Consider the following 72,089-nt stretch of genomic DNA (forward strand, 5'->3'; position numbering starts at 1 on the left):
TTAATTTTCTGAGAATGTCTTGTGCTAGTAAAATATTTTTAACTCTTACAACAGTATGTATTATATTTGACAGTAAAATGTAAGATCACATTAGGAGTATGTTTGAGTTTCTAAATAGCTTGCTGTAGCCAGAGATTTAAATAACCAGTGGATAATAAAGTAACATATTTGTGAATTTCAGTTAAGTCCAATTATTTAACCAATTGCATTGGGAAAGAAAGTTAAAAGAGAAAGAGTTCCACATTTACTCTAGTCCAGGTACAGTGTTTGTTTTTTTTTGTAATGCTTTATTTAGAAGACAATTTCAAAATTCATCCTTTAGCTGTCTTGTTAAAGACAAAACCTTGAGTTAGCTACATCGTGTATCTCCTCCAGTGCAGTATTTCTTTTGGATATTTGCCTTTTGAATAATTTATTTATTCTCGCTTCTCAAAATACTACAAACAGTCTTCATAACACATGTACGTCACACTGTAAGTGGAGGTTTTCTGGTATTACTCAGTTAAATGCATGTAAATGTTTGTGCGTTGGGGACTATAAGGGAACTCCTAGGACATCAGGAACACATTCTTAAGCAAGAACACCAGTTGACGATGGATGTTTTTGCATGAACTGTCAGAATAGATGACCCCTAGGGGCTCTCCTAACCCTTAGGTTCCAGGAGTCTAGAATTCTTATGCAGGTACTATTTGGTTTCCATTTGGAGCATGCAAGGCTGAGTATGATTGGCCTACTTATTCTGGGTACGTGATAGAATTAGGAACCTGACTTAGGTTCTTTTCTGGTTACCTATTGTTGCCAATAAACTACCCCCAAATTAGAGGCATAAAACAACAACAATATTTTATTAGTATTAACTCTCATAGTTCTGAGGGTTGCTGGGCTAAGCTAGGTGGTTCCTTCTCAGGGTCTTTTATGCATTTTCCGTCAGTTGTGGGTGGGGTTGGAGTCAGCTTGATGGCTTCCTCACTCAGGTATCGGAATGTTGACTGGAACCTTGGCAGGAGCTGTCTGCCACAAGACTTATATGAAGTTTTTTCATATAGACTTCCTCACAACATGGTGGCTGGGTTCCAAGGTCCAGCGTCACAAAAGAGAGGGCCAGGTGGGGGCTGTATTGCCTTTTATGACCTAGCTTTAGAGGTCATGCAGTATAACTTCCACCACATTCTATTTGTTAGAGTCAGTAAGACCAGGCCATATTCTAGTGAGGGGAATAAGAGTCCACCTCTTGATGGGAAGACTGTCAAAGAATTTGCAGACGTTTTAAACTGGCACATATTTTTCGCTTGGACTTTATTCCTTCAGGTTCTAGGCCTTGTCATTTCTCTGTTTTCTTTTTCCTACCTTCCTGTGGGTTCTTCAGCATTTTTTAGAATTGCGTATTGATTTATCTGTAATGATTTTGAAGGTATCTTTTTGTATAGCTTTTTAGCGATTGCTCTAGGTATTACATTATATATATAAACTGAGTGTACCGCGGTCATTATTTCACCCACTGGAGGCAAATATAGAAGTCTTACCTCCATTTATGTCTTGTTACGCTCCCCCATTTATATTATAGTTATCATAAATATTTTTCCCACATGCATTTAGAACCCACAGTGTTACAACTGTTGCTGTAATTGTCAAACATAATTTATAAAACTCAAGAGGAGAAGAAAAGCCTATCGTGTGTACCCATATTTTTGCTTACTATATTTTTTCTTCCTTTTTGATTGTTCCAAGGTTGATTGGTTGGTTGGTTGCTTGCAATCATTTTGTTTTGAGAATTTACTTTAGTCATACTTTTAGGGTAGATCTACTGGTGACAGATTTCTTATTTTTCTTTCATCTGGGAATGTCTTGTGTAAATAAATAAACAAATAGGATATATTTACTGGTATAAGATTCTGGGTTGACAGTTCTTCTGTTTCAATGCTTGAAAACACTTGCGCCACATCCTTTTAGCCTTCATGGTTTTTGGTAAGCAATTCATTGTCATTCCGTTGTTTTTCCCCTATAGGTAAAATGTTGTCCATGGCTACTTTAAAGATTTTTTCTTTGTCTTTAGTTTTCAAAAGTTTTGATGTGCCTAGCATGGATATATTTATTTTATTCTGATTGAGTTTCACTCGCTGCTTGAATCTGTAGCTTTTTGTTTCTTGCAAATTGGGAAGTTGTCTGCCATTATTTCAAGTACTTTTTTTTTTAGCTCTGCCCTTTTTCTTCTCTCCTTGAGGGAGTCCAATGACATGAATGTTAGATCTTTTGTTATAGCCCCAAAGGTCCCTGAAGCTCTCTTCGTTTTTTTTTTCTAGTCAATTTTTTTCTCTTTTGTTCTGATTGGATAATTTCTATTGTTTTATCTTCCAATTTGGTTATTGTTTCCCCTTTCTCCCCCATTCTGCCATTGATCCTGTCCACTGAGCTTTTAATTTTTATTATTGTAATTTTTCACTTGTAAAAACTTTGTTTACACTTTTCTGTTTCTTAGCTGAGGCTTTCTATCTTTTCACTTGTTTCAATCATATTTATAATTGCTCATTGAAGAATTTTTATTATGGCTGTTTTAAAATCTTTGTTAGATAATTTTAACATTGCTTTCGTCTCAGTGTTAGCATCTATTGATTGTCCTTTTTCATTCAGTTTGGCTGGGTCTGGTTCTAGACATGATCAGTGATTTTTGATTGAAATGTGGACATTTTGAGTATTATGTTGTAACACCCTGAATCTTATTTTAACTTTCTATTTTAGCTATATTTTTTTGGCACCACTCTGCCAGGGGAAGGGGGCAGGGTCATCACCTCATTACTACTGGGTAGGAATGTAAGTCTAGGTTTTTCTTTGATATCCAAGATGGAGACTCTTCATTGTTGCTGGGTCCAGTTGGGATGCCTAGTTCCCCAGTAGGCCTCCACTGATACCTCCTTGGCTAGGAAGGATAGGAGTGCCTCATTACTCATTCCCAGTTGGCCTCTACTTATGGAACAGGGAGAGGATGTGGCCTCTTTGCAGCTGGGCATTAGTGAAAGTACTGACTCTCCATTGGACCTCCTCTGATGCCATCCCAGCAGGAAGGGTAGGTTCACCTCATTACTGGCAAGCAGGTGTGGAAGTCTAGGCTTTCCGTGTGTTCTCCACTGACGCTGAAGTGTGAGGGGGGAGACTTCTTAACACTCATTGGTAATGAAAGTCTTGGCTTCCTTCTTGGACTTCTCTGACACCACACGGCAGCTGAGAGGGTTGCAGGTTGGGTGCAGTTCCTTATTATAGACTCAATGTAGAAGTCTAGGTTCCCCACTAGCCTTTACAGGAGTGAGTGGGGGTAGGGCCACAGTTTTCTTTTCTTGAGTGGTTCTTCTCTAAATTTTAAACTGTCTAAATTTTGAGTGGTTGTTGTCTATTGTGTTTTGCTAGGCTATCCTTTTCCTGGTCCTTTAGCTAGAGAGAGCAGGCTTTTGTTGGGGCTTTTTTTAATACACCTACTGGCATTTCCTGGTTTTTGGCTTCTTTAGCTCTAAGTCTGGTATATTGGAGGCAAAAAGGAAACTCAGGGAACTTACCAAGTGTTGTTCCTAGAATCCTAAGGCTCCTAGCCAGTCTGCCTTTCCATCTTTCTGAGGCTTTTTATTTTTGTTATGTGATGTCCAGGGTTTTTTGTTGTACTTAGTGAGAGAAATAGGGAAACTTATGTCTACTCCACTTCCCCATCCATGTATTTTAAAAGGTTTCCCACCTATTTACTATCCTGTATTAAAAGTAATGCATACTTGAGAACATTTCATGTAAACAACCCATTGAAAATGTAGATAATGATGATTCGAATAGCTTAGAACAGTGGTTCTCAAATTTAAAGTGCATTTAACCCCCTGGGGGGCTTTTTAACACTGATTGTTGGGCCCCACTCCTGGAGAGGAGTGAGAATTGGCATTTCTAACAAGTTCCCAGATAATGCTACTGCTCTGGGGACCACACTTTGATAATCACTCCTTTAGAGAAATGCTGAAATGATGACTGATCATTAATTTTAAATGATATTAATAGCATATGCATTTGCTTTTAATAAAAACAGAAAAAATGCAATAAGTAAAATAAACTGGATATTAGATCTAAAATATTTAAATGTTATTTATAAGATGACAGTCATATTTTTAATGAAATTTGTCTTCCCATTTTCCAGCACTATTGTATGTGGCATTTGAGAGGGCAAAGGAGTACGTATTTTATTATAAACAGAACAATATAGCAAAAAATGAGAGGTATGATGATCAGTTGTTTTGTGAGCATAAAGTAATGCCTATTTTATTGGACTCTAAGCAAAGAGTATTTGAATGGGTATATTAAACCCCACTCCGTGGTAAGTGTATGATGTGCAAGAACTTTTTTTAAGGCTCAGAGTTGATATCAGAAAAGCTCTTTTACATTGATCTGAGCTAATGATGCGCAACCTTGTTATTACTGTGCACATATTATAATATACCTTCCTCTAAAGTTCATCTTTTTTTTTCTTGAGTTAGTGAATATAAATGATACTGGAATTAAAACTACTCCCATCAATAGTATGACCATTTGCCTAGATCAAGGTGAACTTAGAAATATTTTTCCCAGAAGATCACTAACTATAAAAAAGAGAAATTAAAATAGTGAAATGTCAGACTGCGATCTCTTAGACATTATTCTTCCTACAGAAGTTGTTCTAAGTTTTAATAAAGAAACTTACTTGTGAATATTCATCAGATAATGGTTCTTATTTTGTAGCCAGATATATTAGAGTTATAAAGTATTTCCTTTTCTCTTTTAGCTCTGTTGGCTTAGCAAAAGCAGCTCTAGAAGCAATTAATGGATTCAACCTCTTTGGCAACCAGGTAAAAAAAACAGCAATAGTAACAATAAACTGTGATTGTTTATTTGAATTATGTTTTTAATTAATTTGGCCATTCATTAACCAAGTTGTTCCTTATGATCAGAGAATGTCTGAAATTTATGTGGCAGACCATGGTTGAACAGACTTTCCTTTGAATATGATTTGCCGGTTAAATTTTAGTTTTCTAACTAAAAAACATTGCTTAATTAGAAAAAAAAAAAAATCTCTTCATAAAGAATTCTCATTGTCTTTGTTCCCTAGCTTTTTCCTCAGGTCTCTTGTTGAGCTTTCACAGTTTTAAATATTCCTAGCCTTATATATCATATATTTTCCATATTAGTTCTCATGTTGGTTTCAACTTAATGTAAATCTTATGTAGAGGGGAATTTGTGTAATATGTGCAGCCAAAGAATTGGAAATTTTAATCCTAGCTTAACCCTCAACTGGCTGTAATTATATGTCTAAATCTCATTTTCTTCGGGATAAAAGAGAAATCCTAAGGGTTGCCTTAAATTTTCTTAAAACAAGATCTTTAACAAGTTTCTGCACCCAATCAAGTGACCGTGGATTGAGTTGTCAATGAAAGGGAATAAAATGTAGGAATACAGGTTATTACTCTGGATCAAGAACTAGGCTAATTGTCTTTAGCAATTTTTGTAAAGATTCTTAAGATGGGAGGGCAAAGGCGGTTTCCAGCTGATATTATAATTAACCTTAAGTTATTAAAATGCTTGGTGGTCTAGTGGTTAAGATTCAGCACTCTCGTTGCTGTGGTCTGAGTTCGTTTCCTGGTCAGGGAACCTCACCACCCATCTGTTGGTTGTTATACTGTGGCAGCCATGTGTTGCTGTGATGCTGAAAGCTATGCCACTGGTATGTCAAATACCAGCAGGGTCACCCGTGGTGGACAGGTTTCAGGGAAGCTTCCAGACCAAGGCAGACTAGGAAGAAGGACATGACCACACATTTCTGAAAAAATTGGCCATGAAAACCCTATGAATAGCATTGGAGCATTATCTGATACAGCACCAGAAGGTGAGAGGATGGAGCAAAAAGACCAGGCGGGGTTCTGCTCTTTGGTACACAGGGTCACTAGGGGTCGGAACGGACTTGATGGCACTAAAAACAACAACCAATTAAAATGCCGAGTCAGTAAAAATACATTTTAGAAAGTTATGCAGATATGCAAAAGGTAACATGGTTTTTGTTATGGCAATTGTAATACTATGTACCCGAAGTCTTGAATTTAAGAAAGTTTTAAGTTGAAGTGTTATAGTACAACTGCCTCTCTTTCACTCCCTACATCCACAAACTCACTTCTGTTCTCACTCTAACTTCCTCTTGGAGGATGGACTCTGCTTACATCCAGGACATGAAGAATGAAGAATGAACATAGACATGAACGGATTGGGAAGAGGGGAGCAGCACCTTATTTTGGGTGCCCAAGACTAAATCGCCCACTTCCCACACTCTTCCTCCTCTCTCAAGACCTCTGGCTGGAGAAATGGAGAGATCAGAGCTCATGGGGGTTTGAGGGGTGTGAGCCTATCGAAATCATGATTATTAATATTATGCCTCTCCTGGAGATTCTTGGTGCCTCTGGCACTGATCTCTTGGCTTATGTCAACATTTCTTTCTCACTGGAAGAGTCAACATACTCATGGAAGTCCCACATGTATCCTTCAGTACTTCTCATTTCCTTTTCACCCTTGCCTCACTCTCAGTACATTCATTTAAATTAGTGTGTACGTGTGTATGTATGAATTTGTGTGTGTATATGTGTGTGTGTATGTCTGTGTTTGTGTTTGTGTATGTATATAGGTATATTAGATAGATAGGTAGGTGGGAAGGAAGGAAGGAGTATGGCATAAAGGTATAAAGGCATAAACATGGCATAAAGGTATGGCATTGTAGCATTATTTACGATGGCCAAGATATGGAAACAACCTAAGTGTCCATCGATGGATGAATGGATAAAGAAAATGTGGTAAATATATATACAATCATGTGGCGCATTGCGATGTTTTGGTCAACAATGGACTGCATATATGATGGTGGTCCCATAAGATTAGTACCATGTAGCATAGGTGTGTAGTAGGCTATACAATCTAGGTTTGTGTAAGTACACTCTGTGATAGTCACACAATGATGAACAGCATACAGTGTGCCTAAAAGCACATTTCTCAGAACATATCCCCATCATCAAGTGATGCATGACTATACAATGGAACATTATTTAGCTATGAAAAAGAATGAAATCTTGACATTTGTGACAACATAGATGAACCTTGAGGGCGTTATGCTAAGTGAAATAAGTCAGACAGAGAAAGACAAATAGCATATGATCTCACTTATATGTGGAATCTAAAACAACAAAACACCAAGCACATATATACAGAGAACAGATTGGTGGATGCCAGAGGTCGGGGGTGGAGGGTGGGTGAAATAGGAGAAGGGGGTCAAAAGGCACAAACTTCCAGTTATAACATAAGTCATGGGGATGTAATGTGTATCATGGTGACTATAGTTAATAATACTGTATTGCATATTCGAAAATTGCTAAGAGTAGATCTTAAAAGTTCTCTTCACAAGAAAGAAAATTTTTGTAACTATGTACGGTGATGGATGTTAACTAGACTTATTGTGGTGATCATATTGCAGTATATACAAATATTGAGTCATTATGTTGTACACCTGAATCTAATATAATGTTATACGTCAATTATACCTCAATTAAAAAAAAAAGAATGGCATTGTATTTGGAGTCAGGAGACTCACTGTATGCTCTGTACTCCCACTAGTGAGTTCTGTGACATTGGCTAGTTGTTTACCTGTCTCGGCTTCCTCAACTAAAAAAATAGAGATAATGATACTAGGACCTAACTCAGAAGGTTTTCATGCAAATAAAAAGCTTAGTATAGTGCTTGGCAAAGATTAAACCCTCAATAAATATTATCTCTTGTTATTGTTAATGAAGTACTGGTAATGTCAAAGAACGGAAATGAAGAGATTGGACTGAAAAGCTTCTAGAGAGTATTTCAAGGAGACTTAGAGGAGTCATGGACTAAATCAATAGTGTTACAGCAGCAGTCTGGAAAGATACAGGTCTTGCTCTTCTGCCTTCCATGGCATACCAAGTAGTGTGCTGAATGGAGTTTTGTGTCTAGGTTGGACATTATAAGGTATTGGTCAGCTCTTTTTTGCAATCGTGCCATCTCCTTTGATGTCCCTGAGTCTTAGTGTATGTTGCTTATGTGTCTGGTATATATACTACATATATGCCTCCACCTACATAGAAGCCCACACGTATACATGCTACCTTTCCTAACTACCCATGTTTCAGGGCTCTGTCTTCAGCCTACTTTTCCCAGGAAGCTTTCATAGATCTCTTAGCCATAACTCTAAAAGCACTGAATTGCTCTACTATACTTTCTGATTCTGAGTTATAAATATACTGCTAGAATTGTTCCTCAGCCATAATGTCTCAGTCTTGGCTGCACAGTGGAATTATTTGCAATACTGATTGCTGGGCTCTACCCCTGGAGATTCTGATTTAATTGGTCTAGGGGGAGACCTTGGCCTTGAGATGTTTCCAACTGCCCAGGAATTGTAATGTTCAGCCAAGGATGAGAACGACTGCTCTAAGCAGAGTTAATATTGACCTTGGTTAGCTCACGTCCATTCCCAGCAGAGCTGTGTGCCAAATGTTTGCCGAGTTGACTATTCGTTGAGTATTTTGGATGGAAATATAGACAAATAATGTCTTATTCCTTTAGCCACATAGATGTCACATGTTGCAAGTGGAGCTCTCCATGTTCCTTTTTTTTGGATAATATCAAACAGTATCCTAGTTTTACCAATTCCCTTTCATTTTTGTTTCTGATGTGGAGAATTACAGAAACCTGACTTTGTTAATGTTAAAATTCCCACCTCTACAGCAAAGTTAAAAATATACCTGCTAAATAGTAGCACATTTAAGAGTGCATATGATCTTTTCAGTGTTTAATCATTTTATCATATTGCTCCATGTCCTTCAATGGGCTGTGGTCTAATTAGAAGTCAGTGGCTGGGAAAAGAACTGATGTAACAAAGAAATGTTTTTATTCAAATGAAAACCTATAGAAACCTCCTCAAGATTTGAGGGATTTCAGATCAGATGAATATTCTCAGCTATTTCCAAAAACTGTTGATGTAGTGTTTTAGAAGACCTGATCATGTGTCTTTAACTAAATTAATTTAGAGCTTTGAAAAAGTACACCTATTGATCGCAACTCAGACAATCTTAGATCTTTGGAGCTGGAAGGGCCCTTCTCTCAAAATGAGTGGTCACAGAGTTGAGGTGGCTTTTCACTGGTCATGCAACAAAGAGGCAGAACAGGAATTAAACCAAAGCCACTTGGTAATGAATCTGGAATATCAACTATTAGTACAGGAAATCTTAAATCTTGAATGCTTTCTACCTTTAGAGGTGAGAACTGTGCATTTGCTTTTGAAAACTTTTAAGCCATTTTCTTCTTTTTTAAAAAATTTAATTTTTTTATTGAGGTGTAATCAACATATTAGTTTCAGGTGTACAACATAGTGATTCAGTATTTGTATATATTATGAAATGATCACCATAATAAGTCTAGTTAACATCCAAACCCACACGTAGTTACAAATTTATTTTTCTTGTGGTGAGAACTTTTAAGATCAACTCTCCTAGCAACTTTCAAATATGCGGTACAGTATTGTTAACTGTAGTCACCATGCTGTATATCACGTCCCCATGAGTTATTTATTTTATAACTGGAAGTTTTTACCTTTTGACCACATTATTTTCTTCTTAATTGTTGAACTTCTGAATGAGACATCCACTTGGCAAACAGCGTGAAAGGCTTGCCTTTTGCCCTTTTTGTGCTTCAGTGTATGAGATAAGATAAATGTTAATTTTTATTTTTATGGAAAATTGTTGGGTGGAATAAGCTTTTAGCTTTGATAATGGTTATTATGTGTTCTTACACTTCCTTTCTTCTTTTTTTTAAAATGTCAGACTTGTCTTATTATTCAAGGAAAAAACCTTATCATTTAAATCTTCCCTGTGAAAGCAAGTTATTTTTCTTTGGCAGAAAATATCTAAGAAGAAAATGTGATAAAATGGCCTAATGTCTTTAGTGATAAGTTTATAATAAAGGCTAATTTGGAGCATTTAGAAACATACTCATCAATATGAGAATCACATATTTCATCATACTTTCAAATATGTTCTCTATAAATATAGTGACATATATAATATTTAAGTGATATTTGACACTATTTAAATAATAATTTTTAAATAAATTATAATTCACACTCAGCAAATGTCATAGACATGCTAAGCAACAGTTTTGTGGTTCCTGGGTCTGAGTCTCAGCTCTCCCCTTTCTGAAACCCTAAGAATTACTACTCAGGTTCACCTCGCTCTGTAGTTGGAAAGTTCTTTTAACGCATGTGAGTAGAATCTTCTGTAGAAAAGAGAAGCATGGCTTGTGAGAGGGGCTGCTGGAAGCTACTGTTGGGCCAGTAAGTAAAAGTTGACTATTTACATGCCCATTGCCACCACAGCCATGATGCAGAGGGGTAATTCCCATCAGTAAATATCCTTTCTGTAAGAATCCTGCTCTCCAGGCTCTGCCACGGAGCTCAAGAACAGCTTAATGCTGAACTAGGGAAGAAAGTCTCCTGATGGTAGTTCTGTGGTATGATTTTGCATTCAGAAGAACAGAAATCATGTGTAGTAGATACACTGAGTGGGTTCATCTTGTTTTATGCTTTGATGCTATGTGGCAGCAAGCCTATTAGCTCAGGTTCAGAGAAGTGATTGATGGGGTAAAGAAAGGCCCAGACAATCCTTCAAATCATTTCCCTTTGAATTGAGACTAAAGAGATCAGCAGTGTCTTATGGTCATAGATGTCACCCTTGGCTTTAGGTACCATCTCAAAAGTGTTTGTTGCAGTCATGGAGTCTGAGGTAGATGGTTCAGTGCAGCTCTTCCCCACCATTGGAACTCAAGTCCCCATGACAGTGGTTAGGTTGAATCATCTTCTAGTGTATTTACTAGAAAGTAGTCATAGAAACTCAGTTTGGGAATACAGTTTGAGCTATCAGTCTTAAAATATGCTCTGTAGATGGAGTCAGGATATGATGGTAGAGTTGTGATAATTTCAGGAAATGGAAGATGAAAATAAAATATACAGTGTTAATCAGATACTTTGGAGTGACATATACATATAAAACATCCTTTCATATTCCTGGTTTTGATTGGAGAAATCACAATACTGACAAATGAGCTGAGGCCAGAATCTAAAAGGTAATGACTAGAGAAATTGCTCATGTTATGCAGAGCATTCAAAGCAATGCAGACATATCAAACTTCCTTTGAAATTTGCAGGCATAAAATTAATGTGTCTGATGATTTAAAGTTGGTGATAATTAATTCCATAAGTAGGGTCTCCTTGATGACTTTCTTAAAAATTTGCTTCTGAAGAGGAATAGGTGCCCATGGTCTTAGGTGAATTTTATGGTGAATTTTATCTTCCTGTGAATCTTGGCCCTATGCCTAAGCATGGTATATTTTTTAAGAGGACAGCCACACAATATAGTTAACTAGCATTTGCTCTCACTGTTAAAATCCAGTAATATTATGAAATTATTTTTCCCTTTGTGCATATTTCTTAGAGGCTGGCAGAGGAAGAAACCTGAACAAATACTTTGATGAATTTAGATAAATAAACCATTTATTCGTGGCCAGAAAATAGAAATTGGCTTGTTTATATTAATCAGATAATGGCAAGAATTGCCAAATTTGCTATTTCACTTCATTATTTATAAATTACACTAGTTAGATTTTATCTTTTAAAAATTCAGTTCAAGGCAGACTGATTTGGCATGCAATTAACTTTATTAATTATGAGCCTAAAGATAAATTATAAGTCCTGTTATTTTGTGTATTCACAGGCTCCCAACATCTCATACCTATTCATTTCTCTGCTGTTTGTTCTAACTACCCTGCCTGCTCCCCTTCCCACAAAAATTCAGATCCTAGCTTTGGTCCTTGCCTTCTCCATGAAGTATCCCAGGTTCCCTATTTTGTTTTTTTTATGTTACCTTTAGAGATTTATTATCATTATTATTCTCTCATCTAAGCCACTCACTTGGTACATAGGCCCATATCTTGGTACATCGTCATGTATTGCCTGCCATGTGCAGTCTTTTTGTTTTGTTTAATATTCATCTGGTTAGGACTGAATATCACCTGGGTCAGCTCCTTGAGAGCAGAGGTCAAGTTCTATCTTGTTTTCCTCAAAGCAGAGAACACATCACTCTGACAGTGGCAGATACCGCATGAAGCTTTGTTGAATTCAATTTTGTCAGTGGATATGAAAACTAGGGAATTTCAAATAATAGAAAGGACAGTTTAGTGTTAATCTGGTTGTAGAATGACAGCCTCACTCATTTCTTCTTCATTTATTAATTTACTCGTCAGAGTTAAAACAGATTTAAGAAATGATATTATGAATGAGAAATCATTCTATTTTTTTTTTTTTGGTGAGGAAGATCAGCCCTGTGCTAACATCTGCCAATCCTCCTCTTTTTTTGCTGAGGAAGACTGGCCCTGGGTTAACATCTGTGCCCGTCTTCCTCCACTTTATATGGGACGCCGCCACAACATGGCTTGCCAAGCGGTGTGTTGGTGCGCGCCCAGGATCCGAACCGACGAACCCCATGCTGCCGCAGCGGAGCGTGCGCGCTTAACCACTTCCACCACCGGGCCGGCCTGAGAAATCATTCTATTTTATGAGCTAATACTCATGTATGTACGTGGGTTAACAGGAAAAATGTACATATAGTGAGTCTGATATTTGGAGGTAGGGCCTAGTACCACTAGACATTGAGTTTCAGTCTAGGTGATTGATTTGAGGTATTTTAGTTTCAGAGTGAATGCGTCTTTGAAGTTGGTGAGAATTAGAATGATAGTTCTCTTCTTCCCTTCCCCATGTGTTTTTCTGAGTATTCTCTTATAATGGAAGCTGTATTTGTATTCCAGTTTCATTCTCTGTGTTTTCAAAATGTTTAGCTCCCCAGTAAAAGAACAAAGCTATGTTTACTTATGGCTATGCTCATAAATACGGAAAGCACTAATGGCTAAATATTAAATTTTTTTTAACTTGGTTAGCAGACCAATTGACATTTTTTGTTACACCTGTCTTTTTGTTCAAGTTTTTTGGCTCTTACTTGAAAGATATTTTTTATTGTGGGAAATTGTATAACTTAGTGGTTAAGGTGTGGGCTTCTGTGTTAGAGACTTGATTTTGAACCCGTGCTCTATTAAACTAAGATTTAGCATCTTTTTCAGTAAAATGGGGATAATAATCCTCTATATATGGGGATTAAATGAGATAATCCATGTGAAGCATAAAGCACAGTGCCTGACACACAGTGAATATTAGCTTTTATTTGCATTTTTATTATTTGAGATTCTCCTGTCTCTATATTTTAATCAAGTAGTTTTTATATCTATAATTCTAGATTGTATCTAAATTTGCTTAGTTTGATCATATAATCAACATTCTTTATTAGGACTGTACAATTCAGATTTTGTGAACTCAAATTGGTTCTTGTTTTATTCCTTGTCAAAAATGTGAGTAAACTATTTGTATTTTTATTAACATGAATATCCTTAATTGATTAGGTATCTTACAATCAATACATTTTGATTTATAAGAAGACTGAGGAGAAATAGGGAAATGTAAAAATAACATTTTTTATGATTATAAAATGAATGTTTATTGCAAGAAATTTGGGAAGTGCTGAAAGTATAAAAAAAGAAAATTAAAATCTTCTGTAATGCCACTCTCAATGCAACCAGTGTTAGTGTTTTTGTGAAATTTCTTACAGTCAAAATGCCCAATGTTCTACAAGTCGTTTTTTCTTAATTTAGGAAATGTTTTTCTCTTTCTTGTTCCAGGGCTGTTCTTGGTCGGTTATATTTGTGGATCTCGATGCTCACAATCGCAATAGGCAAACTTTGTGCTCACTCTTACCCAGAGAATCAAGATCTCATGTGAGATATTTTTATAATAAATTAATAAGAGCTATCGTTTATGATTGTTATGTAATTTTGTTTACTTTTCTAAGAATGTGTTCCAGAATGTTAGAGGTTGCCAGCAGAGAAGAGAAGAGAGAATAGACGTTGCCTCTCACTTGCCTGGTCTGTGGAGGTCTTGTTCAGGAAGTGAGCAGAGCTGTGGACACAGCTGCTTTGTCTTTCGAGTCTTTTGTAGAACAGGAGAAAAGTAGACCTTTTATTTTTTCAGGAGGGAGTAGCAACATTATACCAAAATGAATTTTTTTGTCACAGAATATTAGAAAAATATTTTTCATAATTTATATTCCTTTTGAATAAAATTATTTTTCATGCTTCTTTTCTCTCATTCGAGTCACAATTTTTTTTGGCTGATAAACTTTTATATGCCTATAGTACGCAATTGCGGATTTTTATAGGGGTTATTTATGGCTCTATTCTTAGAAAACACTCAAAATGGAATAATTTAATTATTTAAAAATAACTGTTTTATAGAAGTAATGCAGGATTATGATCAAAGAAAAACAAAACCCACAAATAAGCAAGTAATAATAATATAATATCCACTCGTTATTCCACCACTCAGTTATAATCTTAGGGTGACAACATTTGTGTTTATATGTTTTTATATATTTTTATATACATATATACTTTTCATTTTATAATACTGGGAGAATATTGTTCATAATATTTGATAATCTGGTTCTATGAATGGACATGTTTCCAGATCAATAAATGTTTCTACAATATAAACTTTAATGGCTGCTAATTTACTTATCTAATTGTTGGACATTTAGATTGTTTTGTGTTTTTCACTGATACCAAAAAATTGTTATGAGAAACTAAGTTTTAATGATTAGTTATTGGTGTTAAATTTTTACACACTGCCTTAATTAATATCTTAAAGTTTGAGTCCAGTGTTGAACCTTGAAAATACTCCTTATTGGTGAATAAAGTTTTATCTCCTCTGTAAGCTTCACTAAACCATACCATATAAGCGTCTGTGTGTCCCTTGTAGCACAGCAATCTCACTGTCAGTTAAAGACTTTTATTGACTTATTTATTGACTTATTTCTTATTTACTTACCTTTTATTATCTATTCCTTATTTATTGACTTATTTTTATCGGCTTTTCATCTCCATGATTCTCCTTGGGCTGTGTTGATCATATCACTGCAGGCACTTACAGTCCCTTCTTTTTTTTTATTGCTGCCAGAACACAGATGCTGCCCTGCTCCCCTGCATCACTTATCCTGCATTTGCCCTGGATGATGAAGTTCTGTTTAGCCAGACACTTGATAAAGTGGTTAGAAAATTAAAAGGAAAATATGGATTTAAACGTTTCTTGAGAGATGGATATAGAACATCACTGGAAGATCCCAACATACGCTGCTACAAACCAGCTGAAATGAAGGTATCAAAAACTATTCCATATCAGGGCATAACAGAGTGGTCAAAAGCACCGATTGAGGAGTCAGACTTCTTGGGTTTGACTTCTGGCTCTGCTACTTACTAGCTGTCTGGCCTTGGGCATGTTAATTAACCTCTCTGTGTTAATATTCTTCATTGGTAATATAATAGTACCTACTATTATTGGTCCTATTATTGAGGTTCTTGTGAGGATTAAATGAGTTAGTATATATAAAAATGCTTAGATCGGTGCTTCGCACATCGTAAGCACTTGATAAGTGTTAGCTCTTACCACCAGTGAAGCCCATTTGCTCATATGGAGCCATATTGATTCATCGGGTGAATAATTCTTCTTTCACACTTTCAGAACTCTGCCTGCCTGTTTCATACCATTTGTCTCATGTAATAGAAAATATCTATTTGTGATCCAATTTTCAATCTGTTAAGCAAATGCTCTTTTTTTTTTGTTTCACTTAGACACTTCCCTTTGAAATATAGTCCTCTAAATAATTAGTTTTAAAATATTTTCTATTTCAAATATACATATGTACCACTATATCTAGATTTATACTAGGTGTTTTTAAGCTGTCCAGAAAACTATAACACCCCCCAAAAAGGTAAGCGTGCCTCCACATTGCTGAATACAATTAGTGGGGTCGATTGAAAATTACTTTTGTAAGCATTGTCATAATTTTGACTCATTCACTGAAGATAGGGAAAATCCCATGAATCTGTATATAAAAAATGTCCAGGCAGCATGGTACCTTGTAATTTGTTTGACAATTAAATACTCTTTTAAAATTTAGTATACATTTAGTTTTGCAGAACAGCGAGACACACTATTTATCATTTTATTTAATTTCACAACTGACTATCATTTGGGAGCATTAGGAGCCATTGTATTGTGTACATCTTTGAAACCTTACAGCAGTCTGTTAGATTAAGCCAAAAGATCCGTTTATCTCTTAAACACCTTGAGATGTTTCTTTTCTATTTAATACCTTTCCTGTGCTGATTTACAGCACTTACATTTGAACTGGACCCCCTGTAACTACCACCCTGCATACTTTCAAGTTTGGATCAGTCCAGCAGGCTCTCTCTATTTCCCACCTATTGCTGAGCACCACTGAGAAAGGCCACAGCAGTGTGGATAGATGCCACCCCGGATTTAGGACATCCATCTTGGTTCAGTTCTCATCATTGCTTTCACTGCTTGTTAGTTCTGCTATGTGACCCTGCCAGGGACTCCTCTTATAAGCTTCTCAAAATTTTTTCCATTTGTACTCAAGTTCCCAGACTTGACTTCTCACTTTCTACTTGTTAGCCTTACATTTCTGTTTGGCCTCCTCCACTGCATCTATCCTTCATCCATACTTACCTCCATCTCTCTTGTCTCCCAGAAGTTGCTGTCTGTTCTTCATTCTAAGGCTAACCCTCCATATGTACACCTCATCCTGTTCTCTTTTAGTTCCTAGGATTCTTGGTGTATCATTTGTCTTCTTCCCTGATAGATAGGTGTCTGTTTTTATCTCTTTCTTTTTGTCTCCTCATCTTCCCTACTTCTTCCTTCCCGCTGTTTTGCTTCCCCAACTCAAATCAGCTTCTTTTTCTTCACATAAACACAATGAAGTTCATCATTAAAAAAACAAGCAAAAACTCTCCCTCACCACTCACCCCTGTCTGCCTCCCATCGCCTCTCTCTTTGTGGCTACACTTCTGAAAAGCATGGTCCATTCTAGGTGTAGTACCTCGTTTGCCTCTACTCACTCCTTCACCTTATAACCCTGCTCCTCTTCCCAGTACTTCCGGTAGCTGTGCTGGCTTCAGTCAGTTTAGGTCACTGGGTCATAGTGGATGCTTTTCTGGCCTTATTTCACTTATTTCCTTGGCATTTGGGTGTCTTAACTGAGTTCTCTTACTTGGAACGTTTTCTGTGACCCCATTCTCTTCCTGACTCTGCTTACTTCTCTCACTGTCTTTGTTAGTCTCCTCTGCAGGTTCCTCTTCTTCCACCTCTTAAATATTACTCTTCTCCTGGGTTCCATCCTTACTCTTCTGCTATTCATGCAATCATAGCTATCACTGTTAACTTTAGTGTCTCTGTCCCTAACTCATACTTCTCCCCAGGAGTGCCCTACCATGTATCCACCTGCCTTCTGGACGTCCTCCCTTGGATGCCCTGCAGTCTGCTTATGTGCGTCTCCCGCTCTTCTGCCCAGGTCGCAAACCTGAGAGTCATCCTAGGCACTTCATTCTCACTCACCCCTCGTTGTCACTCACCAAGGCTGACAGATTTAACCTTCCTCTCTATTAACTCCTTGGTTTAGGCTAGTGGTTCATAACAAAGAACAGTTTTGCTCTCCCGGGGGCCTTTGACAATATCTGCAGACATTTTTTCATTGTCACCACTTGGTGGGTGCTACTGGCATCTGGAGGTAGAGGCCAGGGATTCTACCAACATCCTGCAATGCACAGGATAGCCCCTACAACCAAGAATTATTTTGCCCAAAATGTCAATAAATGCTGAAGTGGAAAAACCTTGGTTTAGGCTATCGTCTTTTCTCTTTGGATTATTCCCAGCAGCCTTCCAATTGGTCTCATTTCTTGCCCTAAAACTCTCTTCAACACTGCCTGCTGTCCATCTAGCAAGTAAATCTAATGAATAAATCTGATCCTGCTCAGTATTCAACAGTGGTTCTGTGTCGCCTCCAGATCAAAGTCTTAGTCTCTTAGCATGACCTGCCAGGCTCTTCTTGATCTGGCTGGCCTGGCCCACCTGTTGGGCTTCAGCTTTCACTATTTCTTCCTTGCTTGTTCCAGAAATACTGAATTGGTGGTAGTTTCTTTAAGAAACTTTGTGCTTCCATGCATCTGTAGTTTATACTTTTGTTTCTCTGTGTGGAGTTCCCTTAGCTCATCTCCCTGGAGAAATCCATCAAGCATTAGCTGAAGCATCTCTTTTCCTATACACCCTTCCCTGACCCCCTAGGCAGACTTGGGTCTTTCATTCCCTGTGTTTCTGGTATATCACGTATGTAGATTTCATCGGGTGCTACAGTTGTTCGTTTACGTGCCTGCCTCTCCCCTAGGCTGTGAGCTCTTGAGGGCAGCTTCTCTGTCTTTTTGTCTTCACAGCCCTCTGTCTAGTTGGTGCCAGGCATTGCTGAGTACTTAGCAAATGCTTATTGAATGAATGACTACTGTGTGTGATGGATTAAATGAATGAGCGTTTGAATAATAAGAGTTCTGAGAAAAATTTTTAAAAAAGAACAATGAAACTACTTATAAATCAGTCCAATTTTGTTATTACTATAAATGAATCTTTTATGTACATCCTAACTATAATTATTCTAATTAATATAATTTTCTAATTAATTTAGTGAAATTTTTAATATTTTATTTTTGTTTTAGCTATTTGATGGCATTGAGTGTGAATTTCCCATATTTTTCCTTTACATGATGATTGATGGTAAGTGAGCTTTCCTCCTGAAATTTAAGCTATAGGATATAAGTGGTTTAAAGAAGAGAAAAATGAAATATGACTCCTTTCAGCTAGCAAAATAGACTGCACACAGTGATGTTAACTGCTCTGCATTTTTGTACGCTACTCTTCTGCTTTCTGAGTGAATATTAAATCATTTTCTGTAAAAGAATTTAAAGAATTAAAGAAATACTTTATTTAAAAAATGATGCAAACATATTTTCATATTTGCAAAGAAGTTTTTTTATGAATAGAAATCACGAATACCATAATTCGTAACATTGTGAATATCTATAATATTTACACATATAAATAGAGATATTTCAATTAAAATTCTGTTTTCGATTCTAAATGCTAACATGACCTTCTAAAATCAATTTCCTGAAAAAATATCACGCACGTTTGCATTACCTTTTTCAATTTTATTTTTATCATTTATGTAGAAATTACCAAAATAATTATAACTGGGCTAATAGATTTTCCTAAGGTAAAATTTCTGTGGTGCTTATTGAGCTCAGATGCTGTTGGATTTTATATTTTACGTTTTAGGAGTTTTTAGAGGCAAAATCCCAACCAAGTAAAGGAATATCAGGACCTTCTGACTCCAGTGCTTCATCAGACCACAGACGGTATAGTTGGCTTGTTTTTCAAGAAATTCTTCCTCCTGATATTTCCTTCACATTCCTTTGAAAAGCGTAAATGATTGCTTTTTAAACAGAACAGTTTATTTAAATTGAAAAAAATGAATGAGATCTTGAATGAATTAGAAAGAATAATTTATTAATTTGCTATAATAAATTTGTTTTTATAAAAGGAGTTCATTAGGCAATACAAGGATGGAGACGAATTTAGGTCGTCATGGCTGTAGTAATTGGAAAATAGTTCACTGGATAGGCCCGGGTTCTTCATCTGTTATCTACTGTGTAACTCCACTCTGTGTAGTGTGGCAATAATATAAAATGACTGATTTGTATTCAGGTCACCAGAAATGGTATGTTCAGGTGACTGCTGCCCCCTCCAGAGGGCCAGCTAAAGGCTCTGTCCTAGCCTAAAGGTACTACCATTGTCAAGAACATTCTGGCCTCCTCTTTGGAGTTGCTTCTAGGGCTTTTAGCATGTTATTTTGAATGTCTGCTGTGATGCTAAAATGTCATCCTTTGAGGATGGGTTTAATATTTTAGAAATGGTCAAAAGGCCCCATCTTATGAGTAGTATGTTGGTTGCAGTTAAACACTGTCAGGGCCCATAAAAGAACATAACTGATTTTTCTGTATGACTAGAAAACTAGTTATCAAAGGAATTCCAAAGGAGAAGTTCCAAATATCTTTGGGGTTTGGAAGTATTAATAAAATGAGAATATGTTCTCATAAGTGAACATCTTTGAAAACATATTTATCTGGAAGTTAAAAATTATGATTTGTTGGGGCTGGCCCAGCGGCGCAAGCGGTTAAGTGTGCGCGCTCCACTGCAGCGGCCGGAGGCTCACCGGTTCGGATCCCAGGCGTGCACCGACACACTGCTTGTCAAGCCATGCTGTGGCAGTGTCCCATATAAAGTGGAGGAAGATGGGCACGGATGGTAGCCCAGGGCCAGTCTTCCTCAGCAAGAAAAAGAGGAGGATTGGCAGATGTTAGCTCAGGGCCGATCTTCCTCACAAAAACAAATATGTATATACGATTTGTTGGTGAAAATGGATGGCTTATGGGCACAATGCATGAACTGGCGGTTACAGCACTGAGCCCTGTTCCTATCTCACATGAAGTTTGTGATATTCTTTAGGGTTTTCCACAAGTACCCTAAATACTTCACAGTATGTACTCACCCTTTAAAATACTTGTAATGTTAAAGTAGTGAAATGTTTATGGATAAACATTGAATTTGAAATAAAAATTAATTAATTTATTTATGTCTTTATGCTCCAAATAATTACTTGTGCAATGTGAGAAATAATGTAATGCGTGTGGTAATGCATATGATATTTAAAATCCCTCGAATGAGATCTTTTAGTACTCAGTGGTAAATCATTGATGCCTTGAGGTGGTGGTTTAGTGTACCACACTTTAGGCTTCATCACATTCAGAGAGTGGTGTTCAAACTATTCCCTGTGAATCATAGACCTTTTTACTAGTTTTAGACACAAACATCGTGATTGATTGATGCATGAAGAAGGAAGCAAATTTTAGGGAAATGAGGGAAATTAAGTTTACTATGGGCTGATATTGCAAAAAGTCTTCTGTAGCACTCTACTGGAATTGGGTTTTTTTCCCCCTTTACATCATCCACAGAGATTCTAGTCTTTAAATAATAATTTTTAGTTTCACCAAGGAATATTTTTAAACAGTTTGCTCACAGGGTATGATGGATTTTTTCTCTTCAGTGATATTGAATGGTAGATAATGGGTTTAATGATTAAAATGAGGATTTCTTCCCTCTAAGCAATGGCTCAGGGTTATAATTCTTCATTTAAGATTATACAGTATCTCATTTGTAAAACTTCCATAGACTAATCCTATTAAAAATAGCTTCTTCAATGGCTCTAAATATTTGCGTACTGTATATTTGTTGGTTCATTTAAAGGTGTTAAAATTAAATGTTGTTAAAGGAGATATGTTAACATTGTTGGCTAAAGCGTAACATATGCTGTCAAATTAGTGTTTTAAAGTCAAGAAGCTTTTTCCGCATTTTGCACTTGCAATTTCTGAAAGGAGCCAAAATATCCAATTTTCTGTAGTCTATCAAATCTGTTACCTCCTCTACAACCTTTCTCTCTCCCTTCTAGTTATTGCAATTTCTTGAAGAGAAAATTTGGGAAGGACACTGATTCGTTATATTTTAAATATTTATTTTTAAACTCCATAGGTTATCCTGTTGTACCAAAGCACTACTATGTGCCAGCTGATTTTGTAGAATCTGAAAAAGAAACCCTGGTAGTCAGAAGCGATTTCCTAGCAACTGTGGCCGTGATGGAAAACTGTTTCTTTGGGGACAAGCCCTTTATATCATCGCAAAACTCCTGGGTAAGTGGAGAAGGTTGGGAACAATGTTATCTCTTGTTATCAAGTCGTTAGAAATAAGTATGTCAGGGGCTGGCCCAGTGTATTAGTGGTTAAGTTCACACACTCCTCTTCGGTGGCCTGGGGTTTGCAGGTTTGGATCCCAGGTGTGGACCTACTCACTGCTCATCAAGCCATGCTGTGACAGGCATCCCACATATAAAGTAGAGGAAGATGGGCATGGATGTTAGCCCAGGGCCAATCTTCCTCAGCAAAATGAGGAGGATTGGCAACAGATGTTAGCTCAGGGCTAATCTTCCTCACCAAAAAAAAAAAAAAAAAAGAAGAAGTAGGTCTTTGCAGACATTTTTCTTGTGTTTGCCTGGCGTTTCATGCTGCTAAGAGGTCTTGGGGGAGTTTCTTAGTATGTAAAGGTATATTAATATGTCTGTTTCACTGAATGATGATGGACGGTTTCTGGGAAGAAAGTCAGATAGTGTGGGTACCATTATCATTTAGAGGGCTGCATTCAGCTTAGTGGATAGGTTTCTAACAGAAGCCTATGGGAACTTTGAGTTACTTTTATATAATGTAATAAAATTCTGATTTAATATAGCAATCATGTTTGGTCATAGCTTTAGTAAACCACTTGCCAAAAGGAATTGGTTATCCCAGAGTTTTCTTCTTTCCGGTAAATACACATTGGCAATTTACTCAGTTTGCTAGAGGCTTAACGGGAGCATTATTCATAATTCTTTGAAGAATTATTCTTTAGCTTTTCCTAAAACTTCAGCTGAATAAAAGTACTCTTTGGACACATTGAAATGAAGGCTAATTTAACGAACACAAAGAACTATTATGCCTCTTCCTGTGCGATTCCTTGCTAAAATTTAAAATATTATTAGCATTTCCATCAAAAAGGCTATCTTATTAGAGGCAGAATTCCTTTATGACAAAAAGATTATGAAACAGGCTGATCGTGAATACTGTACCTGTACTAAAAGAACTGCTTGCTATGTGAAATACTGTTGTTGTCTTTGTTGTCCCCAGTACTACTGCATAAATGCTAAATTTGTGCTGTAGGAGTTATTGTCTTTGGTTTCTTTTTTTTCCATTCCATTAGGGAAGAATGTTTCAAAGTCCAGATTTCCAATTCAAGCTTTACACAGATGATATATAAGGGCAAATAGAAGCTAACCAAAGAAGAGAAAATTAACTTAATGCTGTTTCCAGTTTGTTCTTTTCCTAACTGTATTTTCTGGGTCTCCATATAAACTTAATGCTAATTTTAAAACCTGTAGAAAAATTTTCTTCCTTTAAAAGGGCAGCTTTTTAATAAGGAGTTGATATTATTTATACAGGTTTTGCATTTAGATTTTCCAACAGACAAATATATATAGATGAAGTAGTGTTCTTAGAATCAAGCCTAGTTGGTAAGGTTATCTCTGGGTAGAATGTTATTTCCTTCTCACTAACATGAATATGAAGAAGCCTTGTTGATACTCACAGCTAAATAAAACATATTATAGTAGAGGAGTAGCTAACCTACCTAAGGACAAGAATTTTAACATCAGAATCCTAAGTACTATACTTGGAAATTACAAACGAGCATAACGAAGTTTTTCTGTGATTCAGAGGCTGAAAACTGGTGCCTGGGATATGGGATTTGAGATCTAAACCTTCTTCATTCTGCTTCTTGCTGTATATTCAGCCTGAGCTTGATACAGTGAGAAAAAGTGCTATTTGAGCAAAGCCTGTGGATAAAATTGAGAAGCCTAGTGAATTGGGAATGCAGAATTGACTATACTCTACATAAGCAAATTGAGCTTTAAAAAAAAAGAAAAAAATTGAAAACAATATCAATCAGTAAAAAAGCATTGGACCTTCTTTACTCCAAAATTAATGTATTCAGTGTAGACAGATTTTGAGTTTAGATACCATTTTCTTATCTTAAGACCAGAGTGAACAGAAATAGTGTAGGTCATGCCTTGATCTGTTTCACGATCAAAAAGAAGAAAGAGCCTTCAAAGAAAGAGTCAGTTTCTTTTCTTCCCTGCTGAGCTTCTACAAAGGCAGTAGAGAACATGCAGAGGGTGTGTTGCAAACTAAGAAACAACATGCTTGTCTTCCCTGAGAAAGAGATGCTGCATATTCTTTAGCACTCTTACCTAGCTGTGTGTCTTCTGGTTGACAACTCACTCTTAGCTATTGTATACTTGCTCCAAGAACCAACACACTTCTGTGGACGTTAATCAGCATTCTAGACGCCACATTTACCAACAAAGGCTTATTTATTCATTAAAGAAGCCTCAGTTGGATATCTGCTTGGCAACATTTTATGGACAGTTAATTGATTGGAGTTATGTGAAAATAATAGAACAGTAAATCTTTAAAAATATTCTGGAATATATGACTTTTACTAATTCAGGCCAGTTTGTATCCAGTGAAATCCACTAAGAATATTTTGTTCTGTGTGTGCCTTAGTGAATAATTATACAACAAAACTATGTGACTTGTATTCCACTGTTAGAGCAAAAAGACTCAATATGGTGTTTCCTGGCCGAAGGCTTGACCTACCCACTGTGTTCTTAGAAAATAGTTAATTATTACAGTATTTCTTTTATTTTCTTTAGAAAATTTAGACTTTTAGAATATCAGTGTTTGCTATAAAATGGGTGAATAAATTGTAAACATGTTTATTTTAAACCAGAGACATATTTTAAGATACATTTGTCTTGTCTTAGAATAAAGTGATCATTTGTTATACCTACAATTGTTATTTAAATTTGGAAGTTTAGAAACTATCCATGTAAGAGATGATCAGTCTGTAGAAAGCAGTGTACTTTTTGAGTTCTTTGCAAAAATAACTGTAAAAGTATTTATCACATAAAAGTTCTTTGGATTGCATTTCTTTTCTGAGGTTAAGAAAAGTAGGGAAATGTAAGATAACATAAGGTTAATGACAACTTTACTCTAAAACTTTCCCAAAGCCATTACTTAACTTTAATATGTTTTCTTAGTATTTTCTAAAAAGAGAAACTAACATATCAGTTGTTTAGCTTTAAAAAATATCTGACTTCTAGATTTTATCTTGTCTTTTCAATATACATGCAACTGACTTTCCTTTCTCTGTACGTAGGACATTGACAGTGATGACCTTCATGTAGGTCCTACTGTAAGATCCCAAATCGTTAAAGATTAGAGCTTTATATACTGTATAACTTAAGACAGGTGAATAGAAGGATTTTTTTAGAATGGATACTTTGAAAACATTATTAGTAAACATCAGGAGTTAAAGTCAGTCATGTTCTTTGATTAAGCTTGAATTATTGAGTAATTTTAATAAGTACACCTTTCTCTCCAATATACACAAACTCCCAAAATATTCAGGTGAATGAAATTTTTCTTGAGTTTTGTGAAGACTTTTTGTCTTTTTGGCATGAATGTTATTTAATTTCCTGGGAGTTTTATTCAGAGACTTTTAAAGTGATAAAATGGATATAAAAGTACTTTAAAATATCCAAAGTGTTATGTACATATAAAGTTCCCAACTTAATTTCTTGGGTACCTAAAGTTCTTTGGTAAGTCATTGTTTCAAACTCAATTTATTTTCCACTAGACTATATTTTAAATGAGTATTAATACCTAGCAAACTTGTAGCCATGTGATATAGATTATTTCTCTGACATTATCGTCTTTTTCCTCCACTTCCTTCTCCCCTAGTTTCTCTTCCTTTTTTCCTTTTCTTCATGTTTTTCTTTGACTGTAGTGGAAAGATCAAGAGTTTTGGGGTCCTAAACTTAGGAACTAGGCAGTTCATCGTTTGAATATAAGTTCTACTACTTACTATTTATATGACTTGAAGAATTTTCTTACCTTCTGTGATCATCAGTTTCTTTATTTTTATGTCAGAAAGATTAACTGATGAGGAAATATACATAAAGCATTGACTGTGGGACAACTACATACTTCAATGGTTCTTCTACTTCCTGCCCTTCTACCCTCCCTCCCTCTCTCAGCCACCGTTTAGGATATGGTTTTGTGAAAATATGTTGCATAGTTCTTGTTAACCAGGCAACTCAGGATGCTCCTGGGCCCTCCTTGCTAGTACTCTCATTGCCACAAAACATCACAGGAAGAGAATGCTTGCCTAGTTGCTCCATAACCATTCATCTGCTTGATGATTCAGCTACTATTTGTAGAGGCCTGCTCTGTGCTAGTCACTGTGATATCCAGTAGCTCTACAGCAAGAAAGGAATGTGACAATCTAGGAAATATTTCTGTCCTCTGAGGGCAGCCTACTTATTCTGATATACTGCTTCCTAATTCCAGTGTTTGTAACTAAGATAAGTCCATTTGCATTTGATTTCATTCATGATATTTCTTGCCCAATTGACCTCAAATATAAAAGCCACTTATTAAGCCTGGAAATTTAATGCTTTTAAAAGTTAAAGTAAATCAGTGATCACACCCCTAGTGTGCATGAGGTCATACGAAACTGAGGTCTTGATTTTCGTTGGTCCGTTGACTTCAAATGCAGTTGACTTAATTTTATTGCTCAGTATAGCACGTGTTTTGTTACTGATCAGTAAAGGTAAAATGAATAGATAAGAGTACAGATATAGTTATAAATTGTGGTTGCTGAAAGATTTCCCATCTGTTACACTTCAGGAAACTTCAAGCAGAAAGACATCAATTTCTGAGCACTTTTGTTATCCTTTTCATGGTATCCTTGTGATTGATAGTGACCTATAATGGGATTTCTGTGCAGTGGGCATTATAAACATCTTGAGAGCACATGTAATACAGTATTACTTGAAAAGCTTCACGTAGGAAGATTTTCTTCTTTTAGCTTATTGTATAAATGACTAGCTTTCTTGAAACTGAAATTTTTAGTTGAATTGCTACTAGGTCTAGAAAACTTGTATAAAAAATTTATGATTCCACCCTCAAATATCTTAGTGACATTGAATATGAAAGCAGTGATGCCTAGAGTTCGAGAAGACTGCATACATATTGTCAAACTATTTCCCAGAAATGCTAATAATAATACCTGCCTTAAAATGTGTCAGATTCTGTGCTCTACCCTTTACAAATAATGTCCTAAGTAATCCTCCTAACTCCTCTATGAGATGGGTACTCTGTGTCATAACTGAAACTCCGAAGAGCTCAGCACCTCACCCGAGGTCACCCAGCCCGGGACTGACAGAGACTTGATTGATTTATTCAGGAGTCTTCGAGGTGCTTGCGTCACCTGTAACCTTTGTGGCAGTAAATATGCTTATTAAAAATAAAAACTTTGGTAACCTAATAAGAATTAATTTGTATCCTGTTTTCATTTACATGCTGATTGTTAAAAACATATTTCTTAGTCATTTCTGTATCCTCTGTGAATTGTCTGGATATCTGCTTTGCGCATTTAACCTTGGTTTTACGATTTTTCTTATCAGTCTACATAAATGTTTCATATGTTAGGTATACTAAATCTCTCTGACGTTTTCCTAGTTTGTTTGCCTCTAAACTTTGCTTGTTCTGTTTTTCGATGAATGAAATTTAAAGTCTTTATATATTCAGGTGTTTCATTGTTTTTCTATTTAACTTTTTGCCATAGAATTTAACATTTAATCTTTGAAAGTTCATCACTGTTAATCAATTGAGTTAAAAACATATATTATACATTTGAAATTTTTTGGTACAATGTATTCGGTTGAAGATCTACATTTTCTTTTTCTTCATAGCTCATTTCTTAATACATGTGTTGCTAATATGTGGCCCTGCCCCTGAGAGTCAACCAGGCTTTGCAGCACAGAATTTTACTCCATGAATTAGCTGCTGAGCCTGTTTTAGTGTGTCCTATGTGATTTTGGTGTCATGATAAAAAATTACTCTGTTAAATTTCCTTTAAATTGTCATTTCATTAAAGAAACAAAAATTCTCCTTAATATTTTCTTTTTACCCTCAATAATTATTGTTAGAGGTGAACCCAGGGTATGTTTTATAAGCCTTTCTATGCATAAAAAAGTGCAAATATTAATGAACCTAATCTGTCTTCTAAGGATTTAAAGACAGCTACTCCTATTTATAGAAATGCTTGATTTTCTGTGAGCTTTGGTACTGTATTGTGAAATGTAGAAAGCCAATTGCTCTTTTCTCCTGTTGTCTCATTTTCCCTTTAGCGATTCTGTAGTTGGTTGGGTGTAAGTTCTTTCAGGCTTCTCACACTTCGCCAGAAAGCTGCTGTCACGGAATTAGCGCAATGAGGAGCTCCGTTTTTGCCTCCTGAGTGATAAAAATCAGTGCAGTGAAAAAAATGTATGTCTGTTAACTTGACCTTTTAAAATACCTGTCGCTTTTACCTCTATGGAAATTAAAGTAATGATTATGGCAATTAATGTTTCCAAATTTGTTAACTCACCAATTTATTATTTTTGTTAATAAGTCTCTGAGTACCTGCTGTATGCCAGATGCTGTGCTAGGTAGTGGGGTACAGCTATGAGTGAGAAGCATACAGCCCGTGGAGACATAGACAAGCACATGGTATAAGTGGGGGAACATCAGGCTAGATACGCAGGTGCAGTACAAAGAGAGAAATAAGAAGGAAGTTCAAAGAAATAAACTTTCAAAAGACTTGGTTAACTATTTGATTCATATCAATTTTGATACGTTAGCATTTATGCTTTCCAAGGATATAAAGATTTCTTAATTTATCTGTCATCATTTATAAATAACAAAATAATAAAGATAGAATTTCGTTTCTATAGAATGACAGTGAAACATCAATTATGTAAAATGCTTGTTGGTAGTGGAAATTTTTCCACATCTCAATGATCAGACAAATGAAATAGGGAAACAATTTGCTGCTATTTAGACTATCATGGTCAACCTTGCATCATGAGCTAAAATGATAGTAATAAATTGGAATTATATGTTGATATTTGCCATAATTAAGCCTGTATTGGTTTGTTTTAAATTTTGCAAAAGTATATTTTTTTCCAGAGAGAGAATGTTCTGTAATATGCTCCCTGATTTGGGTAGGAAAGTATAACATATCAAGGTCTAAATTGTTTGTTTATTGTTTCTTCCTCCTGGTGTCTCTTCCATCTGTATTGTATAGAATGTCAGTGTTCTCAAAGGACAGAATTGTATGTGGTTTAGAACCCCGACTCCAGAGAGAGACTGCCTGTGTTGGAATCTAAGCTCTGTCATTTACCAGCCATGTGCAAGTTGCTTAACCACTCAGTGCCTCCATTTCATCATCTGTAAAATGATAAAGTTGTTGTGACGATTAATGAATTAATACATGTGACATACTGCCAGGGATGTAGTCAGTTCTGTGTGAGTGTTGCTAGGGCTGCTGTTGCAGAGGCAGCAGTGGCTTCTGGGGCTGCTCCTCCTTTTTTTGTTATTCTATTTTTAATATCACTTTTATTATTATTAAAAACATCTTCCAAGTGTTACTATAAACACCTTTGGCGATTTTGCCTGTTGGATAACATTGCACATGTGCCCTGAAGTTACCCTCAAATGGAAATATAATGAGAAACATTCCCAAAACTGCAAAGAAATTTATAAGCATTTTTGTGGTCAACTCCCTGTTCTGTTTTTCAGAATTATTCACTGTCTAAAAGCAGTACCTAAAGAGCTATGGAAAATGAGGTGTAATTTTTTCTTTTTTTTAGTAAATATTATACGTGGGTGAATTTATACAAAACTCAGCATGGTGTCGTTTTTATGTGATCAATATAGAATTGAAGATCAAGAGTGAAATGAGCACATTTTCATAACTTAAGTGCGGTAAAAATAAAGAAGTGTGCTGACTCACTTTAGAATAGTTGGATTCCTTTTTCGATGGTATTATTTAATTATGTTTCACATGTCTGAGCATAATAAGATAACTTGATAGATGTGCAAATGCTGAGTCAGAGTATGCTTGCTGTAAATTTGGGTAATATTGCCAACTTGTCCTCTGACGAGATTATGCAGAATTACATTTGAGTTGTGGTTTCCCACCACCGACTCTCTCCTCCCCAGCTTAGTTTCTTCCAGGCCCAGGGAGAATCCCTGCCTCAGTGAGTCTCAGGTGCTGATGGGCCTCTCAGGTGTGTTAGAGCAGAAGATAGCAAAGAACCACTGACTTAGTACCTTCTTCTCAACCTCCCCTCCCAAAAATCTAAGTGGCGTTCCTTGTTGTATCCTTGGATTTTATCAAAAGTTGCCACAAGGGACTACCACATGAAAAGAGCTTCCGTGTTTACAGTATAGCAGCGGTTGGAGACATTACCGTCATGCTGGTCAGTGCCCCAGAAAAAACGCCGCATCTCAGAAGACTATTGTAGAATTTAGCATCAGCAGACACTTTGACTCCCCTTAATGAAATGATTTCCTTCCTTGAGAATGCAAATGCATTATTTTTAGAACAGCTTTATTGAGGTATAATTTACACACCATACATTTCACTTATTTAAAGTTTACAATTCGGTGGTTTTTAGTATATTCACAGAGAATTGTGCAACTGTCACTACAAACAGTTAATTAATTTAATTTTCATCATCCCCCAAAAAACCTCATACCCTTTAGCAGTCACTCCCCACTTCCCCCCAATCACTTCACCCTTCCCCCGTTCCCCCCAGCATCCTGGCTATATCAGACAATGTTCTGCTGCTATTCATGGTGTTTTCGTGGCCAGATTTTTTGGAAGTGGGTGGCCAGGTTCTCCTTCCTAGTCTGTCTTAGCCTGGAATCTCTGCTGAAACCTCTTCACCATGGGCGACCCTGCTGATATTTGAAATACCAATGGCATAGCTTTCAGCATCACAGCAACACCCAGTCGCCACAGTGTCACAACCAACAGATGGGTCGTGTGGTTCCTGATCAGGAAACGAACCTGGGCGACAGTGGAAGAGCGCCTGATCTTAACCACTAGACCACCAAGGCTGACTCCCCACCCCAGCACTAGACAGTCATTAATCTACTTTCTATTTTCTCTAGATTTTCCTGTTCTGGACATTTCATGTACCTTGACTCATAATGTGGGGCCTTTTGTGACTGGCTATTTTCACTTTTTTCACTGTTTGCAAGGTTCATCCATGTATCAATCAACACCTCATTCCTTTTTGTGGTGGAATAACATTCCATTGTATGTATATACCACATCTGATTTATTTATCCATTCCTCAGGAGATAGACATTTGGGTTGTTTCCACGTTTTTGCTGTTATGAGTAATACTGCTATGAACTTTCATGTACAAATTAATGTTTGACATTGTTTCATTCATAAAATGACATGTTTTTAGCTTTCTTGGATATACCTAGGGGTGGAAAACCACTGAATTGTAAACTTTAAATAGGTGAAATGTATGGTCTATACCTAGGGGTGAGTCATATTGTAACTCTGTGTTTAACATTTTGAGCAATTCCAGACTGTTTTCCAAAGTGGTTAAACGATTTTGCATTCCAACCAGCAATGTATAAGGGTTCCAATTTCTCTACATTCTCTCCAATCCTTCTTCTTGTCTGTTTTGATTATAGCCATCCTAATGGATGTGAAGTGGTATCTCATTGTGGTTTTGATAAGCATTTCGCAAATGACTAATGTTGAGCATCTTTTCATGTGCTTATTGGTAATTTGTAAATCTTTGGAGAAATGTCTATTCAGATATGTCTATTCAGGTACTGTGGCCATTTTTAAATTAGGTTGTCTTTTTATTATTGAGTTTTAAGAGTTCTTTACATATTCAAGGTACAAGTTCCTTACAAGATATATGATTAGCAAATACTCTCTTCCATTCTGTGGGCTAACATTCTGCTTTCTTGATGGTGTCCTTTGAGGCACAAAAGGTTATAATTTGGACAAAATCCAATTTATCTCATTTTTTCTGTCATTTATGGTTTTATGTCGTAGTTTTGTCTAATTCAAAGTCACAAAGATTTACGCATATTTTCTTCTAACAGTTTTATAATTTTAGCTCTTACGTTTAACTTTTTGATCTATTTTCCATTTATTTTTGTAGATGGTGTGAGGAATGAAGGTCCAACTTCATTCTTTTGCATTTGGATGTCCAGTTGTCCCAGCACAATTTGTGGGGAAAAAAACCTTATTCTTTTCCCTCTTGAATTGTTTTGGCACCCTTGTTAAAAATCAATTGACTGTAAATGTAAGGGTTTATTTCTAGACTCTCGATTCTATTCTGTTGATCTGTGTGTCTTATCTTCATGCCAATACCACATTGTCTTACTTTCTGTAACTTCTTCTTTTCAATCTGGATGCCTTTTATTACTTTTTCTTGCCTAGTTTCTCTGGCTAGAACCTCCATTACAATGTTGAATAGAAGTGACAAGAGTGGACATCATTGTCTTGTTCCTAATCTTTGGGACATTCACTCTTTGATCATAAGTATGGTATTAGCCATCAGTTTTTCATAGATGCCCTTTATCAGGTTGAGGAAGTTCCCTTCTATCCCTAGTTTGTTGAATGCTTTTTATTAAGAAAGGATGTTGAATTTTGTCAAATGTGTTTTCTGTGTCTACTGAGATGATCATGTAGTTTTTTGTCCTTTATTCTATTGAAATGGTGTATTGCAAGTATTGATTTGGGATGTTAAGCTATCCTTGCATTTGTGGGATAAATCTCACTTGGTCATGGTGTGTAATCCTAAAATGTTACTGGCTTTGGTTTGCTAGTATTTTCATTGAGGATTTTTGTGTCTATATTCAGAAGAGATTTGGGTTTGTAATTTTCTTTTCTTGTGGTGTCTTTGGTTTTGGTATTTGGGTAATACCAGCCTCTTAGAATGAGTTGGAAAATGTTCTCCCTACTATTTTTTGGAAAAGTTGGTGAAAGGTTGGTTTTAGTTCTTCTTTAACTGTTTGGTAGACTTCAGCAGTGAAGCCATATGTTCTGAGCTTTTTTTTGGTGGGAAGTTTCAGTCACTTGTTACAAATCTGTTCAGATTTTCTGTTTTTTCTTGAGTCAGTTTTGGTAATATGTGTATTTCTAGGAATTTGTCTATATCATCTGGGTTATCTAAATTCTGGGTGTACATCTGTTCATAGTATTCTCTTATAATCCTTAAGGTTGGTAGTAATGTTCCTTCTTTCATTCCTGATTTAGTAATTTGTTGTCTTTCTTTTATTCTTGGTCAGTCTAGCTAAAGGTTTGTCAACTTTTGAGCTTTTCAAGAATCTTCTTTTGGTTTAATTTATATTCTTTATTGTTTTTCTATACTCTATTTCATTAATTTCCACTCTAATCTTTATTATTTCCTTGCTTCTGCTTGATTTTGACTTAGTTTGCTCTTTTTCATCTGCTGTCTTAACGTGGAAGAATAGGTTATTGGTTTGAGGTTTTTCTTCTGTTTTAATATAAGCATTTACAGATACAAATTTCCCTCTGAGCATTGCTTTACCTATATCCCATAAGTTATGTTATGTCTTCATTATTTTAATCATCTCATCAGAAAGTACATTAGAAAGTATTTTCTAATTTCCCTTTTGGTTCTTCTTTGACCCATTGGTTATTTACGATTACGTTGTTTAATTTCTACGTATTTGTGAATTTCTAAAACTTCTTCCTGTTATTGATTTCTAATTTCATTCTATTGTGGTCAGAGAACATACTTTGTATGATTTTAGTCCTTTTAAATTTATTGAAACTTGTTCTATGGCCTAGCATATGGAAGACATTCCATTTGCATTGAGAAGGATATATACTCTGCTCTTATTGAATGGAATGTTCTATAGATATATATTAGGTCTGGTTGGTTTATGGTGTTGTACAGATGCGTTTTTGATAATGACATTTCCCTTCTTTTTTTTTCAGCTGATGAATTAATCAGTCCTAAAGACATTGATCCTGTTCAGCGCTATATCCCACTACAGAATCAACGTAACGTGAGCGTGAGGTTTTCCAATCAGGTAAAGAGAGATTTTATTTCTTGATTTAGACTCATTCAAAGACATTTAAAGCTTAATTGAAGAAGAAATTTTATTCTGAAGGGCTTTTTATTGCTTTTTCCGAGGGCGAAGATTCTCCGTCTCTGGTTAGTTAAGATTTACTTGTGGTAAAGGGCTCTTTTTTAGTGAGGGAGTATGAGCCAGATATGTCTAACAAGATGTTTTCCAGGTAAACATTTTCCTCTTCAAAGTGGGTAAGCTTAAGCTGTCAAATGTCTTTGAGAAGATGCAGTACCTATGGGAGGCAGGGAGATAGATGAGATGGCACCATATTGAAGGGAGCGGGGTCTGGTGAAAGGCCCTGTGCTTGACGTCTCTCCAGCGCTGTGTCTCCGTGACGGGACAAGTGACTGACAGAGTTGTTCTTAGTACTTGGTGATGTGTCGGGTGAAGGAATAGTTCTCAGTTTTTTACATTTAGTAGCTATGGATTCAGATTGTGTTGTGTCAACAACGTAAGTGTTTGCAGGATCAGCAAGATTGATGTAGACTTGAGCAAACTCTCAAGTATTAAATGATACCAGTAATGAGGACTGTTAAAATGAAAATGCTTTGGATTATGGAAACTGCCTGAGGAGAAAGGGAATGAACTTGAGTGTGTGCCTGGGATTCCAAGCAGTTAACATTTATTGAATAAGAACAGCATCAGCACTTATAGAAGACATGTCTACAAAATTGAAATGCTCCTTTTATTTTAAAAAACATACATATACAAACACACACACACACAGAAATAAATGTTTGTTTTAATGAGAGAAAGGAGAGCCAACCAGCTCCATTACATTCTATCACGCTATTTCTGAGTCTTTTGCTGGTCTTCAACAAAACATGTTAAGTACTCCTTGTGGTTTATAGATGGGAAGCTATTAGGGAGACTTGTAAATAAATGTTAAGATTTTCTCAAGAACATAAAATCCCTATGTTAATATGTGATAGAAATTTTTCACTGGCCTGTTAGCTCCTACACAAGGTGGGGATTTAGCCTTTATCTTAGTTACCACTGGGGTCAGTGCAGTACAAGTGTACATTCTCTACAGATTTGAGACATGCAGTTTATCGTTGAAGAAATGATAACATAGGGAATACATTTAACTTCATATTACCCAGCGCTGTGACTTGGAGCCATTTTAAGACTAGTGTTTATCATTTACATAGCATTTCACATGTGTGACCCACTTCTCTAGGGCAATGAAATCTCAAATCCTTTTCTTAGAAAATAAAGTAATAGGTCACAGATTTGAGGTGTGGGGGCAGGAGCCAGAGAACATCAAAGCACATGGCTAGCAAAATCAACAATATAAACAAATTTTATGCTTGATACTTATAAGGAAGGCTGTGGGTTATTTTTATTTTTTGACATCCAATATGCTTGCAGCTCTTTCTCACTCAAGAAAGCACATCAGAGTGAGTGAGAGTGACTTTTATAGAGAATTTGCTTTACGTGTATTTTTTAACGTTGAAATTATTTTCTGATGTTGCTATTAAATTGTCTGTGGCATGCCTCCCTGGTGGAGCCACATCGCAGCTAAGAGACTTGCTCTAGGGTAAGGACAAAGGCTCGTCTCCTGCAGCCATGTGGTAGATTACGTCTGTGCAGAGTTGTGTATGGTTTCTGAGAGGGAGATGATGGGGAGGATTGGCAGCAGAAAATTGCTGGGAGCTGTCATGCCCCACCCTACTGGCAGCTTAGTTGTGGTCGGATATAAAATGGTGAGGTGCCCTTGTCACTTTCTCAGCCATTTAAGCGGTAGCCAAGACTGGCGTGCCCATGTCCATTGCTGGCTTGGGTGACATGGACTGGCGAAATATAGAGGTCAGATGTAGTCCTCTGCTTGAAATGGTGTCAGTGGCCTCTTGGTCATGATTGACCAGGTCAGACTTTGCAATTAGCTGATGTGTGGGGGTTGACCAGGTGCTTTAAAGTCTGCCAAGTGTTGGAAAAAGTAAATAGAGAGGAGTAAATTTCAGACAATTCCTGAAAACGAGAGAAATCCCAGACTTGGAAGGAAGATGTATCGGGGTCCCCATGACCACCCTTAGCCTCGGAGATTCACTAGAAGGACTCACGGGACTGGGAAGCTGCTGTACTTACACTTGGGGTGTATTACAGTGAAAGGGTACAGGGTAAAATCAGCAGAGGCACGTGGGGCAGGTCTGGGGACACCAGGCACAAGCCGCCCAGTGTGCTCTCCCAGTGGAGCCACGCGAGACGCAGTTACGCAGCAGCCACGTGAGACAGCGTGCAGAGCGTTTCCAAGCAGGGAAGCTTTCTCAAGCTGGAGTGTCCAGGCTTTTCACTGGGGGTCAGTCCTGTGGGCGTACAGCACCCGCATGACTGACCTCGGTCATTCAAGCTCTAGCCCCTTAGAGAAAAAGCAGATGTTCCCCATAAACCACAATGTTAGGGGAAACCCTCTGGACAAACTAGTACGCTGTGGCCCAAGGCCTCAGGCATGCAAAACACTCTTATCTGACAGAACATTCCAAGAAGCCGGCCAAGGGCCCATCCTGAAAACGTGCCTTTCTTGGGAATGTTCAGGGTTTGAACAACCCAGACCTGCCGAATCAACTCATTCCTTCACAGAAGGGTTATGGCAGAAGGAAGTTTCCAGAATCCAGAAAGCAAGGAGTGTGCTAGAACTGTAGAAAGGTCCATTCCTTCAAGTTTGCATAGGGCTGTTGGCACATTGCGAACCCAAAACGTTGAGGACTAAATTGAGAACTGTTGATTTTCTTAACAATACCCGTAGCAAATTCATTTCAGGAAAAGGGAATACTTTTGTACCTGGGGGTAAGACTGAGGTTGGAGAAGTGTGGTGTCATCTAGGGTAACCCTTCTCACTACTCACTCTTTAGTCAGAAATTGCTGTTTCCTCTTGATGTTAGTTAGAGAACAAAACAAATCCCATTTTGTAAGTAAAGTTTAGAGAAGTAGAAAGAAAAGCATTGTAAGCAATAGCAGATATACTTGAACGTATTATGAGATTCTGACCAAAAAAAAAAAACTTTTTGGAGGTCTTCGAATGTAAACTCCTAGAGATAAGAAACTATGTTTTATTCATTTTTGTAGCTTCAGGACCTGTCCTAGTACCACAACACCTGTTATATAGGAGGTACTCAGTGTTTAACTTGAAGGCTTGAGGATGCTTGAAGGGATGCTTGAAGGGATGTGTGGGGGGAAGGTCTGTCATGGGAAATAGTGGACTTCTCATGCAAATATCTCTAAATCTGTTTCTCTAATTGTGATTCTTTCCTAATATTTAAACTTGAATTTCCAACTACCTGGTGATCATCTCTCCACAGATCTAGTATTTAAAACCCGATGTTTCTGGTTGTATACTTATTTCTAACTCATCAAGTTGTATACATTAAATATGCACAGCTTTTTGTATGTGCATATTTCTCAATACAGTGGTTTAAAAAATTTAAAAAGAAGTAAAACCCAACATTTCTAATGCCAAATTTGTTGTCTTCTCTTTTCAAACCTGCCCCTCTTTCCACAGTCCCTATCTTGGATAAGAAAGGACTTCAGTAGTCTCTTCTCACACCAGTAGCTTCTGTATCCAGTTGATTGTCATATTGGCTTTGCCTTCGCAGTAACATCCACATTTCTCTCTTCATATTCATCCCCACTGCCATGTACCACTCAGACTTTATTACTACTCAATGGGATGATTACTATAATCTCTTTGTCTCCAGTCTCTCCTCCTGTTTATCATCTGTGCTTGAGAACACATGATCTTATAAAGCGTGGGTGCATTCGTGTTATTTTCTGCTTAAAACCTTCCCTGACTCTCTGCTACCTACAGGATAGATTCTAAACTCCATATCCCGACATTCGAGGCCCCACACGGTCACCTCAGTTCCTTGTTTTTCACCTATATCCTGCAATTTCTCCAAATTTCTCCCTGCTCTTCCTTCGCTAGAGTCTCAGCAGAATTGTTGATCTAATATCACACCCTGCCCACAACCACTCCCAGACCTCCACACTTAGTGCAACCTTCATCCTGAAACCCTGGCCTCTTTTTGAGTCAGAATCCTTAAAATCCAAGCCCCATGCAGTGCCTTTTTCTTTGACTACATATAAAAGTTATATAAATGCAGGGGCCGGCCTGGTGGCATAGTAGTTAAGTTTGCACGCTCCGCTTTGGTGGCCTGGGTTCACAGGTTCAGCTCCTGGGCACAGACCTACACCACACATCAAGCCATGCTGTGGCAGTGACCCACATACAAAATAGAGGAAGACGGGCACAGATGTTAGCTCAGGGCCATGCTTCCTCAAGCAATAAGAGGAAGATTGGCAAGAGGTGTTAGCTCAGGGCCAATCTTCCTCACCAAAAAAAAGTTACATAACTGCATATTGTAAAACGTGAAATAATACAGATGAGATTACAGTGCAATTGCATTACAATCCATTGGGAGTATTAACCATTCCACCATTTCTCCATCTCTAGAAAAGCCTTTTTTAAATCTATATCTGTTTTCACCTCTGTCTCCAAATTTCTGAATAACGTAGACGTAACTCCTGTGCTTGATGTTTTACCTTTACACAGTATCTGTTGTTTCTTTGTTTTGGAAAGATCACTTGTATACCCCAACCTCCCTTCCATCTTAATCTCCCAATATTTAGTAGTTATTTTTAGTTCTTTTATTTATCACCTTTATAACTTTAAACGATGTAATAAAACTACATTTTTTGGGTCATCTCCTTTTGGGAACTTGTCCTTATTTTTGATGTCCTAAAATTTCATGGGAACCTGTTTTTGTACGAATCTTATTTTCATTTATTTTGCTGGGCATTTGGTTGCCCCTTTCATTTTGTGACTTTCTTCAGTTGTGGGAAATTTTCTTAAATTATATCTTTGATAATTTCCTTTTCTTTATTTTCTCTATTCTTTCTATTAGTGCTCTTATTAGTGAGATCTTAGACCTAAAGGAGTGATCCTCTGAATCTCTTCTTTTTTTTCATATGGTTTCTATTTCTTTGTGTTTTTTTTGCTCTACATTCAGGGAATCTTCCTTAACTTTTTGTTCCAGCTCTTCTGTTGAATTTTTTTTCAAAGTCACATTTTAATATCTAATAGCTCATTCTTGTTCTCATTTTCATAGCTTTCTAGTTTTTATTTAAAATTATTGTCACAATTACTACAAATTTGGAGAGTCAAAAATTTTTGAGGTATCAATTGAATAAAAACTTTTTTTAACTTTTTATTTTGAAATAAATACAGATCCACAAGAAATTCCAAAGAAATGTCCAGGGAGGGCCTGTGAATCCTTCACTCAGCCTCCACAATATTAATGCCTTATATTAGATAGTACAACAGAAAACCAGAAAATTGACAGTGGTACAGTCTATAAAGCTTATTCAGATTTAACCAGTTATACATACACTCATGTGTGTGTGTGTGTGTGTGTGTATGTGTGTGTGTGTAGAGCTCTGACCATTTTAATCACATGTGTAGCTTTCTGTAACCTCCATCATAGTCAAGATACTTAATTGTACCATCACCATATCATAATAAGGCTTCCTTGTGTTACCCCTTTTTAACCACACCCACTCCCTCACCCCCAGTTTTAACCCCAGACAACCACTAATCTATTCTCCATTTTATAATTTTGTCATGTCAGGAATGTTATATAAATGGAACTATATGATATATAACCTTTTGGAATTGGTTTTTTTCACTCAGCATAATTCCCGTGAGACTGATACAAATTGTTGCGTGTTATGAAGTTTGTTCCTTTTTATTGCTTAGTAGTATTTCATGGTATCACTATACCATCGTTTCACCGTTCACCCACTGAAGGATATCTTGTGGCTTATTTGATGTTTCTTAGAATTCCATTATGATTTATTTATAATGTTTTTTAGTGTATTGCTTTCTTAAATTTTCTTAGTAGTTGCTCTAGGAATTACCATATACATACTTAGATTATCAAAACTCTACTGTATCAACATTTTACCACTTTAAGTGAAGTGTAGAAACTTTACTTTCATTTAGTTTTCTTTCCCTTTTTCACATTTTAAGCATAATTTTCTTAAGTATTTCCTCTGCATTAATTGAGCAGCACATCAGGTTGTGTGAAAATTTTTGCTTCAACCATAAAATTTGATTAAAGAAACTCATGAGGTAAAGGAGAGTCTGTTCTGCTTATCTCAACTTTTACCATTCCATTATTCTTTCCTTTCTGAATGTCTCAGCTTTCTGGAAAAATGGTTTCATATAATATGTGGTATTTTGTGACTGGCTTTTTTCACTTGCATAATGTTTTCAAAATTCATCAATCTGGTAGCATATATTAGTACTTCATTCCTTTTTACAGCCAAATAACATTCCATTGTATGTATATACCACATTTTATCCTTTTCTTTCTGTTTAGATAGCTTTCTCTGGATATTATTTATAAGTAGGTCTGCTAACAAACTTATTAGTTTTCCATTGTCTGATAGTGTCTTTATTTCCCCTTCATTCCTGAAGGATACTTTTGTTATATACAGGACTCCTGATTGGCAGTTGTTTTCTTTCAGCACTAAGAATTATTGTACCACTTCCTCTGGCCTCTGTAGTTTCAGATGAAAAATCCCTTGTTGATTCAAATTTGTGTTCTTCTATAGGTAATACGCCATTTCTCTCTGGCCTGACACCAGCCTGAGCTGGTGTGGGTGGATCGGCCCACTCACTGGTTCCCAGGTGTGGCACTGGGGCTGGGTAGGCTTGTCACTGCTGTGGAGCTGCTGCTGCTGGCGGATCAGACTGCCTGCTGGTGCCCTGGTTCTGAAGTAGGGGTTGAGCTGGCTCTTGGAACTTTACTGCTGCTCCTGCAGGTGAATTGGACTGCCTACTGAAGCCTGGTTTGCCAAACAGGGATCTGGACAGCTCACTGGGGCTTCTTTGCTGATGCTACAGTTGTATTGGCCCACCAGTGCCCTGGTTGTGAAGCAGAGGTTGGGTGGGCCCATTAGGGCTTTGCAGTTGCTGCTAAAGGCAAATTGGCCAACAAGTACCTCAGTTGAGGAACTAGGGTTGGGGTCCCCACTTGGTCTCTGTTGTGCTTCCTCTTTCCCAGTCCTTTCACGAGAGAGAACAGACTTTTATTGTTTTTGTGTTTGTTTATTTTTTTGTCTATGCCTGTTGGTTGTGTCAGGCTGCAGGCTCCCCTGGTGCTCAGCCCGGCATATGTGGGATCTCAGGAATCGCACTGTATTGCCATTCTTCAAGTCCTGAGGTTCTTAGCCAGTCCAGTCTACCTTCTTCTTTCCAGCTTTCAGAGTCCTTTAATTGTTATCCATTGATTATTTCCAGGGTAAAAAATTGTAATTAGAGCAGGAGGGAAAACTGAGTCTACGCATCTTGTTCCCGTTTCCCTTTTTTCAATAGATACTTTATCTCTGTAAGTCTTTCTGTAAGTAAAATTTGGAGTTAAGATTTCTTCTGTTCGAGATTGGATTGGTGGTTACCAGAGGGGAAGAGGGGAGGGAGGAGGGTGAAAGGGATAATTTGGTACATGTGTGTGGTGATGGGTTGTAATTAGTATTTTGGTGGTGAACATGATGTAGTCCATGCAGAAATAGAAGAACAATGATGTACACCTGAAATTTTTACAATGTTATAAACCAATAAAAAAAAAAAAAAGAGTAGAAATATATGGGGGGAAAAAAAAATAAAAAGTAAGCATTTCCTCATGTTCAAAAAAAAAAAAAAAGATTTCTTCTGTTCTTGAAACATCTTTTTTCTCCAGAGTAATTGTGTGAAACAATAACAGCTATCATTTATTGAACTTTTTTTAATAAAAGCTTTATTGAAATATAATTTACATCCTATACAAGTCACTAATTTAAGGTGTACAATTCAATAATTTTTAGTATATTCATCACAATCAATTTTAGAACATTTTCATCACCCCCAAAAGAAACCCTGTACCCTTTAACAGTCACTCTCCACTTTCCTCAACCTTTCTCTCTCTCCCTACCCTAGCCCTAGGCAACTACTAATCTACTTTGTGTCTGTATGAGTTTTCTTATTCTGGACATAGCATATAAATGGTTTCATATATGTGATATTTTGTGACTGGCTTTTTTTAATCCCATAATGTTTTCAAAATTCATCAGTGTTGTAGCATGTATCAGTACTTCATTCCTTTTTAGGGCAAAGTAACATTCCATTGTATGTGTACACCATATTTTATTTATCCATTCATCAGGTGATGGACATTTGGGTGGTTTCCACTTTTGGCCATTATGAATATTGCTGCTATGAAATTTTGTGTACAAGTTTTTGTGTGACCTGTTTTCATTTTTCTTGGACATTATGGAATTGCTGAGTCACATGCTAACTCTATGTTTAACATTTTGAGGAACTGCCAGTCTGTTTTCCAAAGTGACTGCATTATTTTGCATTTCTACCAGCAAATTATGAGGGTTCCAATTTCTCTACATTCTTGTCCATACTTGTGATTATCTGTCTTTTTGATTATAGCCATTCTAATGGGTGAGAAGTGGTATATCATTGTGGGTTTTTTTTTTTGCCTTCCCTGGTTACTAATGTTGTTGAGCATCTTTTCATGTGTTTATTGGCAATTTGTATTTATATTCTTTGGAGAAATGTCTGTTAAGATACAGTGTCATTTTTTAATTGGGTTGTCTGTCTTTTTATTATTGTATTGTAAGAGTTCTTTATGTATTCTGAATATGAGTTCCTTATATGATCTGCAAATTTTTTATGCCATTTGGTAGACTGTCATTTCACTTCCTTGATGGTGTCATTTGAAGCACAGAAGTTTTCCATTTTGATGAAGTCTAATTTATCTATTTTTTCTTTGGTTGCTTGTGTTTTTGCTGTCATATCTAAGAAACCATTGCCTAATCCAGGGTGATGAAGATTTATGCTGATATTTTCTTCTAAGAATTTTATAGGGTTAGCTCTTATGTTTAGGTCTCTGATCCATTTTGAGTTAATTTATGTATATAGTGTGAGGTAGGGATCCAACTTGGTTCTTTGCATGTGAATATCCAGTTGTCAAAGTGCCATTTGTTAAATCTCCAGAGTAATTTTTTTCTTTTTTTTTATTGTGGCAAAATATACATAACATAATATTTACCATTTTAACCATTCATAAGTGTACAGTTCGTTGGCATTAAATGCATTTACAATGTTGTGTAACCATCACCACTGTCTATACCCAAAACCTTTTCGTCATTCCCAACAAAAACTCTCTACCCCTTAAACAATGACTCCCCCTTCTCCCCACCCTCCAGCTCTTGATAACTTCTATTCTGTCTTCTGTCTCTCTGAATTTGCCCATTTTAGGTACCTCATATAAGTGAAATTATACAATATTTACCTTTCTGTGTCTAGCTTATTTCACTAAATGTAATAGCCAAGGTAATTTTTGTGTTTCATTAATGTGATGTTTCTCTTTCTTCCTGCTGGTTATTTTGTCACCTACCTGATGATCTTCATTTATCCAGTCATATTAATGTGATGGATGATCTGATTGTATCTTACGTGGTCTCACTTAAGTGTCTCAGTGTCTTAAGTGGTCTGCCCCCACACCACCTCAACAAGAGGTGAGGGAGATGGGATTAGGAGTTTTGTCTCTCAGGGATCAGACCCTCATCATTCTTGCCAAATGCCAGAATGTGAAGGGGAAACTTTGAGGAGGCTCTTGCCTACACTGGAAGCATTAACTTGCGCCAGTCAGTTTGTTCAGTATATTAAGAGAAAAACTTGGTTTTATTGCTGACTGTGGTTCTCTGTGTGGGGCATGACGCTGGCCACTGTGGCCTTTCATCAGTTCTGTGTCACACCCCACTTCTCCCATCTGCCCTCCATTGTGCCTGCAAACCAGGTGCCCCTCTGGGGCCCCTCTATTCGGTGGATCGACTCCCACACCTGTGGCAGCATTTTGGTGATACTCTAAGTGGTATAGTTTGGCATATATGGGCTTCCTCTGCTCTGCTTTATGCATTAATGCACTTCCATTTGCCATCTCTTATACTAGAAATGTGCTGAAATATCTTATTTGATGTTTTCTCTTCATTGCTGTGGCTTTAGTTTTTTTAATTTATTATTAACATCTTTATGGTCATTTCTGTGGGGTCTGAGGAGGAATGAGAATTGAGTGCACGTGCTCACTTTGCTCTCTGGAACTAGAAACCTAAGCCTTACCTCCTTTGCTTGAGTCTTATCTCATTGTTTCTGTGAGTGTTTTGTTCTCCAGCTACCCTCTATGCTCCACAGATCTGGGTTGATAAACCTAACACTGGGATTTAAGCAGAGTAAATGTTCATTAAACAGTTGTGATGACCCCAAGTAGATGCAAACCAAGTAAATTAAATGCCAAAATTATTCATATTATCTGATAAAGAAATATTTGAAAGAAAATAATTAACCCCAACCTGTTAATTAGTCTGTCCTTTATTCTTATAAATAGGGTAACAATGCCTGCTCTTCTTGCTCCCACTTTCCTATGTCACATTTGATTTAGAGAAGATAAATTATACAAAAGACCATATTATCCAATCATCCTATAAACAACTCCCTGGAAACAAGTCATGTGGGTTTGGCAGCTGTGCCACTAAGCCTGCTTTCCTATAGCTCTTTACGCACTCCATGTTACAACACTTGTCACACTGTCGTAGTTGTGGCCTGGCAAGGCTCCTCATGGTAGAGAATGTGTCTTATTCTTCTTTGTGTTCTATCAGCCTAGTCTGGTATTTGTCAGGGCAAGAGAAAGGAAATGAGAGAAATAAGAATCGCCACTATTGATTGTGCTCCTACGGTATGGGTATTTTATATGTATTGTATGTATTATATCTGATTTTAACACTTTTCTGAAATATATATTATTATACCCATTTTGCAAATAGCTAATGTAAGTCTCAGAAGGGTTAAGTAATTTTTCCAAGGTCACACAGTTGTCAAGTGGCATAACCAATATGAAGGTGTTACCTGAAGAAGGAAAGGGGGAGGGGATGTCAAGCATTTGGAAGCAATGATTTTTGTAATGGTGTGAAGGAATTAACAAAGGAAATAGCTTATTAACTGAACAGGCTGGCTCAATATTACATCACAGAAAAATAGTTGCACCTGTGCCTTAGCACACTGAGAGGGCTGTGGAAATGATCTGAAGAATTAGATGCAGAGATGTCACCTCATGGGGTTGATCATGTTAAAAGGGTCTAACTGTTAGCTTCTTTCTTCTTCCCTGTTAGCACTAGGATGAGACCAAGTCCACAGTCTAATAATTAGTAATTTTATTAGGGATTTTCTTCTTCCTTTTCCAAAGGAAAACACTTTCAGGAGGCTAGCAAGCTTCTTTGAGTGTTTACTCTCCCTCTCCTTTCACCCTAACTTGTTGTCGGTAGATGTTCATCGTTTTCTGTTGCCTCAGTAATTCTGGTGCTGACTACCTACTGATTATCTGTCGATGAGACTTTCGTTGTTCGCACTGCAGTGACTCTGCCATGTTAACATCAGATAATGGTTTCTTGAAGGCTGTGTTTGTTTCCAGCCTTTGCTGCTCATTCATATCTGGAAGAGATTTGACTGGTGCAGAAAGTGTAAGCAGCAGACCATGTACATTTCACTGATTCTTTGTATTCTACATTGCAGTTGTCCACTGGGGATAAGGTGACCCTACAGAGGACATCCATTTATAGCAACCAGGGGTAGGTTTCTGGAGTTGTAGAGCAAATGGACTTTCTTTTGAAATGTGTATTATACTAATCAAAATACAGAAGATTAGTGGTTAAATAGGAAAACACACTTCATACCTTTTTAAATGTTTGCAGGATTCTGTCTGAAACTAACATATTTAACAGGCAGTAGCATAAGACCAGCCAGGAATTGGGTTTCTTTTCTTCATTTTTAAACCAACTTGAGAAAATTTGATGTTGTTTCTTGAAATTGATGTTGAATGCAACAGAATTTTTACATAAATAAGCCATTCTAACATCAAAGGACGAGTCACAGAAAAAAAACCACTATGATATGAAAATGCTGTGTTAATATTCAAGAATATAAATAGGAGAGATTCCATATTGCTAGACCTTCTGCCTAGCAAAACAGTGTAGAGCACAGCCTCTGGAGGCACAGTATATGGGTTTGAATCCAAGTTTGGGCAAGTTGGTTAACCTCTGTTATGCCTTAGTTTCCTCGCATGTAAAATCAGAATAATACTCAAGAGTTGTGAGGATTAAATGAATTAATACAGGTAAAGAGCTTAAAACAGCTCCTAGTTTGTAGTTAAGCACTCAACAAATGTTAGCTATTATTAATATTTGCATTTTGATAGTTCCAATGCAGACGTGGTAGTTAATCGAGGTGCCCAGTAGTTAATGAAAAGAAAAGGTACAAGGTTGTGTTGCTATTGAACATGGCTTATGGTAGAATTTGAAACGATGAGCAGAAAGTTCTTGGGAGGCCAGGGTTGAGGCTTAGTTCTTTGCCAGAGTGTGGGTAATGCAGATGATGGAGTAAAGGGATGTTCAAGGAGGGCAGGACAAAGGAGTCTAGTGAGAAGGTAAAACAGTGTCAGTGGATGTGAAAGTGTGGAGAATTTTGACTTTGAGACGGTGATTCAAGAAGGCTTTTGACTACCTTGTTGGCTGGGAGGAACAGCACAGCACTGGCAGAAATTCAGGTGCTGGTCTTCAGACCTCGCACGATTCACCCGCAGTGTAATCTGGGGAAGGTCTCCTAATGTATCTGGAGTGTAGTTCTCTAATCCATAAAATTATTTGGCTGGGTTTGATTCGTAAATCTCTTTCTAGCACTTCTGTTGCTGGCTTCCATGATCCAGGTTGTTGGTGACCTTTGAGTGATTTTAGTGGATAGTGTGCCCAGAAGGCAGATTGTAGGGAGTTAAAGAGCGATTAAATGGTGGAAGACCATCTGCTCAGGAAGTGAGTTTGCTGCAATCCAAGAAAGGGTATAAACCTCTCCTAATTTAGTAGATTTGTTATATAGCAATCCTGCAACATGAACCTATACCGATGTCCCTCTTTTATTCTTGTTTCAAATCTATTCACAGTTCTTAAAGGTTTATTAATCTTTGACCATTTAAGTAAATTTTGCACGTGGCTCAGTTTTATTTGGTTCACTTCGTTCTAATGCTCTCAAATAGTTTAACCCATTTGAGACATAATTTCTACTTAAAGAGTTAAAAGAAAACATCTACTTCATTAGTTTGGCAAAGAAAGAAAGTGTTTTTGAGGAACCAGAAAGCCAAATTTATCTATAGGCATGGGAGTGAATTTGAGCACTGAACAGACATTCTTATGATTATCATAATAAAACAGAATAAAATAGTTAAGGCATCAGAACTGCTTCTGAAAGCCTAGGCTGCATATGCGACAGCTACACAGAGGTTCTTTTCAGGTAATACTGTCTGCAGTCTTTAAGGGAAATGAAAGTCTCCTGTCAACTAGTATTTATACCAGAGCCAATGAAGATTAAATGCCTTGATCAGAAATATCCAGAACTGAGAAAAGTTAAATTGGAAGTAAAAAAAAAATGAGCTTAAAGACATTTAATAGCATCCTTCTAATTAACCCACTGAACTTATTAAAATTAGAAGTTCCAATAATAGGCATGAGATATAATGAAATATTTCACGTACAAGATGAAGACTTCTTATAGTTATGGCTGAAATGTAAAAGAGGAACAACAGATTCAAATAAGAAAGCAAGGTTTATGGTCCAGAATAAAGATGTACAAGGAATATTATGATCTAGTATTGTTTTACCGAATCTACTACAGGTCTCAATTTGTGCCCCTGCTCTGGTCCAACCCACTGAGCCTGCCTATATTCCTGGCATTTTACTCTGAGAAAAAAAATCATATTTATTCATAAATATAAATAAATCTAGAAACTTACCTGGGACTTCCCTATTTCCTTCCCCCTTTTTGTTCTTATTTTGAATCTATTAACAGTTTTTAAAGGTCTGTTGAACTTTGATGAAAAACCTATCCTATTTAGTCCTATTCTAACCCCCTCTTATTTAATGAGCCATATTGTAAAGAGCTGCCCTCTTCTAAACCAGAGGACTGGGCCTTGGGAGCCCCTTCTTCCCTGAGGTGTGACGTTCTCTCATAAGGTTCTTAGAGAGTTCCATGTATTTTTGCCATCATACTGGTGAACACAATATGAGTAATTTTGGTCAGCTACTTGAAGCAGTATTTTACATTTATGGCATAATTATCATGATAGATCAGATCATGTGTGTTGAAGCATCCTTGAAAGAATTGTTTCACATTTGTCGTTTTCAGTGAACCCAAACTTTAAATCTGAGAAGTAGACTAGCACATTTCATATGTCAATTAAAATGGATTGATCTACTTTGACAGTCTTTGGAGAAAAGGCCAATAAGAAAGGAATTCTTTTTAATCATAAGAGCTTATTTTCCAAGCTGCAAAGGTTCTAAATTTAGGATGAATGTCAGTACTTATTTACTAAATCATGTACAGATTTATAGAGATCTGGGCTAAAAACATATATACTTGTTGGTCTCTCATTTTTCAAATTAATGGAGAAAAGGAGATTTCGTACTTTGTTTTGTGAAAATACAGGTCCATGAAATTTTCCACAAATTATTTTCCTGAAGATTAAAGAATACCACATATATATATATAATAAATTTTTATTTTTAAGAAGGTGATACACGAAAGTAGCTTTCCATCATATAGGCCTAGCTATAAAACCAATCTCTTCTATTTCTTAACTGTGTGACCTTGGACAATTTAATTAATCTCTTTACACCTCACTTTTTTCGTCTATTATATAGGGATAATAATTCCTAACTCATGGTAGTCATATATGATTAAATGATAATGTGTGTAGAGCTCTTAACAAAATGTCTGACTCATTATAAGAGCTAAATAAATATTGCTATTTTTATTTTATTCCAAATAACTCATTTTATAAATAATATTAATTTCTCGTCAAAGAGAATGTGAAAAATCCTGAAAAGTCTGGAGGAAAACATTATGTTTTCAACATTTTGGCTATTACTGTGCATAGGCTTTCTTATTATGTGGTTACAGCCATTATTGGATATTCAGTTTTGCGTTCACTAACATTTATTTATACTATCATAGTTATTCTTCATATTATTTCTATAAAATATTATTTTAAATGTCTATATAATGTTTCTTCATTAGGCTATATCAAGGTTTCTTTTACCATACACTCTTTAATGTAATAATTTCTATTCTAGAAGTTTATCCTAACAAGAACTGATTAAGATTTGATGTTTACTGCAGCATTGTAGCATTTTAAGACTGTCGATGTGACTAAATTGCTTTTCATTAAAAAGTCTCTACTTACACAATGCTTTTCTGTTTCTCAGTGAAATATTTTATATTCTATAGTGTTCATTAGCTAATGAGAATGCGGCAAGGGATTATAAGATAAAACAGTTTAAGTTTACACTTATATAAAAATCATAAAAATGATAATCATTTTCTTTTTTTTTTATAATTTTATTTATTTTTTCCCCCAAAGCCCCAGTAGATAGTTGTATGTCATAGTTGCACATCCTTCTAGTTGCTGTACGTGGGACGCGGCCTCAGCATGGCTGGAGAAGTGGTGCGTCGGTGCGCGCCCGGGATCCAAACCCGGGCCGCCAGCAGCGGAGCGCGCGCACTTCATCGCTAAGCCATGGGGCCGGCCCCGATAATCACTTTCTAAAAACTGTCCTTCCCTAAGACATACTCGATCTAAACATATTGTTACAGGCCTTAGCCAAGATTTGGGAATATATTACTTGATTAAGAAAAAATTTTTTTTATTGAGGTAATATTGGTTTATAACATCATATAAATTGCAGGTGTACATCCTTATATTTCAACTTCTGTATAGACTACATTGTGTTCACCACCAAAAGTCTAGATGCTATCCATCACCATACAATTGTGCCCTTTTACCCCTTTCACCCTCCCCCCACCCCTTTCCCCTCTGGTAACCACCAATCTGTTCTCTGTATCTGTGTGTTTATCTTCCACATATGAGTGAAATTGTAAGGTACTTGGCTTTCTCTGTATGACTTATTTCACTTAGCATAATATCCTCAAGGTCCAACCATTTTGTCACAAATGGCAAGATTTCATCATTTGTATGAGTGAGTAGTATTCTGTCGTGTATATATACCACATCTACTTTATCCATTCATTCGTTCATGGGCCCTTATGTTGTTTCCAAGTCTTGGCAATTGTGAGTAATGCTGCAATGAACATAGGGGTGCATATATCTTTTTGAATTAGTGTTTTCATATTCTTTGGACGAATACCCAGAAGTGGAATAGCTGGATCATATGGTAGTTCTATTTTTAATTTTTTGAAGAATCTCCATACTGTTTTCCACAGTAGCTGCACCAATTTACTTTCCCACCAGCAGTGTATGAGTTCCCTTTTCTCCATATCCTCTCCAATACTTGTTGTTTCTTGTCTTTTTTTTTTTTTTTGTGAGGAGAACTAGCCCTGAGCTAACATCCAATGCCAATCCTCTCCTTTTTTCTTGAGGAACACTGGCCCTGGGCTAACATCCATGCCCATCCTCCTCTGCTTTATATGGGACGCCGCCACAGCATGGCTTAGCAAGCTGTGCGTCGGTGTGTGCCCGGGATCTGAACCGGCGAACCCCGGGCCGCCACAGCAGAGCGCGCGCACTTAACCACTGCACCACCGGGCCAGCCCCTCTTGTCTTTTTAACAATAGCCATTCTGATGGGCATGGAGTGATGTCTCATTGTGGTTTTGATTTGCATTTCCTTAGTAATTACTGATATTGAAATCTTTTCATGTACCTGCTGGCCATCTGTATGTCTTCTTTGGAAACATGGATGTTTGGATCCTCTGCCCATTTTTTGATCAGGTGGTTTGTTTTTCTGTTGTTGGGCTGTATGAATTCTTTATATATTTTGGATATCAACTCCTTATTGGATATATGATTTGTAAATATCTTCTCCCAATTGGTGGGTTGTCTTTTCATTTTGCTGATGGTTTCCTTTGCCGTGCAGAAGCTATTTAGTTTCATGTATTTCCATTTGTTTATTTTTCCTTTTGTTTCCTTTGCCTGAGGAGACATGGTATTCAAAAAGATACTCCTAAGACCCATGTCAAAGGGCACACTGCCTGTGTTTTCTTCTAGGAGTTTTATGGTTTCATGTCTTAGATTCGAGGTCTTACATTCAGGTCTTAAATTTAGTCCATTTTGAATTAATTTTTGTATATGGTGTAATATAATGGTCCACTTTCATTCTTTTGCATGTGGCTGTCCAGTTTTCCCAGCACCATTTATTGAACAGACTTTCCTCTCTCCATTGTGTGTTCTTGGCTCCTTTGTCAAAGATTAGCTGTCGATAGATGTGTGGTATTTCTGGGCTCTCAGTTCTGTTTCATAGATCTGTGTGTCTGTTTTCCTGCCAGTACCATGCTGTTTTGATTACTATAGCTTTGTAGTACCTTTTGAAGTCAGGGAGTGTGACACCTCCAACTTTGTTCTTTTTTCTCAGTGCTTGGCTATTCAGGGTCTTTTGTTCCGTATAAATTTTAGGATTATTTGTTCTATTTCTGTGAAGAATGTCATTGGGATTCTGATTGGGATTGCATTGAGTCTCTAGATTGCTTTAGGTAGTATGGACATTTTAACTGCATTTATTCCTACAATTCATGCACATGGCATATCTTTCTATTTCTTTATGTCGTCTTTGATTTCTTCCAATAATGTCTTATAGTTTTTAGTGTTTAGGTCTTTCACCTCCTTGGTTAAATTTATTCCTACTATTTTATTCTTTTTGTTGCGATTGTAAATGGGATTGTATTCTTGATTTCTGTTTCTGTTAGTTCATTGTTAGTGTATAGAAATACAACTGATTTTTGTATGTTGATTTTGTACCCTGCAACTTTACTGTATTTGTTAATTATTTCTAATAGTTTTTTGGTGGATTCTTTAGGGTTTTCTATATATAAAATCATGTCATCCACAAATAGTGACAGTTTTACTTCTTCCTTTCCGATTTGGATCCTTTTTATTTCTTTTTCTTGCCTAATTTCTCTGGCTAGGACTTGTAATACTATGTTAAATAAGAGTGGTGAGAGTGCACATCTTTGTTTGTTCCTGCTCTTAGAGGGATACCTTTCAGTTTTTCACCATTGAGTATCGTGTTGGCTGTGGGTTTGTTGTACATGGCCTTAATTATGTTGAAGTTCTTTCTTTCTATACCCATTTTATTGAGAATTTTTATCATAAGTGGATGGTGCATCTTGTCAGATGCTTTATTTTTATCTATTGAGATGATCATGTGATTTTCATTCTTCATTTGTTAATGTGGTACATCATGTTGATTGATTTGCAGATGTTGAACCATCCCTGCTTCCCTGGAATAAATCCCACTTGATCATGGTGTATGATCCTTTTAATGTATTGTTGTATTTGTTTTCCTAATATTTTGTTGAGGAGTTTTGGATCTGTGTTCATCAATGATATTGGCCTGTAATGTTCCTTTTTGGGGTTGTCCTTGTCTGGTTTTGGTATCAGGGTAATGTTGGCCTTGTAAAATGAATTAGGAAACATCGCTTCCTCTTCAATTTTTTGAAAGAGTTTGAGAAGTATAGGTATTAAATCTTCTTTGAATGTTTGCTAGAATTCACCAGAGAAGCCATCTAGTCCTGGACTTTTGTTTCTTGGGAGTTTTTTGATTACTGTTTTAGTCTCTTCACTAGTGATTTGTCTGTTCAGATTCTCTATTTCTTCTTGATTCATTTTTGGGAAGTTGTATGATTCTAAGAATTTATCCATTTCTTCAAAATTATCCAATTTGTTGACATATAGCTTTTCACAGTATTCTCTTAAAATCTTTTGTATTTCTGAGGTATCTGTTGTAATTTCTGCTCTTTCATTTCTGATTTTATTTATTTGAGCCTTCTTTTTTTCTTAGTGAGTCTGGCTAAGGATTTGTCAATTTTGTTTATCTCTCAAAGAGATAGCTCTTAGCTTCACTAATCCTCTCTGTTGCCTTTTTAGTTTCTATTTTTATTTATTTATGCTCTCATTTTTATTACTTCCTTTCTTCTACTGACTTTGGGCTTCATTTGTTCTTTTTCTTGTTCTTTTTAGTTTAGCAATAGTTTGTCACTTTGAAATTTTTCTTCTTTCTTGAGGTAGGCCTGTATTGCTATATACTTCCCTCTTAGTACCACTTTTGCTGCAACCCATAGATTTTCGTATGTTGTGTTTTCATTTTCATTTGATTGACAGGAACAGCAGGGCTTGTAAACATCTCTCCCATCTGAGACTTAACATATTTTAATATCCATGGTTTCAAAACAAAACCCTCGATTTGGTTTAAACCATGGTGTTTGTATGCCATGAGCAGGAAGTGATGAGACAGAAGCTTTCCTACCTGTGCCCCTGCCCTGGTCCTGGTGAGGCCCCACGTGGAGCTGTAACTCCTGATGGACACTGTGGAGGGGTCAGTGGAGGGGGGAAGCAGAGACTGTAGCCAGGCCCTGGAAGGATCCCGGGGGGAACCTCTCCAAGTCTCTAGCCCACCTCCCAAGATTAGAGAAGAAGCTGGCTGGAGTGGTGTTTTTTGAAACAGGGTGGGTTGTACTCATGCAGAATGGTTCTAACAGCTCAGGACTACCTGGAAGTGCACCTCTTCCGTGAGGGAGGGCACATTTTACATTCACATTACAGTCCATGGTACACCTCCCACCAGCCGTGGGCCCCCATTAAAAAGAATATGACCTCGATGGGGTTATCAAGATATTTCTTGCCGCCTTAGGAGAGAAACGATGCTATCCTGGGGAGTCAAGAATCCTTGAAGGACATCGTAATCATACTGTGGGACTGCTTCCACAGTGATACTGCTCTGAATCAGTATGTTTCTTCCCCCTCCCTTTCACACTCCAGACATCCTTTTGGGTCCTCTTGTTCTCCCTGAGTTCCCCCACTGGCAGGGGATGAGAGAGTCACTTTCTGTCCCTAGATCTATCCCACTGCCAAATACTTTGACTATACCCTCCTCCCATCCAGTTCAGGACTCAAGTCTAATTCTCTGTTCCCTTCTAGCCTTGCAAAACAATGTCTGTAAACACCTTGTTCATCTTGCAGATGAAACTTCAATGGCTCCCTATCATCTGCCTTTTTGAATCAGTCCAGGCTACTCATGGTCTTCAAAACAGCCACAGATGTGGCCCCCTTGCCTGAAGTGTACGTCCCATCCTTCTCTCTTATTCAGCACTTCCATCCTCGTGTCCCCTCCTCCTCCTGTTAGTCTCTGTCTCGGGATGCCCACGGACGCCACATAATTCCATGCAGTTACAGAATATAGGCTATCCACTGATATATTCATTATTTCTTGAGGCCAATGCTTTCTTTAGATGAAGTATAAGCCTGCTGAGGCCGAGCACTCAAGAAAGGCTACATAAATCAGGTGTCTCTACCTACTACCCACTGCAGGCTGAGCATGTAGCAGAAGCCGAACAAATGATTGTTGATTGACAGAAAAGAAGTGGACAACAAACATTTGATATGAATGGGGATTTTCCCAAAGGGAAATGTAATCGTCTGGTTGTCTGAAAATAGGAAAGGAACTAAGGGCTGTTTTGGTAGTTTTATATATGACTCTGTAGTGAGAGAGAAATTCAGTAAACCTGTATGTGTTTATCTCATCTAGAAAATGAAAGGTAAAAAGATTGTAAGCTCAGTGTTTATGAGAACCGCTGAGGAATGACTGGTCATTTGAAAGCAAAACCTGAGAATTCCAGCTTTGCTTTGTAAAAATGGCTTTTGAGTCATTTTCTGAAGCTGGAAGGTTTTAGGCAAATTAATAACACAAGTGATTTTTCAACTTCTATTGAACAGGGAAGTAAATAACTAGAACTAGCAGAGTCAGCAGTTAGTTAAGTGGTTCTCGCAATGTGTCAAGGGCAGAGCCGTGAATCTTCTCTGTTGTGGAGGTGGAGGATGAGCCCAACACAGTTCCTTCTACTTTTGGCCCAGTGCCCCAAATCCTTGACACGAGCTTAGTTGGCAACTGTTTGGTTAAAATACATTATGCCAGTGAAATTTTCCTTAGATCCTTTAACTAAGGAGAGGCCCAAGGCAGCAGTGTGCAGTGTTGGCTGGAGCGAACAGTTGCCTTTAGTCACCCTGCGTTACTAGTAACTGGAGGAAACACGTGCTCATCCAGAGGTCTCCCGGCTCCCCTCTCCTCATCAGATGCATGAGAGGAACCCATAGTTACCCACCACATCTCAGAGGGTCATTGTGGAGAAAAACTGGGGCAATAAGTGAGAAAGGTCACTGAAAAGTGTAACAGTTCACTATATAGTATATCATTATTGAGGGTGGCCTGGTGTAAAATGACAGGCCTGCGTGGTAGTTATTCCATCACGTGATGTATAAAAATGAAGTTTTAACTATATACAGGCCTTGTATCGTTGTACATATGGGAGCCTGACTTTAATATGTCCATGCTGGTGTGACAACAGTGACTGCATGGGCCTTTGGTCCAAAGCTCCCTTACAGGCCAGAGGTCTACGTGAATCTTTACCAGATCCTCCAACATTAGTGACTCATGAGGATATTAGTCACCTGTTCAAGCACCTTTCCCAGCATCATCCCGTTTTATCCTGACCACCTTTGAGGCCCTGCTCTGGGGCAGTCCCCTCCTCCTAGAGCGGTGGCCCAATGCTGGCCCAGTCCTTACCCCTGCTGACCACTCTGGAGCTGTGTCCAAGGCCCCTCCATCTGAACTCTGTGACGAGAGATGGGGACAGCCACCTCCCTCACAGGTCAGGCCTGAGGCTCCATGAATTCTCTAGGTCAGAAGGGGCAGGGCGTCAGGCAGCTGCTGCTCTGCTCTGTCGCCACCGTTCCTCTTCATGCCTGTCTTGTTGCCTCTGGGAAAAGAATGTCTTGCGGTGACTCCATCCCTGGAGTGATGTTATACTTCTGACCTCCCTTTTGCTGTTAATTATGTCTCAATTAGCTTGGCCATTTATTATCGTCCTGAGGAGGTGAAGGATGAATGCTGAGAGCAGGAGGGATGGAGAAAGGGTGTTCTGATGTGTGAAGGATAAACAGAGGTCTCAGCTGTGCAAGGAGAAGGGCTTCAGAGAGGAAGGAGAGGTAGGGTTCCTTCTATGAGGCTCCTGTTTCCAGAACATGTTTAATGAGTGCGTGTGCATGTGTGTGTGTGCATGTGTTTGTGTTTGGCGGGGGCAGCAGGCCAGAACAAGAACGCTCATCCCACACCCAGTGCACAGTGAAGAGCACACGACGCCCAGTGAGGCTTTTGGAGAACACGCCCCGGCTCCCAGTGTGGCTCGGGTTCATTCCTGGCTATAACTGAGACCAGGGTTTGCTTCAGGCTCCTCAGGGCAGAAGCAGGTTTCCCTTCCTGCTGAGGCCCACGCTGCAGCTAGGCTGGGATCCCACCCCCTCCCGTCTTCTCAGGTGCCTTACCCATCAGTCATTCCTCTCTTTTCTACTCCTCACTGAACCCTTCCTGTTAGCATTAACATTTGCTTACATCTCCCCCATGTTAAAACAGACTTTCCTCCCTCACCCCCCTGGCCCTTCATCACACTGTCTTTCTCCTCCCATTCCCAGCCAAATTTCTCAAAACGATTCACACACGTTCAATTTTTTGACCTCCCTGTCTGTCACTGAAAGGACTCTTGCTAAGGTCACCAATAATTTTCAAGTCACCAAGTCCAAAGGACATTATTTTAGGCCTCGTGTCTCAGCAGTGTTTAAACAAATAGCCTCTCCCACCTTAAAGCGCCATCTTGCCTTGGTTTCCAGGTCACCACACTGCTGGTTTACCTCCTCGCTGGCAGCTCTTCTCAGCCTCTTTCACCAGCTCCTCCTCTTCTACTCACTGTTACAATGTTGGACCTCCCCTTGGCTTCGCCTGAGGCCCCCTCTGTACTTCGTTGTCTCTCCCTGGGTGTCACCTGCTTGCGGGACACCAGTGGTCAACAGCCTGCTGTGCAACAATGACCCCAGCATTTGTGTCTCCACCCCAGATCTCACCTCTGACGCCAGACTCACACCTACTCACACCTACAGCCCAGTCTGTAGACGCTTCACTGTCGTTATCCAGTGTTGAATCTGTAATGATCTCTCAACTCCTAACACCCTAATTTTCTTCCAGTTTTCCTTCCATAGCCCGTACACCCAGCTGCAGAGGCATCCTATTTGGGATTTATCCCTCCCACGGTCAATCAATCACGAAGGTCTTTCAGTTCAGGTCCTAACAAATCTGGAATCAACTCTCTGCTCTCGCTTCTACTGCCAACTCCCCGACTTAGGCCACCGTCACCTCTTAGCTGGACTCCTGTGATGGGCTCCTGTCTTCCTGCTTTCACTCCTGCCTCCCTCCGAGCCATTCTCCAGCCATCAGCAGGAGATACACTTTCAAAATGAAAATCTGAGCGTGAGTGTGAGGAGTGGATGAAGAGAGAGCAGGGAGACTTAAATGTCTTGAAAAATAGAAAACCAATTGTTCTAAGACAAAATTCAAAATTCTTCCTTCAGTTCCTCAGATTCACCACAGAGCCTTTGCTCTCGCTTTGCCTGCCTCCTCCTCGCTCCACTCCTTCTGCCTGACTCTCTCCTCCTCATCCATCAGCTCACAATTCAAATGTCACTTTGCACGGAGCCTTCTTGGAGCCGCAAGACCAGAGAGGTCCTCTTGTTATGTGCTTCATTCTTTCAGAGAGGTAGAAGCAATGCTCACGATTGTAACTCAATAATCGACTGAGTGATTTGCTCCTTAAGGCTTTACACTACTTGTTAGGGTAATGAAAATGTTCTAAAATCGATTGTGGTGATGGTTGAACAATTCCATGAATATATGAAAAGCCATTGAATTGTACACCCGAAATGGGTGAATTGTATGGTATGTGGATTACATCTCAATAAAGTTGTCTTTAAAAAACGACAGGCTTACACTGGAATGAGAGCTGTAGATGAGGCAGAAACTTGTCAGTCGTGTCTATCATTGAGCACCTAGCACACAACAGGGTGCCTTGCACATGACGTGTGCTTAAGCGCTGGTTGACTGGTGGTGAAGAGGGCAAGTAAAGGGCAGGGCTGCCCTTCTGAGTGGGTCTGGCCTTCTAAATGTTTTGTTTTTTCTTAGATTTGGGGAAGAAATGTTGACTTGGATCCATTCCACCCCGATAATTTTAATGCTTTCTATATAAATGCCCCTTGACCTCTGTCACACTGCGAGGGGAAGCAGTGACTCTGAATTTAGAGGTTCCACGACCATCAGACCCTGGAGTTTTCTAGTTTCCCCTCTGAAAGCCTGCCTCTTGCAGCACCAGGCTGCTCTGTGCCTACAGAGATAGCCGAATGATGTCAAGGGTCTCGGTGCTCATGGTGAGGTCTGTGCACAGCTGTCTCCTGGAGTTCTTACCAACAGTTCCTAGGGAAAACAGCTGAGTTATTATTACTGTCATTATCATTATCATTTTACATCTCCTGAATAGTTTCTTTGTTGTTTGGTACGGCTCCACAGAGGTACCACATACATCTGTATCACCACTGAGGAAATTCTGTCACCAACAGAAATCAGTTAGTCTTGGAGGGAGCCACAGGAACAGACAGACCACATGCCCTTCTTTCTACAAAGCATCCACTTTTATTTGTTTTAGAATTACTCTAAAGGGAGCCACACCCAATCCATGAGTTTGGCCCCATTTGGTTCCATCTCTTCCCACTTTTCTTTCTGGATCACTGACACAGGATGGAGCAGCATACGCTCCAGGGAGCGTGCTCACAATCTGCGTCATAACTAGAAAACCCACCTCATTTGTGTTTGCTGGGGTGTGTGGCAGCCTAGGACAACGTCTAATTGGATGTGTAAGAATGATAGTGAGGTAAGGGGACTTCCGAATGAGAGCCCAGTTCCAACCTCTCCTTTTTCTCATGGACTCCTCTCTCCCCAGCAGTGGCCTCACTCTGACTTTGAGATTACTGCTGTGCACAGACTACTTGAGATGTTTTTTTAAAGACTCTCCAAGGGATGCCCCTTGTGGCTTGTTTATGTAGGATATTAATGGGGCTGACTGCAGGATGCATCTCTGGGTAAAAATGCCCGTGAATGAATGTCAGGGGCTCTGGGGAGTGGAAACTAGAACCTCTGGTTTTGCTGTAAAGCAACATCCTACAAGTTATCTCTGTCTTCTGTCCGGTGCCAGCCGGGAGCACAGCGGGGCTAGAGGTGCAGTGACGGCTCTGATGGAGATGTGTGCAGAATTCTCTGTAGAGCATTGCCAGGTTGGCGTATGTACACATGTACTCGCCTGACTGCTGAGGTTTTTAAAGATTTATTTTTAGATTTTTAATAATTGTGAGTCTCCTAACAAATTCATTCATTCATTCAAAAGTATTGATTAAGCACTGTTGTAGGGGATAGGGATTGAGTGGTAAACCAGAGAGGTGAGGTCTCTGTTCTCAAGGAGCTGATATTCTACTGTGGAGAGACAGAAAAATAAACAAGTAAAGAAATATAGCAATGTCAGATATTGATGAGAAAAAGAAACAAAAACAAGATAGTGATTAGAGAGTTATGGAGGGAGGAAGGGATATTTTATATAGTGAACATCAGAAAGGCTTCCACGAGCAGCTAATGTTTGAACTGAATGGTGGGAAGGAACCAGCAATATGAAGATTTGAGAGAAGAGCAATCCAGGAGGAGGAAACTGCAAGTGCAAAGGCCCTGAGGCAGGAGCAAGTTTGCTGTGTTCATAGAACAGAAAGTCCAGAGTTGCTGGAATGGAAGGAACACAGGGGAATGGGTAGGTGCGAGTTTGGAGGGTGGGGACTCTGCAGGCCTTGGCAAGGGGGGTGGGTTGGCTGCTGGTCTAAGTGCAGCAGGAAGCCATTGGAGGGTTTTGAGCAAGGGGTGATATGAAAGCTTGGAGTGAGGAAGAAGAATTTGGGGGACTCATTGCGGGGTTGGTAACAAAGAGGGACAGCCCCTGGTAAGGCTAAGGCCAATGGGGTTTGTGCACCAGTCACTGGCTCTCACTAAACTGCCTCCCTTGGCATCAGCCACTTGGCCTGAGTCTGAGACTACCTTTAGGAAAAGGCAACCAAAAATCACATGTGCCTTTAGCGGCATATCCAGCCAGTGCCCTCCGTTCTTTCCAGCTTGTTGTGGCAACTTCTATTGGATTTCCAAACTCCGGTGCTGTTTCTTTTCAATGAAGAGGCTCAGGCCTTAATTAAGATGACTTGGCCACATTTGCAGACTTAGCTTTCTACTTTTAAAACTGCTGTCTCCGAATTTCTGTGTGCCCGAAGCCAGCCAGCCACCTCCAGGAGCTGCTTCCCTCCACGCCTCCCTGTCAGGGGACGGGTAGGCACCTACCAGCTTCCGGGGAACCTCTTGTTGAAGTCCCGGCCAAAGCTCTTCTGCAGCATTTGCCACGGTTCTTAGAGACAGAGAATTGCCACTTATCCATGTCGCCTGCTTTTGGAATCCAGTCCAAACATCATTTCTTCAAAGTGAGCTATAAGAGATCAGAGCATTTCTGATAAGAGATCAGAGCGTTTCGAAAATATACTGCTCTTTTTCAGGGGAGGAATGACAATCTTGACACTCAAAAAAGTAGCAGCGGGCCAGCCTGGTGGCGCAAGTGGTTAAGTGTGCGCGCTCCGCTGCCGTGGCCCGGGGTTCGCCGGTTCGGATCCCGGGCACACACCGATGCACCGCTTGTTAAGCCACACTGTGGCGGCGTCCCATATAAAGTGGAGGAAGACGGGCATGGATGTTAGCCCAGGGCCAGTCTTCCTCAGCAAAAAGAGGAGGATTGGCATTGGATATTAGCTCAGGGCTAGTCCTCCTCACACACATACACAAAAAATAGCAGCAACCAACCATCACAATGTTTTTCCTATGATGTGCAGGAGCAAATCTTTATGTTCTTCACAAATAGAGGTTATTGTCTGGATCATAGTGGAATGTGGGAGGCGAAAATGACTTCATGATGAATTTTGGTTCTACTTTATTCTCTGCCTACTTGTGATTTCAACTCCCACTAGTGTTTTCCAGTAAGCTAATACTGAATTATAGCCTTTTTTTCTGTAGCAAGATCTCTTGACAGCTAGAACTATGGCGATAATTATGGGGGCGGGAGGAGCGAGTGGATCTTTGACCAGCTTTTATGTCTGTGATAGATGGAGAAAGGAGGGCACAGGGTTAGCTCTGAGTGAAGCCCAGGGATGGGGCTGGGTGATAGGACTGACAATTTTAAAATCTATTCTGCACATTAAAAAACTTAATCATCAAAGTGCTTTTATAATAGTCCCTCAGAAGCAGGACATGATTCTGCCTGTTTTTCAGAGACCCAGCAAGGAAGGCTTTGCTGGCTAAACACTGCCGCTGGATCGGAAGGCAGGCACCAGGGGAAAGACTAGGACTCAGACGCTGGAACAGCAGGAACGTCCCTCTCTCCATTTCCCAGGAGACTTTGGTTGACGTGGGTGGAAAAGGTGCTCTCTGGTGATGGGCCTCACCCAGCTAAGGAAAGCCAGAGACACTTTACCAGGGCTGGGGAGCCTCCAGCGCCTCCCTTCCCAGAGAGATTTCCTCACCCAGCTGCCCCTGGGGGACATAGTCCACCTCGAGTAGCCCTTTGGCTGGAAGCCATTATCTCTAGGAGAATCCTGCTAAATGCATGCTCCGACTAACGGGACCATATCATGCAAGCACATCTACACGGGTTAATCACGTGGGCTGTCTGAAGGCTGGGCTGTAAGGAAATTTCTATCCATTGTCCCTTTCCGCTTTCATCACCTGTTCATCACCTCTCGCCTTGACTGCTCCAGGTACCTCTTCCCACCAGCTTTTCAAACCTGAGTTTTGTCCTTCCTGCCCAGCTCCCCTACACGCAGGGAATCCAATCCAGTTCCTCTTCTGCTCAGAAGGTTTTTTTTTGACTCCCCACTGCTTACAGAATAGAGTCCAGACTTCTTAAACTGTGTTTCGGGAAAAGTCCCAAATCTGTACTCTGCAACTGACCAGCTCTCTGCTAGTGGGAGAGTCATGCAGCCCCTTTGGTCCAGAAGCAGAGCAAAGGAGCTGTCAAGACAACGTCCACCGCTGGGCTATGGCGATGTGTGCAGACACCAGAGTATGTTTATTTCCTTTTTCCATGTTACAGTCTTTAGATTTGTTGAAACGTCAGCTTCAAGAAACGCCTGAGTTTCTCTGCGTATTGACCCATTTCCAGCTAAATTCAGGAGAGGTGTAGGAAGAGAATGAGGAACACATTACACCAACTCCTTCTCCGCCACTGTTTGAGGCTCCTCTGTAAGACAAGGAAAGCCGTACTGAGCTCAGTGGCTTGCTGTGAGGTAATGTACACGAAAGTGACACTCTGTCAGATCTGGTCCCAACACAGCAGCATTATTCCCCTCCTTGCCCCTTCTGACATCTTAGCAGTACCTAGAGGGGCACCTTGCATATTGGAAACTCTTATTTCTATGCTTGAGGTCAAATGGTGGTGAAATTTGAACCCCAGCTCGTGTTCTCTGAGACCTTGCCCAGCTACCTTACAGGCCCCACTGTGGGGGAGAGCTGAGGGGGCCCTTGCCGCCTTTGGACTGCTTTCTCTGTGCCTCCTGTGGTCTTGCCTTCACACTGACGCCCTCTCATGTCTCTTCATCTACATCAACACAGAATATGGAAGAAACTGCTGAAAATCCCCACCTTTGTAGAGCATGCTCTATCTCTACCCCTGCCCCCTTCTGGTTCTGGGCAGGACTAGAACTAAGATTCCTTTGCTCCTGGTCCAGCTATGCCTTCTGTCCCAGGCAGGCTGTTGGGTCCAGCTGACCATTGCATCTCGACGCTGTGGGTGAATTCTGCTGCTGTTGCATTTTGGTGTTGGTCTCACGCATAAGCCCTTTTCCTTATTTCCAGCTGCTCTTCTCCTAACTCTTTTCAGAGTTTTCCATGCTCCTCTCTCTGGGAAACTTTGAGCTGACAGAGACGTCATCAAATGAACATGATTCTGATTTCTTTTACTCCCTTTGTTATGGGATGTTGTCTTTCCTTGAGGTCCCTCCACGAAGAAACAGAAAATGCGTCTCCCAGTTTCGCCGTCCCGCTTGTTTCTGCTGCGTTAGCGCAGAATGGTCTGCCCGGAAACGGCCACAGCCAGCAGCCTCACCCTTCACTGGGTTTCTTGGGCAGTGGGGAAGTGATGCCACAGCTATTTAATTTCAACTCTGCTCCCCAATCAGATGTGGCAGACGGCTGGCCCAGGGAGCCAGCCGATGAAAGTGGGGTCTCTTGCCGCATGCACTTGTGTGCAAGGTTCGTCTTGTTCGAGGGTGCAGTGCAAAGAACCGAGTCTTAAGCAAAGTGAAAGCCACGGTGAGGAGGGCCCCCCTTCCTCTCAGCTCTACATTCCTCTGCCTCCTGCTCCAGCATCACCAGGAGCACAGCTCTTCCTCTGATAAGGAGAAAACAATAGACCAGATTTCCTACCCGATCCCTCCTGCCTGGTTGAGTTTGGGTGGTAATTCTGATTTAACTACTGCTGTATCGCCATCGTCGCAAATGATCTCCGGTTGCTTCTTACATCCATCTGTTGGAAGTTGCTTTAGCTAAAGCTCTCAAGCTACCCCAGTAAGGATTGAAAGAAGGTTAAACCAAGAAAAATAGTGTAATAAATAATAATAGCCAGCGCCGACTGAATACTTTGAGTGCCAGATAATGTGCTAAGTACTTTGCATGAATTATTACTTCATCTAATCCTCATTGCAACTTTATAAGGCAGAGGGGAGTATCTCCATTTTAGTGATGAAGAAACCAAGGCTCGGGGGGTCAATAGCTTTGTCAAGGTCATAGAGCTATAAAGTGGTAAAATCAGAATTCAAACCCACGTTGGTCTGCTTCCGAGGCGCTACTCCCAACCGTGTCTCATCGGCCTCTGGGAAGAACTGGAACCTGAACCTGTTTTCTCAAATTGTCCAACAGCATTTTCTGATTCTGTACCTTACCTCCTGCCTGTCTGTAAGCAAATTACTGACCCAATCTGAACTTCCAGGTCCCCACGTAGAGCGGTTAAGATGAGATGTGGTCACGTGCACTGAGTGCTTTGTGTTGTGTCAGCCACGGCGCAGGGATTCAGAAAGCCCTAGTTACGTTTCTCCAGGAGTCTCGCCATGGACACCTGGTTCTCATTGGTAAAGAGACATTTGGACGTACATCTTCTGCAGAAGATCTCTTTTGCAGGTCCCTTTATCAAATGTAAAGGATGGTCTAGCTAGTGAATGACGTAGTCAGCGAAGTGAGCTGTTTCCTCTCAAAGATTTGTGTTTCAGTAGCCGGGGTGAGGGCACCCAGCTTGGTCAGCCCAGAGGGAGAGAGACAATGAGAGGCCAGGTGTGACCGCACAATGAGACGTGGGTGAGCAGCTTCACACTAACCTTCTTTGGCTGAGCCGAGTCCCCTGCCTGATGAAGACCACGCAGGAGGTAAAGAATCTTGTTTCCTTTCTACCCCTTATACACCCAGGAGCAAATTGAAGCCCTTGTGGTTAGATCCTGTTGAGATCCTGGGGCTTCCTTCAATTTGATTTTTCCTCCTGGTTTTCTAGGGGCTTGCTTCAAGAGAGGTTTGAGAAATCATGCGGTGTAATTGGATGATGGGTGTACTTTAATTAAGGCCGCGAGATGCAGCATGCAGCACGTTTCAGGTTGATTGTAATAAGGCTAGGCAGTTGTCTGCTGGATGAAGCTCGAAGGAGAGGCTCATGTTAATAACCTGAGAGGTGAAATCGCTGTCTGCAGGCTGGTCTGTGCTGTTACGACTATGGGGTTGGATTTGGATGTAAAAACTAGTGAGGCCTCTGAATGATCACCCCTTAATCTAGCTCCACGTGGGTTGTGTCTGAATGATGATCGGTTCCCTGGTAGTGCAGGAAATGCTCATTGCATGGAATTAAATGATCTCTTGATAAATTTTAAATCAGTCTGGTTTCCTTCCAGACTTCACAGCTATCCTCTCTAATCATGCAGTTTGTGCCTAGTTGAATATTTAACTAATTTTACTGCTAGATTAGTCAGAGCACAATTTGGGAAGTAAGAAGGAAAATATCCTAAAAAACCAATGTATTCCTAGCTCAGATGTAAATTACTTTTAGATTACTTGGCATTTTGGAAAATGCGCTACAACTGTATTGAAAACCAAATGTGCAAAGATGAAGTTTCCCTTAATTTTTAAAAATAAAGGCTCAGAAAACTTGGGAGTATAGATAATTATAAGATATGTGCATGGCTAGGGTGGAAGCAAGTGCGATTTTATCATGGTGATAGTTGGGCATCCAGATGGCATCCCATAGAAGCTTTCTAAGAATTGCTATTCACAGGAACTTATCAAAAGGTGCTTTTGTGTGTGTTCCTGGTTCATGTGTCTGGGCTGCTCTTGTCTCATTGATAACACTGGCAACCATTTCTTTGGGAGCTCACCTGTCCTGGGTGGTGTCTAGCTCAAGATAATGTGAAGATACGACAACAGTGACCTACTACACACCTATCTCTCCTGAGACTCTCAGGAGACAGGGATAATTTGATGAGACAAATACAGCGTGTGTGTGTGTGTGTGTGTGTGTGTGTGTGTGTGAGAGAGAGAGAGAGAGAGAGAGAGAGAGACAGATATCCAGGACATACTTCTAAAGGAGTATTTAATAAACAGGATCTTCCACACAAATGGCCAACAGATACATGAAAAGATGCTCAACATTACTAATCATCAGGGAAATGCAAATCAAAACCACAATGAGCTATCACCTCACACCTGTTAAGAAGCCTATTATCCAAAAGGCAAGAGATAACAAGTGTTGGTGAGGATGTGGAGAAAAGGGAACTCTTGTACATTATTGGTGGGAATGTAAATTGGTACAGCCATCACGGAAAACAGTATGAGGTTCTGCAAATGACTTAAAACATGTGATCCAGCAATCTCACTTCTGGGTGTATATGCAAAGGAAATGAAATCAGTATCTCAAAGAGATATCTGCCCTCCCATGTTCATTGCAGCATTCTTCACAATAGCCAAGATATGGAAACAACCTAAATGTCTGTCAATAGATAAATGGATAAAGAAAATGTGATATATATATGTATACACCCCCCCTACACACACACAGCAATATTATTCAGCTTTAAAAAAGAAGGAAATCCTGCCATCTTCGACAACATGGATGAACCTGGAGGACATTATGCTAAGTGAAATAAACCAGACACAAAAAGACACAATCTGCATGATTCCACCTATATGTGGAATCTAAAATAGTCAAACTCATAGAAGCTGAGAGTAGAATGGTGGTTGGGGGAGGAGGAAACGGTGGAGCTATTGTTCAAGGGGTACAGAGTTTCAGTTATGCAAGGTGAATAACTTCTGGGGATCTGATGTACAGCATGGTGACTATAGTTAACAATACTGTATTGTACACTTTAAAGTTGCTAAGAGGATAGATCTTAAGAGTTCTCAGCACAAAAAAAGGGAAAAAAATGGTAACTATGCAGGGTGATGGATATGTTAGATTGAGTGTGACAATCATTTCACAATGTTCACAGTATATCAAAACATCAAATTGTACATCTTAAATATATACAATTTTTATTTGTCGATTATGTCTCAATAATGCTGTCAAAAATAAACAAACAGTCCTTGATCTCTCCAGAGGGCTGCTGGATTTCTCCCACAGCCTTCCCCTACTGGCCAGCTCATGGTGACCCTTTTGCTTCTAATCTGGTGACTCTGGCACCATTCTCTATCTGAACCACACCTCCTGGCAGCGTCGATTGGCGCACCATTGTTCTCAGGTATGTCCATCTTGTCTCCGTAGTCAGACTGGTAGCTCCTTGACAGCAGGACTACGTCGGAAATGGTTTCTCTATCCTTCATAATGTCTACGACAAAGATCCATATGTATGTCACATACTTAGTTTGCTGGCCTCACTATTAGGAGTAAAAAGCAATTTCCTTAGTCTTCTATTTACCTGGAGGTGAGACTGCTATAGATCTGGCTTCTCAACGTGGATCTTGTTAATCTTTGGGCCGCTGCTTACCATATGCAGCCACTAACCTTCCTCAAAAGCCATGGATAGCCTATTGTTCCCTTCTTGGCAAACTCAAGTCAGCTACGAAGGCTGGGAGGAATTTGCCGAAATCTCTGTGACAGGGAGCTACGCAAATAATTTTCTTTTTCACAAAGCTACCTACTTTAAAGTGACTGAACACCACTCCTGATTTGTTAGAGGAGGGAGAGGACCGAGTTTGCGGTACATGTGGTATTTTTAAATGCTGACTTTCTTTTTCTATTTTCTTTTGCCATTTGAGCTAAATTTTAAACTGATTTTCAGAACTAGCAAGAATATTGAAAGCAGTTTTTCTGAAACAGTTCAGTTTTCTTAGCAAGGTTGCAGAAAACTTTAGGACATGTAATGCTACTATCTTTTGGAAATCATACTAACTTTACAAGATGGACATACCTGAGAACAATGGTGTGTAGATCAATACCACCAGCAGGTGTGGTTCAGATGGTAATTCTTACTAAGTCATAAGAATTATCTAAGTCTGTATCCATATACTTGGTGTTATTCAGAACATGATCCATTGTTCACATTTAAATTTGGTCTTCAGATTAGGATGCTCAATAATATTGAGAGGGAAATATAAAAGGAGCAATAGTGGTGGCAGAATTAGGAAGTAGATGGGAAATCACTGTCAGATGCTGGTCATTAGGGACATCCTCTGAATATGCACCACCTCCAGCCCGCTGGCTTCATTTCTGCTCAGTTCCTTGGCCTAGCAAAGTAACACAGCATTCCCAAGACGGCCCGATGGCAGGAGCAAAGTGGAGAAGAGGGCCTTGTCATTCTTTCCTTAGTCTTTTCTAGTTCAGCTTAACTGTTTTCTAGTTATTTTTTTTTAGACTCTATTTCTTTAGAACTTCAATGTCTAAGGTGAAATTCTCTAGGCTGGGTATGTCAGTTAGTTATTGCTGTGTAACAAATCACTCCAAAACAAATCAAGCGTTTATGTATCTCATGATTCTGTGGGCTGGTTGGGTGATTCCTTGGTCTTGACTGGGCTTGCTCATGCATCTTTGGTCAGCTGTGGGCCAGGTAGGTGACTCTACTGATGCCGGCTGGGTTTTCTCAAATGTTGGGAGTCAGCTGGCTGGCAGCTGGTCTAGCAAGGCCTTGGGTCTTCTCTAAGTTCAGCTAATCCAGCTTGCTCACATTGCAGTAGCAGGGGTCCCAAAGAGAGAGAAGCAGTGAGCAAGGTGTCTTGACGCTTAGGCTCAGAACTGGCACATCACTTCTGCCCATTCTAGAACTGCCCTGGACCTCACTCAGCTGGACCAGATTCAAAGGTAATAGACTCTACCTCTTGAGGGGAGGAGCCACAAAGTCACATTGCAAAGAGCACAGATAAGGGGAGGGTAAAGAATTGTGGGTTTGTTTTTTGTTTGCAGTTTGTCACACTGGAAGAATTTTATACATACACACAGACACAAACAGAAAAGATTGTTTTAGCTGCTGGAATATAGGAATAATGATCAGAGTGCAAGATTAGATGTTGACATTTAAAAGAAGATGGTTTCCTGTACTCTGACTTTGGGGGTCCATTGTCTCAGGGTTCAACTGTGGTGGTTTTGCTATTGTCGCCCTCTCTCCTCCTTTGGCTACATTTTCAAAGGACAGGAATTTTCAGATGTCTGAGATCATTTAGGATGCAGGCTTTGGCTAGTGCTGTGTGTTTGGGGTCTTTGTACTGTGTAATTGAGTATTTGGGACTCTAATAGTTTATTTTTCTAAGATGTTCATACTTAATGTTTCTTTGCAGCATTTAAGAAAGTCCTATCTTCTAATTTAGGACAATAAAATTAAAAATTTTTTTGAAACACTGTTCTGCGCCAAAATAATAAATCTTCTGAAAATATCTGTGGACCTTTGATTTACAACTTCTGTGAGGGTCTTGAGACTCCAGATGGGGGGTCACCAGCTCACAGGCCAAGGTGGATATTGACATTTGCTGCACGTTAAAATCACTTACGGATCTTTAGGCTGCATTCACTAATTAACACAGAATCTCTGGGAGTGGGACCCAGACATCGGTACTTTTTTAAGCTGCTCAGGTAATTTCACTGTGCTGCCCAGTTTGTGAATAAGTGAATGAAGCCAGGACTTCTCAGTCTTTAACGTACAGACAAACGGCCTGGAGACCTTGTTAACAGGCAGATTCTGATACACCAGGTCTGGGGTGGGCCTGAGATTCGGCACTTTTAGTAAGTTCCTGAGTGATGCCAACGCTTCTGGTTTTCAGACCATACTATGAATAGCAAGGATCTACCATAGAGATCTCCAGCAGCCCACAGACTGTTTTGTGGGTTTTTTTTTCTTTTTTTTTGGTTGGTCTATTACATTTTTAAATGCAAATTGAGTCAATATTTCAAAATCAAGAGATTTCTCATGAAAATTCAGATTTCTGATTTCTTTTGGAAAAAAATGAAACATCCTGCGACACCAGCCTTGCATTTCCACATAGACCAGTGCTGAAGAGCGACTGCCCTGAGAAGGGGGTGCAGGTGACTCACCAAGGGAGGTTCTGAAGTGCTATTCCCCGCACTAGTCTATGAAGAGGATAAATGGATCTTTTTCCCATATGGACTAACCTGTCTACATACAGCACACAAGTGCACGTGAGCATGCTCAGCAAAAACCATGAAGGCAAAAGCCAAGCAATTAAGTGGGAAAAGGCGAAAGGAGAGGAGAATAATAATAATCCTTTAAAACTTAGATATGTTTATTAATAAAGACCCTATTGTTTGCATCAGAAGCCTACTAGAGCTGTTTAAGGGAAAAATAAGTGAGGAGGGTTCATTATAAGGGTAAGAGTAGCTCATGGATTTGTCATGCAGCTGGGTTTCAGAAAAGAATGGAACCAAAGACGTGGATGTCACCAAAGAGTATCCCCTCTTTGCCTTCATTTCAACTCCTCTCTGCACGTCTTCCTCACTCCATGTCCTTGCTTCCTCTGTTCTCCAGTTCACCTGGTAGAAGGCACGGCCACCAGCAATAACTGGGTTTACATGCTGGGGATCTTGCTATGCAGTCCCAATCCATATTCCTGAGGAAGGATGATGATTGGCTCAGCCTGGGAGCTGGCGGAGGACCCAAGAGTTTCTGCTACACTAAGAAAACTTTCTCTTGAAGCATGAGGCTGAGCATAAAGTTGAACTCTCTCATGCAGGGAGGGAAAACTAACACTCTGGAACTCTAGAACCAATCCCATCTCTCCCAGAGGCAGGGGGATGGACAAGAAAATCTATGGACTCCTTCACTGATGCGGCATCTTTGCCCTCCAAAGCAGGAGAGTCTGTCCAACTGCAGACTCAAATCTTTCTCAATAATAATAATAATAATACCTGAAGGAGAGGCAAGGGCAGCAGTGACTAGCTTCATTGATTTCTTCCCTCTCCAAAACACAGTGCAAAGCATGAAAATTATAAAGACCTTAACTGCTGACAGCCCACCCCAGGCAAACTCTGTGTTATGAGTGTGACTGTGTGGGTGGCATTAAGTAAATAGCAGAGAAATCATCTCTGGAAGCAAAGTCAGGGGAACACAGCCAAGGGTACACAAGACAGAGATGCTCCAGCTGCATTTCAAAAGGTGAGGTAGCTAGGTGAAATGTGAAAATGGGAAAAGAGAAGAGGAAAATGTTAATAAGCCAGGTTATTGAGGAATCTGGAAAGTGGTTCATTAGAGTATGCATTTACTCCTCTGTAATGAGATCTGGGATTATCTGTAAAAACATTTAGCTCTGATTGTTTTAAAGAGAAAAGATAAAATGTTAATATGTGGCACCCTGGAGTGTGCCTTTTTCCCCACATTTTAAATGATAATCCTAATGAGACACCTATAATGTGTGAGAGATCAAGTCACACGGCTTCCCGTCAGAGCGTGCAAGTGAGAACAATGGCGCAGATGTGCGTTCAATGGACGCAGTGAGGGCAGATTTGAGGATAAGAGGAGCTGAAGTGCTTACTATAAGAACATATGAATACTGCCCCCTGGTCCTGGGACTCACCTGTTTGACTTTGGCCGAGATGTTTCATAATACATAGGGCCAAATGCTGAGTCTACCTTATAATCAAAAATATACCCTAGGCTCTTCCTTGAAATCGGAAAAAATGTGATTGTACTAATAATTACAGTGAGTCCTTGGGGCCCAGTCCAGTGGTCCCCGAATGTTGCATTAAAGGGCTGGGACAATGCACATCAGTATGTAGGAAGGAAATATTGAAGTAACTCACCCCCTTGTCCGGGGGTAAAATCTTCAGTTAAGCTTGTCAGGGGTCCTAAAGTTTATCTGTGTGTCTTTCTCTGGCTCTATTAAATCTGTAGGTTCTGGACATTCTTTCTGGAAAACTGCAAGTGGTGCGTTCTCCCACGTAACCTCAGGTCAGGTGGTTCCTACAAGGCCTAGTGAATTCACACGGAGACAGACACGGAAACTTCTCCCTGGCTCCTTTTCTTCGCTCCTCTCCTTTCCCCTTCCTTTATTGTGGAATCAGACCCTTGGAACAACGCATTAAAATAAATCTGAGTGCGAGTGGAAGAAGAATTCATTTTTATTGAGGCATAACTTCTTTCTACGAGGGAGGCTATTTGAAAAACCAAATCTTGCTTGGCGAGGTCTCTGAAATGAGAGCACCTGGGCCAGCCGGCTGGCTCCTTCCCTCAGCCAGTGTGTGGGACTCGGCTTGACTTGTCTTAAGTACTCCCTTTCCAACAGGCCAGGCTGCCCTTTCAGTCATGCTGACTGCACTCACATTTGCACCAAACACTTTCTAGCTGCTTGGCAGGTAAATTCCAGCAACCTCCTATTTCTGCCTTCACCCCTGATGATTTCTAAGAGTCTTTCACGGAAGAGAAAACCTCTACCTCTCCCAGACGGGAAATAGGTCTTCCTATCCTTCTGAAGAAATCAAGGATAGAGAGACAGTTTGAATCATTCTCACTTCCTTGATGATTCTTATATTGTTGATGAACCTCAGAATCCCTGTGACTTCTGAAGTTGTGAACGCCTTAAAAATGGATCTAAAAATATTTCTTTTTATTCAAGTTGGAGTATATCACTCACATGCTTTATTTCAAGAAAAAACTAAGGAAATAACGGACCACAAAAAAAGAGTAGAGAACTGAAGTTGGGGAAAACCAGGAAAACGAGGTGAACAACAGAATATCT

The 72,089-nt window shown here is 39.0% G+C and overlaps 2 long non-coding RNA genes across 3 annotated transcripts in view; both read left to right on the top strand.

Annotated features, from left to right (window-relative positions):
• LOC131402635 (uncharacterized) overlaps positions 1 to 15,329 on the top strand; it is a 19,864-nt gene extending 4,535 nt beyond the window's left edge. Inside the window, exons 2-4 of the long non-coding RNA XR_009218840.1 lie at positions 4,784 to 4,847; positions 13,834 to 13,929; positions 15,167 to 15,329. This is a non-coding gene — a long non-coding RNA (uncharacterized LOC131402635). The remainder of the gene's footprint in view (positions 1 to 4,783; positions 4,848 to 13,833; positions 13,930 to 15,166) is intronic.
• Positions 15,330 to 19,455: 4,126 nt separating this feature from the next.
• LOC131402636 (uncharacterized) lies at positions 19,456 to 45,827 on the top strand. 2 transcript variants are annotated; one of them, XR_009218841.1, is made up of 3 exons: positions 19,456 to 19,470; positions 21,701 to 21,858; positions 33,653 to 33,975. It is a non-coding gene; the product is annotated as an uncharacterized LOC131402636 (long non-coding RNA). The 2 variants fall into 2 exon arrangements; XR_009218842.1 differs by lacking the exon at positions 19,456 to 19,470 and adding an exon at positions 45,401 to 45,827 and having other exon boundaries at positions 21,732 to 21,858; positions 33,653 to 33,747.
• Positions 45,828 to 72,089: the final 26,262 nt, after the last annotated feature.

This window comes from Diceros bicornis, unplaced genomic scaffold, assembly GCF_020826845.1.
Source record: "Diceros bicornis minor isolate mBicDic1 unplaced genomic scaffold, mDicBic1.mat.cur scaffold_199_ctg1, whole genome shotgun sequence".
NCBI lineage: Eukaryota > Metazoa > Chordata > Mammalia > Perissodactyla > Rhinocerotidae > Diceros > Diceros bicornis.